Consider the following 61,430-nt stretch of genomic DNA (forward strand, 5'->3'; position numbering starts at 1 on the left):
GCATGGAATTTACTGCTGAGCTCCACTGAGTGTGGGGTCTGTGGGTTTGCAGCAGAGGAGCCAGAGTGCATGTAGTAGAAGAAGGATTTAGGGGAGAGAGGGGACAGTGCATTGGCTGCAACTTGAGACTGCCAGGGTGAGAAAATATGGAGGGCAAGAGCGTCAAGGGGAGATCCTGCACCCATCTGTCAGGGTTGCAGCCCTTTCCTCATGCTTCTCCTTCCCAGGGTAACTTCGCACCACATCCACTGTGGGTGATCTTACAGGTGAGACAAAGCTCCACTTTTCCACAGAAGCAGCCACCGAGCCCTTGTTTCTGAGACAGTTCTCATGTCTCTGTTGCTCCAGTGCCTCTCTCGTCCAGTGCTTTCATTGTGTTTGTAATCTCAGCCTGAAATCCCCCTTCAGGATCCCCTTCTGTGACTCCTCTTTCCTCTTATGGCACCACCCCATCCGTCTTTCAGCAGCCTGGGGGCCGGGCCCTCCTGCAGATCCAGGTCAAGTTCACACTCTCACAGAGATGTTTTCCTCTTGTTTGGCTCAGGTAGAACCTTTATGATTTCTGCTACTATCTAGGAATTATCCTCCAGCTGCCTTTTCCCAGCATCTTTTTGTAAGTGTCTCTGGAGCCTGGCTGACTCCCTCCAGCTGCTTTCTGTGTCTTTCCTCATTATCTCTGTCACTAGTTGAGGGAACAGTTTACTTCTCTGCCCTGTAGCTGATTCTTGCTTACCTGATTGGAATGAACCTTCCTGTTCTTACACATAGCCCTGGCAGTGTGTATTGGTTGAAATCTTAGCCAAACAATTGGACATAATTTCCCCAAGTCCCTATAATTCTATACTGTAGACCCTTGGGCTCAGTAGTACCACTTCTGAAGAGGTATCCTGAGCAAATATATGCAGTGAAAAGTGTAAGCAAGCATACTCATTACTTTATTATTTATACCGGTTTGAAATGACCCAGTTGTCAACATGGGAAAAGAATAAAAGACATATCAAATTCAAAAACAAAACACAGTCTGTCAGATGCTTACCAGTGATTTTTGTCTAGATATCTCTGGTGTTACCTGTGTTTTTCCCTACAGTACCAATGTCTTTCTTTTTTTTTTCCTCTTGCCTATTCTGCATTTTACATCTGCCACAGACTTGCTGCTCCATCTATTGGATGTAAAGGAATTAAGGAATTAACATATATAGAAATTGTCCCAGTGAAAGGCCCTGGTGGTCGAAAAGGGACCATTTCTACAAAGAGGTCAAGTGATGGAATTGACATATTTAAACCACTCTCGGGAGTAGGCATGGTCAGGAAGTGTCAAACGTTGATCCTTGAGTATCTCTTTGAAAATTCAGTCTTCTGGTGAAAAGACCTTGAGGATGCTTTGTAGATGCTTTTCTGGACACAGACAGCATCACAGGATGTGTTAGACTTGTCCTGGATGAAACAACACTTAGGCAAACACTCATAGGAGATCAAAGAAATGAAGAGGCATAAATAGACCAGGTGGAAAGATGGTACAGGGAGGTTTCCTTGCATGTAGACTATTCCCTTTCTTCCAGGAAAATGGAATAGCAGGTGTTTCTGGGCCCCGCAGCACAGAGACCTGCTGCCGAGAGGAATGTTCCAGCCCAGAGCCTGACGCAGCTAACTGAACAAGCCCAACACAACCCCTGAAAGGCTGGTGGCTGATGAAGAGCCAGGCAACAGCTCGCCCTGTCCAGAAAAAGTGGCAGCACCATCGTGCATCATTCACGCGTACTTCTGAGCTTCATTTCAGTGTCATTTGTATGTATTTTGTACATAGGTGAAGGTAGACTTCCCAGGTGCAAAATCAATTGTGAGGCTATTTCAGCAAAAGAAAGCAAATTCCGTACCAGAAAGGGGCTGGGTGGAGGGCTGAGATGGTTTGTCTCGCACAGAGCTGAGCCTCTGCAGCAACCTCATGATGCACTCTTGGCCTTAGCCACTGACACAGCCCAGCCTCTTCGGGAAAGGTGGTTCCCTTCACCTTTCTTTTCTTTTCTTTTTTAGTACTGGAGATCGAACTCAGGACCTTGCACTTGCATAGCAGGCAGTGTCACCACTGAGCTAAATCCCTGGCCCTACCTTCACATTTCTTCTTTCCAATGTGATCTTTACTTGAACATTTTTATATTTCATTGAAAAGCACTGATAATTTTTTATCTATTCCCCACAGTTGTAAAGCCTAGGACTTCTCAAGCTTGGCAGACAAACTCATTCTGCATGACTAAATTTTTTTTGTTTGGTTTTGCTTTCTTTCTTTCTTTCTTTTTTTTTGGTACTGGGGATTGAACTCTGGTCCTCATGCTTGCAAGGCAGGCAGTGGAACCACTGAACTAAATACCCAGACCTTGCATGACTCTAAATTATATGAAAAATCTAGAAACAATCCAAGCCAGAGAAGTCTTCTGAATGCAATTTAGATTATTACAACTTGGATTCCTGTTACTGGATCCAATTACTCTGCTAAGCAGTGCCCAGGCATTGGACATGTTCATTTTATGCTCAATTGGCCTGAAAATGTAGGTTCTTATAATCCCACATTTAGCACTGGAGACACAGGTTTCACACTATGCTGTAAATCCAACTTGTCACCAAGAAATTTTAGAGCCTATCCCTGTTTGCTACCTGATCTCTCCTAACAGATTCAGTGCCATTGATCTCTTATAGCAGTGTGAACCCAGTAGTCAGCAGACACGCAGAGCAGCACAGGCTTTCGCAGTCCAAGCATCTGTGTGTTCTGATCCCGGTGGGCAGAGCTAGGTGAGATGAGTCCTGGTGTACATCTGTACTCCATGCTGCTGACTGTGGCGTCTGTGTACTGTTAAAAAAAAAAAGCCTTAGAGAAGTCAGGTGTCTGTGCTTCCATGTCTACAAAGTATAGTCATCTGTTATATTATTTTCAGAATGGAGACATAAGAAAAACACTTTCCATCAATTCTCAGCAAAAATGAGAACTATATAGGCACACCTATGTTTATAACAGCACAGTTTGTAATAGCTAAAACTTGGAAACAGCCCATTTGCCCATCAGTTGGAGGCTGGATAAAGAAGATGTGGTTTTTCTGTAAAATGGAATACTACTCAGCCATAAAGAATGAGAAATTAGATTCATTCATAGGAAAATGGATACAATTTGAGGATAGACTCCTAAGTGAAATAAATAAGTCACACATGTGTAAATACTGAATAGTTTGTCTGGTATGAAAAACTATAATAGTACATAAGATCCTAATAATATAATTGACAATGTGAAATAGGAAGAAAAAGTCTAAAGGTGTTGGGAAAGTGAGGAGGGTAGGGGGAAGGTAATAAGGGAAAAGAAAAAATATGAGAAAATGAAAAAAGGAAATAAAGTATTTGTAAATGGGGAGGAGAAGAGGGGGTGAAGGGAGGGCAGGGGTAAGGGGAAAAATGAGAACCAAGACCTGTCATGTAAAGGTACAAGATCCCAGTGATGAATGTAACTGTACTGTATACCTAAAATGTACCAATAAATTCAATAAGAGAAAAAAAAAACAAAAATGAGAACTAACTTTGCAGTGAAATTTGCTCCAGAGGCGAGGGGCAGGAAACTACCACCCAAACATGTGGTGGTCTGCAGGAACTTGGCTATCCTAAAAGGCACAGAGAGCACTATTTTTGATCAAATGAAGAGTCTCGGAGGATTAACTGGTTTAACATTGTTGTCAGAAGGAGACCCAGCTCCAGAGCTTTGGATTGTTTCAGGTGCCCTGGGCTCAGAGAGCTTCTCTGGGTGAATCTTATCCTTAAACTCCATAGAGACTGAGCTGAATTCTGATCAAACTTAGGGATGTTCCGTTTTTAAAACCCACTAACAATACAAGATGACCTCTTTGAATTTCAAAAGTAATTATCTTAGTAAGTAAGTATCGGTTAACCTTTGTTTTTGATGTCCCCCCAGTGCCTCATGTGGATGAGGTAGGGCTTTCATTTTCAGAGGTGAATCTGGAGGGTGTGATGCTGGGATTAAGGGCGTGTGATCACTAAACCACTATATGAGTGATTGTTTTGGCACTGCCCTAATCCTGGTCGTCTGCATGGGATAAAAGAATGACTCTGTTAGTGTATCTTGCTGCTTTGCTACCTTCTGGCCTCCATGAAGTGTTTCTGCAAGGAAGTAAGACAGTATCACTCACCACAGACTGTTAAGCATCATAAAATAGTATACAATGAAATATATAACAAATTTTATTGGAATGTCTCAGCTTTTTTCATAAGGTAATTCTGGGAATTTTTTTTCCTTTTTTTTTTTGGAACAGGGGATCAAACTCGGGTCCTTGGGCTTGCGAGGCAGGTGGTGGAACCTCTGAGCTAAATCCCTGTTCCTGGTAATTCTGTTTTTAAAGAGATTAGCAACTCCTTTGGGAAAAGAGAGAAAGATCATACATGTACCTTAAAACAAAGCACATATACAGTGATGATAGAAATGTGTAGAAGTTATCAGAGATCATACAGGGACCTAAGTTGCAGGGATAAACCTAATAAAATCCCACTCCATCCCACCCTAAGACCAAGGCCCTGTGGACATACAGAAAAACACTACGTTTTCTGATTACTGTGTCTTGCATCTTGCACTTTGTTCAACTGTTAGTTCTTCAAACCAGAATCTAAAAACAAAAAGTTATTGAGTGATAGTTTAATGTACATAGTAGCAACATTCACAGATAAGAAGAATCCTTTAGCTTAACACTGACTTTGACCCAGCTGGGATTTTTCAGAAGAGTAACTGTAATGCCTCACAATCTACCTTCTTCAGAGAGACTCTCCAGTCTTCCTCAGCATAACTTCTCACCATAGGCTTCTTTGACAAAAATTTCATTTATTTATTTATTAGTTGTCCTTCTTGGTTATTTTATCACACAACAAATTGCCTCATGATTTCTAGAATGGAGATTCAATGTCAAATGCGTTGTTTTGTGGTGGGAATCTTAAATCACAGTATGATTTTGAAAAGGCCAGCTTGTCCTCTAACAAAGATTATTGTTATATAAATTATGCCCAATTTCAATTGTGTCTTTAGTAATGCAAAATGATATAGAAAGGGAGCACTTGATTATTTTTTACTAGACATTGACTTAATTTTTAAAATAGAATCTCTTCTCCACTGAGGGAATGAAATGATTGGAAGCAGTGAGAACAGAATCTGGAGACTAATCTCTGGTAACTGCCTGCCCCAGAATTTAGACATCTGGTGAATGTAGCAGAGAGCCCTGAAGTGGCAGCCCATGCCAGGTAGCCCCTCAGTTATCCTAAGGCTAACCAGTTAGAGAATAACTAACTTCACCTGCTCCTGAGGTTCCTGATATTCTTCATCACTGCTCTTGGGCTCGTTCTTGTTCTTCTGATTGAAACTGTCTTCCTTTACATCTCTGTCAGTTGGCTCAGATGCCAGGGATATATCTCAGTGGCACCCGCCTGCCTGGTAAGATCCCAGTACCAGAAAAAGAAAAAAAAAAAAAGAATTGAGTGGTTGAAATGATACCCACAGCAACCTCATGAACAACTTCAGAAATATGACAAAGACACTAACCTCCTGTTCCCAGAATCTAATATTTGGTGCCAAAAACCAGGGAGAGGTCATGGGGACCACCTCAGTATTCCCCACTTCCTTTTCTTCCTTCCCTCACCTACCTTTTGCACCCACCTGACACAGAGTCTAAGGACAATAACTGAATATCTGGCACCCTCTGAGAACTGCCTGATGGGAAGAAAACCTATGCCTGTGCAAGGCCACATATCTGGGTCTCTTCCTTCTCCTTCCCCTCTTTCCACTCCTGCTCTGGCCTTATGCCAACCTCATACAGCAGGCTTCTAACATCATACAGGAGAAGGCAGTCTGCTGGGACTTAGTTGGGAGATTACACCAGAAGTTAAGAGGTATCTCCTAGTGGAGCCCCTTCCTCCTCCCTCCATTTTTCTCCTTTTGTTTTTCTTTCCCCACAACCTCCAGCCAACAGAGGAGGCCATTTTCCTGCAGAAAAGTGGCAAGTAGCAAGAGGTTCTGATATTCAGGGTTTTTTTACCATCTTCTCATTTCCATCTCTCTGTCAACCATCAGACCCTCCTCTTGGAGGAAAAATCTACACCTAACCTCTTAGATTCTTAATCTGATCTGGTAGGTGAGCTCTTGCCATGCCGCACCAAACTCCCCCATTTGCCCTTCTTGAACCTATCCCTCCACTTGCTATAGAGGGAAGTCAACACTTTCCCCCTCGTACCACATTTGCCATTCTCCACTTCACCAGGTGATAAGAGTCAAGGGAAGAGTCCATGCTAATATTCTTTCTTCCACAGATGATTCAGTCCACATTGAACAGCACCTAGGATCCTTCTGAAAACCCCTCTAGGTGTAGGAAGGAGTTCCTCTGCATAATCCTCTGCATAATCCACAATTTCAGCCTCACGTGGCAAGAAATATATTATTTCCTCTACCTCTACACCTGATGAAAGGAAACATATGTGGTAAGCAGTTGAACATTACATTGATGAACTCAAATAACAGATCCCGAATAATCCAATATACACTGTAGCAGCCCAAGCGGTCCCAAAACACATCCCACCAATCCTGCATGTACACACCAGGAGGGAGATCAGGATCTCATAAGGCATGATCAATGGACTCCTGTCCAAGGGAGGAGTTTTGAACAAAGAAATTTCAGCTTTTGTATATTTGATCAAAGCAGGTGGTCTTTCCAATGACATGAAACTGGGGTGGACTGTGAGGTGACAAGGAGCAAACAAAAAGCAAGTTAGTCCCATCTTATATAGTGACACTTTTGTTCCCTGTGAATCTTGTGAGAACAGAGCATCATGAACCTTGTTTATAGGACACAGCTGCTGATTTCATCTATATTTTGGAGGGCATACAGTTCCTTAAAGATTGCAAAGACCTCATTTACAGGATGTAACTGTCTGCCCAATAGTACCAGAGTGGGAGGCCAGCCTTGAAAGAAGGCAGATTAGTGAGAATTCAGGTTGTCACTGGACTCTGTTAGGAAGAATCTTGTTGTTTACCTTATCTGTGACAGAACAAGGTGGTTAATGCTATGAAGGTGGGGGTGTAATCTGAGGTGGGAGGGTGGGTGCTTCGCAAGGCTTGTTTTTCTTTAAGTCCTGATTCAACTCAACTGGACCTTGGCACCGTGAATGCCAGTAATGTGCATGATGTCTTTATTAGACTGAGATAAGCCAGACATATTCTTGCTTGAATAAAAGTTACTTGTCCTGAGCACTATAGAGAGAAGCCCTCTTTCCTCTACCCCAAACAACAGGAATCCATTCATTGTGCTGCCACCTTTACCAGTGCTTCTGTCAGGAAGTCTGATGAATTGCATTCTGTGAAATCCTGGATCTGTCTACCTCTTTCTTTGGTCTTACATCAACTCGTGGTCTGTTCCTTTATACTGCATTTTTCCAGAATAGTATTTTCTCACACAACCACTGTTCTGTATATCACTAAGCATTCAGGTGCTAGAGCATTTATTAAAAGAATGCTCTTCTACTGCCCCTGCATTTTCTTTCAAGTCCATAATACCAGTGTTCAAACTATGATAATAACACTTTCTTGATTCTACCATAAGGTGCTCATGGAAGATTGTCAGTCAAAAGCTTGGGATAATGTTCTTTCATCAAACAGCTCTTTCTGTGGCTTCTTGACAGAGGCATTCAGGGTTGGAGTTTTCTGTAGCCAATGGGAGCATCAGTCAAGTTCGCCTATGTTCAGGCAATCCCAACTATGTCATTATTGCCATCTGGCCAACAGCAGTGATATGGCACCATTTAATGGGAGATTCTTCTGGTTTCTAAAGATGCTGGAAGTGAAGAAAACGTATATACAAAAATTGATTAAATATGGTAATTCCTTTCTGCTTAAATTAGCTGAAATTGATTTGTTTGCTTAAACTGAGAACCTTGACTGATGTATTCCCTATTTTGTACATTCAAATTACATATTTATACTACCCAAGTCCTGAACATAGGCTGTGTGATATGGTGGTTAGAGGGACTAACTTGGTGCCCTCTCCAGTTCCTTTTCCATTCTCTTTTCTGTGGTTGGCCTCTTGGTTGTCAGCTCTACCTTGAGAGAATTGTGACAAGTAGAGAAATAGTCTCATGAAGCAGGGAGGAACTCTCAGCTGATTAGGCAAGGAGATTTGGGCTTCTTTCCTAAATTCCATTTAGAAGATTTTGAAAGTTCAATAATTTATCAGCTTCTAACCGGAACAATTATAGGGTACCATAAAGTGATGGCCATTGGCGAGAGGGACTGCCACTGTTCGAAACCCTCTGATTCTCTCTTTGCTTTTGGGATGTTTTTTTCTCATGTCCAGAAAAGCCACTCTACCACTTTATGTTTTTCCTTGAGCCATGGCAGCACCAGGTCAGTGTGAAATGTTGGAGGGCCTAGGTCTTGTATGTTTGCGTCCATCTCATACAAGATGCCTGGGCATTATGTGTTTGCCCATCTTGGGGCTGAATATAGTGCTCCGATATGGAACAATTACAGTTAAGGTTATGGCTTCAACACTTTACTGAAATACTCACATCTAGGTCATTTTGACAGCTCCTTGGTAACATGTAAATACTGCATAAATGCTAACTCATTTCAGGGTCTTTTTAACTTGAGAAATCTAGACAACTTCTTCTAATTAGAAGATTCTAATGATACTTCATAGGTCAAGATTTCTGGGTAAATAGTTCTTGTTCACTTATTTATCTTTTGAAACTGCATAGTGACTATTCTCATACAAACAACAGGAACAGTTAGTGTAACAGGGAATATCTTTTTTTGTAACAGGGATCAAACTCAGGTCCTTGCACTTGCAATGCAGGTGGTGGAACCACTGAGCTAAATTCCCAGCCCAACAGGGAATATGTTTAAGCAAAACTTTACATTTTTTTAGTGACAGAGGATGCTACTTAGGAATTTCCAACTACATCCCTTTTCTCATGGAACAGATTTTTCTCTATTCTGGAAAGAATCACATGTCTTTTATTAGATAAGTGTAAACAAATAGGTACCATATGCAGAGTAAACATGTCCATATTTTTGGTTTGAGTAGTTTGTATGGTGAAAAAAAGAGTTAAAATTCTCAGCACCCAAACTTCTTTGATGATACACTTCTGCCCAATACTTACTGGATAGTTGTAAAACACTGCACTAATGAGGACTAAAATTAGTACAAGGTAAAAGTAAATACAAAGCCAACTTTTCTATCCCTGAGGTAAAGTATCTTTCCCACAATTGTTAAAACACACAGATAATCCAGGCATAGAGGATGTCTGTAACCCCAACACTTGAGAGGATGAGGCAAGAGGTATATCGCAGGGAGCTTGAGGCCAGCATGGGCTATATATAGTGAGTTCAAGGCCATGCTGAGCTACATTGTGAGAAAAACCTGAAGAGAAATACAGACACCTTTATCTAAATCTAAAGGTCTTTTTTTTTAGGCTTAAGCCAGAGGCCTTGACAATTTGCACCTTTGATGTACAACTTCAGTTACAGTATAGGTGTTTGTGAAAGATTAATAAAAAACAGGATGCCCTGGAAAATGTGTTTCTAAGATACCTACATTTGCCAACTCAGATCCTTTCCCATGTCTTCATTCTCTACAAAACCCCAGCCCTCCCCCGGTCGTGTGGTTCCTCTCCTGGACACTCACCCGTTGTCCCTCTTGACAGTATGCTCAGTCATCTAAATAAACTTGTCTGTCTTGTATTCCTTGTCTTTGGTAGAGTCTGTTACTGCCTGCATGTCCAGTCCACTCTGTACACTCTCTGGCACAGCAATTTGTCCTACTAAAAAGAGAATCTTTTCCCCCAAAGAAATTGGCAAATGAAAAATGTGAATAAATTTATATAGTATCAGAAGTTCATCTCTGAGTATTATTGGGTAGCCTTTTTTTCTTTCCTTTTCTTTTTTTGGTACCAGGGATCAAACTCAGGGCCTTGTGCTTATGAGGCAGGTGGCAGCCCTACTGAGCTAAATCCCTGGTCCTATTGGGTAGCCTGTTTTTTGTTTTTGTTTTTATTTTGGTTTTGGTTTTTTGAGACAGGGTCTCACTATGTAGTTGAGACTGACCTGGAACTCATTATGTAGCCCATGCTGGTCTTGAACCCACACTGACCCTCCTGCCTCAGCCTCCACCATACCTGGCTGGGCCACCTGTTTTTAAAAGTGGCTTGTGACAACTAAATATTATGGGGTTCTGGATTGTGCACCTCTCCCTCTGAGGTTAGATTCTAGATTCTTTTTGTCTCAAACAAAGAACTGGATGACACAAGCAAAAAACAATGACAAAATTTATTCCAGAAGGTAAAAATGAAGAGTAGGGGTGAAATGGCTCTGTAGAGTATTTCCCTTTTGAATTCTCCCTGCTTGTCCAGAGTAGCTGCCTGTCATCTCTTTCTCTTCCCCTTTTCACCCACCTTCAAATAAATGATCTTCTTTTACTTTAATAAAAGAAACTGGCTCTGCAGTAAAGAGAAACTGGCCAAGTAAAGAGAAACAGGAGGTAAAGGCAAAAATAAAAACACACACTCATGTTGGAGACACAACGTGGAACTTTTATGAAAAGTTATGAAAGCAAGCCTTTTGCAGCAACATTGTGTCCTTTTATGCTAACCCTTGAGGAAACCCATGAGAATTTCTAAATACAGGTCCTGAGAGGTGGTGCTGAGATCCCATATCCCAAGCTGACATCTGATCTAGGCCATTCGATTGAAAACCTTCTCCAGTCCTCAGGAGAAGTCCATGTGCAGGGCTTTGGAAGCTGTTCTGCACATGTGACCTTATAAATAACAGATCACACCTACTACCCCAGCTGGCTGTGCCACACACCAGTCTCCGATTTCAGGAGGAAAGGGATGAAGATTTGGGCCCTTTCTCTCTTTTGCTCTCTCTTTAAAAATAAACTTTTAGGGCTGTGGATATAGCTCAGTGATTCCCCCTTAAGGTCCCGAGTTTGATCCCCGGTACCAAAACAAAACAAAACAAGCAAAACAAAAAACAACTTTTAAATTTTAGATGTCTAGAAAATTTGCAAAGTTCCAGCATCCTTGCCCTTTCAATTTCTATTCATGATTCTGTAACCATGATATCTGGCAAAACCAAAATCCACATCAGAGCGCTTTTGTTAACTAAGCCATGCTCCACTCTGATGTCTTTGGCTTGCCAGTAACCTCCTTTACTGTTCCTGGAACCATACTGGTTTAATCCTGGACAGTATCCAGAGCACCACAACTGTCCCCTGGAGATGCCACAGGCTCAAGACATCCCAAGGGTTGAGTGCTGTCTGGGTTAGGGTCATCCCAGAGTCCCTTAGGGGGCTCTTTGTGAAGAGATGGCTTAACTGTCCTGGTGAGAGGCAGCCCAGGGCAGGTGTAACAGTCAGGCAGTCTCTGCTGTGAGCCCTGCTCAAATGAGTGTCTGGGAGAGAGGGGCTCATCCTGACCTTCTGAGCTTCCCCATGTATGCATGGACCAGGCACTCAAGCTGCTGCACTCCCTCACAGCTGAGGGAGAACAGCCCAGACCACCTGTGTCCATAGTTATGTCATGTCTGGGATGAGCATCTAGCCAAGATTGAAAACTCAGTGTCAATAATGAATTAGAGAGATAGAGTTTAAGAAAGGAAGATGATTTGTTTGTAAGGAGGAAAACGCAGGCAGAGACAAGCTGTACAGGAGAGCAAGTCTGGATGGATACCTGTGGGGTTTTGTCCCTGGCTTCTTTTGCTAGGTTTTAGGGAACCTTCCACCTAGAACTTGTAGGTACCTAGGACTTGCCACAATCTGATTGGCTTCCTGGGCTGTCTTTGTATGAGTCCAGAGCTACAAGACCCAAAACCAGGCACCCTTGCCTATGTGTACAAGCCTTTTTGCATTTTGTTTGTTTTCTTTTTTAAGTTCTTCCTACCTTATTTTTGGAATTTAGGGGTTGTTTAGGGGGAGCCTTATAGAAAGTCAGATTAAAGTTAGTGATTTAAGTAAGGGGATGTGTGTGTGTGTGTGTGTGTGTGTGTGTGTATGTGTGCAGTACAGTAATATAGTGAACTTAGAGTGAAAAAAATATAAATATATGTGCATAGGTTGGAGTGTATATTTTATATACTGAATAAGAGTTTTCTTTTAAGTTAGTTCACCATCTCTTGTCTCCGTTGGATTTTATTGCAAGTAAGGTGGCATGTCTTATCTTGGTTTCCATGCACCTGGCTTCCTGTGTTCTGCCTATCCCTCTCCCCCTGGTCCTTGGATGTGAGTTTGTATGTCGCTTCTTCTGTCTGGTGCCTCTCTGGTTTTCTATCTGGTTTTCTTCTCTCTCTGCCCTTGTTCTTTTAATTGCTCCCAGAGGAATTCCTGTAGTAAAGTTTTAACTCCTTTTAGTCAGAATTAACCAGGGGAACCAGGGATTTAGCTCAGTAGTGCCTCCGCCTGCCTTGCAAGCACAGGATCCTGATCCTCGGTACCAAAAAAAAAGGGGGGGGGGATTAACCAGGAAGCTGAATGAGCCCCGCCTTCTGTTCTTTTCCTGCTTACAGACCCCTTCCCTACAGATGGTAACCACCTGGAGCCCCGACCCACAGAAGGCAGTCTTCCGGCTGGCCATGCTCACACACTGTGCTCAGATGCTCCCGTCCCTGCACTCACCCACTTTGTGGCAAGTGGACAGGGAAGTTCTTGATTCTGCTCTCTCTCTGCCTGGGAATTTTCAAGTAAACTGCTAGCCACTGACAGAGCTAGAACCTGAGTCTGGGTTCCAGATATCAATTTTTCTGATTTTTACAAGTCTTTTTAGCTGCCTACAACCTTTTACATTTTGCAAGAAAGTATAAGAAAATCTCAGTATTTCCTCACTCTGAGCAAATGATGTTGATGTTACACAAGGCACTTAAGTGACAATTCAGGACAGTTTGTGCTTACAGGCTATTGCTGAGGGATGTAACAAGTAAAGTTGTGGGGTGTTTTATACCTTCTTGGTTTTGATCAATTGTTCTTTAGACAGTGAATGATCTCTTCCCAAAGCCAGGGAAATGTCTTGTCCCCTTTTGGCCTCCTAATGATACTGTGTGATGGGTCTGATAGATGTATTTCAGGTTCTTATGTACAGTGACCAAAGAATAAAAAGGGTACATTCAGTGGTAAAAGAAAAGGCAGCTATATTTATTGAAGACCACAGGAAGGTATGCTCAGGGTGGTTCTATGCCAACAGAAATGGAAAGGGGACCAAAAAGTGGTGTCAGGACAACAATACGATAAAAAGCACACAGATAAATCAGGTTTTTGGATTTTATTCATTTATTTATTTTATTTTCTGTTTTTTTGAGATAGGGTCTCACTATGTAGTTGAGACTCACTTGGAATTCACTTTGTAGTGCAGGCTTGTTTTGAACTCACAGTGATCCTCCTGCCTCAGCCTTCTGAGTGCTGGGATTACAGGTCCTGGTTCTCATTTTTCCCCTTGTCTCTGCCCTCCCTTCGCCCCTCCTCCCCTCCCCATTTACAAACACTTTATTTCCATTTTTTCATTTTTTTGTGTGTGGAAAATTATGAGCTACTTTCTTTTTCTTAGAGTCTCCCTTATGCTCTGTGGAAACTTTTTAATCAGTTTCTGTAGTATGATATTGAACTGGATCAGTTGTTCAGCCAGATTTCTCAAGGGCCAAGTCTTGCAATAATATAGTCCATTATGGTATCAAAAATTAGCAAGTGTTATTTTGAGACAATTTATTTAGAATAGTATAAAATATAAAATACCTATTAATTGACTGCAACAAAAAAACAAGCAAGTAGTTACAGAGAAAATTATAAAACTTTAAGACATAAATAAACATGTTTGTGCATAGAAAACTTCAGTAACAAGAGTTTTCCTCAAGTGAATTCATAGATTCCACGCAAAAGCCCACCAAGGACACACAGCCAAGAGCAGTATCGCTGCTTCCTCATCAGAACTGCACAGATTCGGAAAGCCGGCAACTTCAAGTATGGATGAGGATAACGAAAGCCATTTGGCAGTGACAAAAAACACTGTAGACATGAAAACATTATGAGAAAGTAATTAAATTACTCCTGAAAAATTTGCTACAGAAAATTGTAATTCGTAAAGCTAAAATTGTAATTCGGAAGCTAAGACACAATAGCCACATGAAATGTTAAGACACGCTGAGTTTAAGATGATGTGTACTTTCCAAACCCTAGTGATCTCCCTGTAGCAAGAAGATATCTTAGGACTTTGCTGCAGCTACTTATCAAAAGCCACCTGCAAAATGAAAGGCCCCAATGTAACCCTTCTGCTTTGCCAGATAATCCCACTTTGTTTGTAATAAAGTTACAAAAAAGTTCTGAGCTCAGGGTGAGACCACAAAGACTTGTTTCCAGGGTCTGGCCTTGCTACTAGCAATAAAGTTTTTTTTGTTTTGTTTTGTTTTTTTTTACCCAACTCCTGAGTGTCTTAAAGTTCCTTTCAGTACCCCTAACAGCAACAATTCAGCAGTTATACATGGGGACATTCTAGAATATAGAGAAGCAGCTTTTGTATCAGAAAAAAGGGAAGCTATTCAAATGCACATAAAGGGATGTGACAAATTATGGCATATTTGTTAAATAAAATTCTAGATGGCAGTGAAAATAACTATTCTGGTCAATGTAGATGAATCTCATAAACAAAATGTTGATTTAAAAAGTAACCTACAAAAGATTTCATAAGACATATAATATAACTGACATAAACTTTTAAAAACATGCAAATTTTTGGAGATATACATATGTAGAAAAATTATGAAGAAATGTGTTGGGATGATAAACATATCCAAGATAGTAGATCTTATAAAGACTTTCAACTCTTTTATTGGTAACATTTGATGTCTTACGCTGTGTGGTGTGCACAGTGATGTTGGGTGGTGTTATTCCCTCTCTCTCTCTCTCTCTCTCTCTCTCTTTCTTTTCTTGGTACCGGAGATCGAACTCAGACCTTGTGCTTGTGAGGCAAGTCATGGAACCACTGAGCTACATCTCCTACCCTCTTTCTGTCTTTTTAACTATTAACGAGACCACAGGTTTATGCAGACTTCACTAGTTTCCCACTAATAATTTGTAATTAAAGCAATCTTATTAGTACACATTTGTAGTCTGTAATGATTGTATCCCTCTTACTTGTATCCCCTCCCTTTCCTCCCTCCCTCTCCCTTCATCTCTTTGTCCTCTTCCCATCTAAGAAAGATCCACCTCCCTATTATCTTTCCTAGTTTGTATTATCTCTTTTATTTTGCTCTTCATTTGTATTTTGGGTTTCTCATCTAAGATAAACCATATAATATCTAAGCTTGTGTCTGATTTATTTCACTTAATACTGTGTTCTCAAGATACATTCATTTTCTTACAAATTGCTCAAGTTTATCCTTTTGGCAGAGTAGTACTCCATTGTGTGTAAAAATCACATTCACCTGTTGATGTACACACAGAATGTTTCTATGATCTAGCTATTATGAATTGTCCTGCTATAAACTTGGGCGTACATACATCACTACTGTATAATGTCTTTAACTCTTTTGGGAAGATACCTAGAAGGGGAATAGCCGAATATCCAGTTTTAGTTTTTTGAGGACTCTCCGTACTTATTTTCATGTGGTTTTGTACTAGTTTACATTCCCACCAACAGTGTAGAAGAGACTCTTTTCCCCACAGCCTCACACTTGTTATTATTTGATTTCTTGATGATAGCCATTCTTTCTGGAGTAAGATGGAATCTCAGTGTTTGTTTGTTTGTTTGTTTTGTACCGGGGATCGAGCTTGGGACTTTGTGCTTGCGAGGCAGGCGGCAGAACCACTGAGCTAATTCCTGGGCCCATCAGTGATGTATTAATTTGCATTTTTCTTCATTCTGGCCATCAGAGAAAAATGATGGTGTTCTTGTATTTAGAACATCGTTTCACTTGCAACCAGCCATCACTAGGTGGCAGAAAAAGCTTGATATTTACAGTCACTGAAAGAAAAATTATTTTCTCTCTAATTGTTACTGAGAGTTTACCAAATTTAACCTACCCCACAGTAACAAGTTTTCTGATTCCCATCACAGAAAAATAATTTTCAGGGTGTTCCACAAAGAGGCACAAGCACACACGCATAGGGGGAGTGTTGGGCCTCAAAGAAATGAGACACATGACAGTTGGAACTGACAACTAGCTACTCCAAAGAATAGGGGGCACTGGAAAGTCAAATATGCCTTAGCTCTTGTCCCTGGCTCCTTTTTAAGTTAAATTAAATTAAAAATTTTTGAGAGAAGGTCTCACTGTACAATTCAGGCTGGTCTTGAACTCACTATGTAGCTCAGGTTGGCCTCAAACTTGAAGTGATCCTCCTGTCTCAACTTCCCAAGAAAGGAGGTTATTGTTTGGAAGGAGAGTCCCCCTGATACAGGGCAGCAAAGAATCCAAAAAATGGTATCCAAATAAGCAAAAATAATCCAAACAATGGAAATATTATAATTCCCAAGCACTAGATATCTGAAATATGAGTTCATGTTCTCTAAAATCAAAGAATGAGTTCTAGGAACAATGAAGGTTAAGAATAAGAAAAAATTATTAAGGGAAAGGCAGCTTCTATGTAAGAGAGACAGAAGAGGGACTGGAAAGTGTGTTGCCTGAACATCCTGCTTCTAAAAGGCACTTTATTGAGCAAAGCCATAAGGTGAGGTAAGTTTGAAGTAGGACAAAACTAAGATCAACCAGTAAGATTACAAGTATAGTCACCCTGGTAATATTGATTAAATGGAGATCAAATGGGAAAACAAGTCATATAGGAAGCATCCAATAAATTTCCAGAAAGGAAATGAGCTGGAGAGATTGATGTCTATTTATTTATTTAGTGTTTTGTTTTGTTTTTTTGTGGTACTGGGGGATTGAACTCAGGCCCCTGTGCTTGCAAGGCAGGCAGCAGAACCACTGAGCCAAATCTGCTATTTATCAATCATTGCTGTTTATCACCAGAGGAAGTAAGTGGGGCAAGTACTTTTTTCACTGTATAATGCTAACCATCTAATGTGTCTCAGTTGTCTTTTGTGTTGACTCCTCAAGGGAGGGCTGGCCCTGTCTACTGCCTACAAGATATTTATTTAACTTACCTATCCACAATACTCCTGCATAAGGATATCAGGGAGATCTCTTTCAGTGGTTTCCTCTCTTCCTTATCTCTAAGCTACAGGGTCAACTTTGATAAAAAAAATTTTTTTTGGTCTAATGTCATGTTTTTTTCTGCACTACATAATCCTCTAGAAATGAGACACAACATTATGGTTCATCAGATTCAACACTCTGCTCACTGTAGTTGCTTTGGGGTGGTGCTTCTCAAAGAAATCCTGGCACTCATTTAATCTTGAACTCTGAGGCCAGATCAGTCACACTCAGGCCACACTCATGCCTTACTACAATTTCTTTCTTTATTTCAATGGATGTTTTATTCAAAACATTCTTCTTACCATTCTTGCTCTGCCCTTTCCTGTGACCTTCATCACTGCTCACACATTCTTGTCACCTTCATTCATTACTGCTCTGCACATTCTTTGCTTGTACCTCCATGCTTGCTCTGCACTTTCTTTGAACCCAAGCTGGATTGAATAGTGCTGTACAATACCATTTTGCTAAACAGCACACGCAAAAGCTTCACAGCAGGTATGTCTGTCTGCAATCATGATTTTGACTAGAGGAAGCCACAACCATGAGTCAGAGCAGGGAAGATAGTTGTGTTAGTTACTTTTCTCATTGCTGAGACAAAATATGCAATGCCCAGAATTAAAGGAGAAAAGGTTTACTTGGCTTATAGTTTGTAGAAGTTTTGGTCCATAGTTGGGTGGTTCCAAGGCAAGGTGGCATGGCAGAGTGGCATCACAGAGGAGAAACCGTTCATGGTAGGCAGAAGGCAGCAGAGTAGGGAAGCAGCAAGTCACAAGTGGAAGCATGAGCCCTCTTTCAGCCCTTTATATTTTATTACAAAAGGAAGGTAGCACTCACATCCAGGGTGGGACACCCTTAATCATAGCATAGTCCTATGACTCAATCCCAGCATCATATCCTTCATCCCAGTATCACACACTCCAGATCCACCCAACTCCCCAAACTCCCACCTGTGAACAAATGAGGTTTTGGGGGGATATCTAGACAAAAGTCACAACAATGGCTACATTCATGTTTTCACAGGGAAGATGACTGTAGTCATGTTCATCACCCGTTGCAAAGTTTGTGAACAGAAGCAAAGTTTTGCTAAATGCTTCTGTTCACAAACTGAATTATCTACAAACAGAAGTGTTAGTGAATCAACGTATTACTGTCATTTCTTTTTAAAATGCTTAATGAGGCCCTTATTTTATTCTTTCCCTGTATATGACTTCTTTTCTCTATGAGAGAAAGTAGATGTACCATATTGATAGGGTTGCTAGTCTGCCCTGACCTATCTTCTGGTCACTGTCTCTGGAGCAGGGAAACCTCACAGGATGCCCCAAGGGCACAAATAACAAGAGGCATGAAAGGGGACACCTTCTTACCCTTCCTTGTTTCAAAGATGGGAATCAATATCAAATTCCCTCAGTCCTTTGGAGTGTATTCTTTTAAGCACTGCTAATTGTTTGACTCACACTCTAAGAGAGAGCTGTTTAATATTTTCTGCACTGATATGTGGCCTGCCTATCTCCTGGAGCCATAGTGGAACACAGAGGGAAGTATTGATTATGATACTATTTTACAACTGGAGTAGTATTATAAGAGAGAGAATGGTCAGAGGCACCTTATTTTCAGGTTTTCTTTGCATTAAGAGATAATCCTGGCTTGTGTTCAAAGTGTAGATGTAACCTATTGGAAAATCAGATTCCTTGAGTCCTCAAGGTACCATCTGATGCATGTACTAGACTGAAGTTTCCCTCCCTTGTCCTCCATGCCCTAAGCACAAGACTTCCAAGCTCACACTAACTGAAGTCTTTACTGGACTGTTTGCACCTCTATTGGATTTTATTAAGGCTCCTTAAGAGCAATATCCCTTATGGGACGTGGGTGGAGAATTCTGCCCTACCCATGTCCATGTGTCCTTTGCTCTCAGCAACCTCAAACAGATGAAATAAGATCTAGAAAAAAATTTCACACAATCCTGATGAGTACATTGAGATCTTTAGGGAACTTACTCAGATCTATGAACTGGACTGGGAAGATGTAATAATCTTGCTCTTAGGTCAAACATTAACTTCTAGTAAGAAACAAGCAGGATTATAGGATGCTATTACATTTGGAGATGAATATCATATTGTTAATATTAATATCATATTGTTAAAGAGACAGCTGGTATCTAATGAAGCCAGGCAGTCCCTATACAAGACATCTACTGGCCCACCAACAAGACGGGAGATTGAAATAGAAAATACTTTCAAACATGTATCCTTAAATGCCTAAAAAGGATAAGAATTAAGCCCTTCAATTATTTTAAGTTGTCAACTATTACTCGAGAATAAGATGAATGTTAACCTAATACTCTTTTTAATAATCAATTCATAATTGGTTAAAAAACAATTATTATCTTAGTTTATGATATAACACATTTTGGGCCTATATGTATGTATACATCTAAAAACGATATTCTGTGAATCTAAGCTTTAAAGTTAAATTTACAGAGTTAAGACTACATAAGCTTAATACATACAAAGTCATTAACAGGTGCTTTCTTTTATACAATGCATGTTTAGAACTTAAACATATAAACTGCTCAAAATTTAACATTGCTTTAAATTTGGCCCTGATATTTATACTTGATCTCTATCTGTTGGCTTTGATTAAATAACCATTTTTGTTATTGTATAAATGAGATGCACTCATATTGAGCAATGTCTTAGTTACTTTTGTCATTGTTGAGACAAAATATCTGACACCGAAAGTTAAGAGGGGAAGGGTTTATTTAGCTTTACAATTTATAGAAGTTTTAGTCTATCATTGGCTGGCTCCAAGGCAGGGTGGCACATGGCAGAGGGGCAACGATTCATGGTGGCAGAAGACAGCAAAAGCAACAAGGGACCTAAAGAGCATTTTTCTGCCCCTTTTATTTTATCCAGATTACTTTGGGCAAGTAGTATTCACACCCTTCATGTTAGTGCCCTTGAGCCCAGCTTTGTGCCATGAATCAATTCTAGCATCACACGCTCTAGATTCAGCCTCTTTTGAAAAGCCCCACCTATGACTGCGTGAGGTTTTGAGGGTACATCTAGACACAAGCTATAACATTCTGTCCCTGCCCCCCAAAAGACATGAGTCGTGTCTTAATGGCATTTACCCATCTCCAAGAGTTGCCAAAGTCCTGAAAGTTTCAGCACTGCTGAAAAGTCCAAGTCCAAAGTCTCCTCTGAGAATTAAGGCAAACTCTTAAGTGTGAGCCCCTGTACAAATGAAAAGAAAGTCGAACACTTCCAACATTCAATGGTACAAGATAGACATTGCCATTTGAAAAGTTACAAATACAGAGATAGCAAGGAATGGGAACAAAGCAAGACCAAAATCTAGCAGGACAAACATTAAAGCCCACAGTTCCATTTCCAGCATCCCCAGCATTCTGTGGCAAGTCATGAACTCCAAAGGACCTGGATGACTCTGCTCCTGTGGTGCTGCCTATGGTTGTAGCTCCTCTCTGGGGCTGGCTCTGCTCCCTCCTTGCACTTTTCCTCAGATAATCCATGTACCTGGCTTTACCAAATTCCTGGGGTCTCTCCTGTACCTTTGGCTTCACACTCACAGCTTCACATGCTGCCCTTGCAGGGGCCACTTTCTGGCCTCCCAGGCCTTCTTCTGAAATCTGGGTGGAAGCCTTCCTGACCCCACAACTCCTGCATTCTGCATGCACCTAAAACCAGCACCGTGTGGATGATGCCAAGGTCTGCTGCCTGCTGAAGCAGTAGCCAGGCTTCCTTGTCTCTTGGTGGTAAGTGTTGAGCGCCTGGAACTCTGAGCACACTGAACCCAATGCTGAGGAGCAAACTCTCTAAACTACCACCATTTTGGTACATGGTGTTCTAGGGCTCTCTTATCAAAGCAAAGTCTTTCAACTCTGAGGCTCCAAAAAGTAAAGTCCTATTGCTTCTTGTGTTGCCCTTGGGCCATCTTTTCTATTCTCCTGTGGACAGGACGAAGGAGACAGGCTCTAGTAAAAGTCTCAAGGGCCTTTCCAGTAGGCCTGCCAAGGTCAAGTTTGCAAATCACGGAGAACCCAAACTTTTTCAGGAATGTTGCTACTGTCACAAGTCAGGTGAATTAGCGGCTAGCAAGAGAAGGTCAAGTCATCGGCCTCCACAATGCGTGACCGAAAATTCAGAGCATTTTCCAGAGGTAGAAGATGTGATTGATAACATTCAGTTCATAGCAGAAAACATGAAGAGCCACAATGAAACAAAAGAGGTAAATGCATTTCTCCTCTCACCCAGCCTGCTTGCATCTCTGCAGGTCCAGAGGAACTTTAGAGACCAGTCAGAGTCTTGGAGTGAGTCTTGTGTGTAAGAAGCTCAGGCTGCCTTACTAGGAGCCTGCTCTGTTGCTGCAGTTACATGGACTGATCTGAGAAATGGGACAGTTAATCTCCACGCTCTAGCTTTGGTCAAGTAAGATCTGGTTAAAATATATGGTCAGGGAAAATGTGGGTAATGAAACCAAGATCCTGGCCCAAGAAACAGTGGCAGAGAGAAGGGTGGGAAGTGCAGAGCTGCCCCAAGTGGAGGGAGAAATGACCGGCAGGCTTAGGGCCATGGTAGAAGGTGTGCACCCCTGCCGTTGGCAGTTCCAGTGACCCTTATTCTACCTGGAGTGGATTTAGGTGTCAATTAAATGAGGCTCAGGTGCCTGCAGCCTAACAATAGCACACTGAGGTCCCCTACTGTCCAAAGGGAGAGCATGAAGAGGTCTTGCCAATTTTCCAAGCTGTAAGGACGACTGGCTAAGGGCATTTGAGACCTCACACTATGTATTTGGATTTGACCTCATACTGTAGCTGCTGGCACTCGCAGCTCTTAGTAAGAGTGCATCGTTAGACCTAAGCCTACACTATAGGTATGGGCACTAGGACCCCAGAAATTCCTGTCAGGAGGCATCACGGGACCATAACCCAGAAAACTTCACTTCAGAGTGGCATTTTGGTAAAGTCTGGGAGAGAGTTACTGTTGACCCAGTTACTGCTGTGCAGGGCTGTGAAGACAGAACCACCGAAACTTGGAGGTTGGAGACTGGAGCGATAGGGCACACACAGCAGACTCTCCCAATCAGCAACACACTGGAATCTGGAGGGCTGCCTGTTCCTGCCCAGAGGTCCTGGGGGCACCTCAGTCCTGCTCCTCAACCCCTTGTTCTGCCTCTAATCATTCTGAAGTCTTGCTATGGGGCCTGGCTGTTCAGTGGCACAAACAGCATTAGTCGAATGCTCTGGACAGCTACTTTCTGGGAATGTTCCCTGCACTCAGGAAGAATCCTCGGTATCCTAGTGAATCCCGGCTCATCCATAGCCAGCTCCATAAGGCACTGATGGATGTGCATCCACTCTCTTCAGATGAAACTAAATTAGGGATGCTACATAGAAGACAGGGGTTAATGAAATTATCACCATTGTTTGCATTAAAAGTACCAGAGAAATCTTTGAAAAGAAGCTGCTTATGCAATAAAGTATGTTTTCTATGGTTTTAATTTCTGAAATTTGACTTTTTTATATTTCAGGTAGAAGATGACTGGAAATATGTGGCCATGGTGGTTGATAGAATATTTCTTTGGGTATTTATAATTGTCTGTGTATTTGGAATGGCAGGGCTCTTTCTACAGCCACTACTTGGGAACACAAGAAAATCTTAATATGTTCAGAAACTTACAAACACTGTATTTGTTCTGTATTCCTTACCACAAGGAAAGACCAAGGCCTCTGTCTACTGAGTTGAAGACTAGAAAAAGGAAGCCTGTGTTGCACAGTTAGGAGCCTGAGAACCCTTCTTGGAAGCCCAGGGAAGGATGTTAGATGTTTTGTACCACTGGAGCCCAGAGCCAGCTTGTCTGTCCATATTTGGCTTCCAGGAAATGAATGACCCGTAAGATGGCCAAACCATGTGGTCAAACATCAATCCATGAGCCATTGTATCCCCAGTTTATGCTGTTGACCAGCATAGCAACTCATGAGCTAGGAGACTGTAGAACTTGGACCCTGCTGACATTTGCAATATTTGTGAACTATTGGATTTTGCTTGCTTTTGTGTGTGCCTGGGTGTAGCTCACATCTGTCAGGGCTGTTTGGTACATTAATTAGTTGAAGGAAGTACCAGCTAATCAGAGTCTCTCTAAGCATCTGTGTCGTTTAGCTTTCTGTTATTGTGGCAAAATACCTGGAAGAAATACCTTGAAAGGTGGAAGAGTTTACTTTGGCTCATGATTTCAGGGGTTTCAGTCCATAGCTGATTGCCCATGGGCCTGTGGTGGCACAGCATGGTGCGTGCACATAGTGGAGAAGGTCTCTTTACTTCATGGCAGCCAGGATGGGTGGGGTTCTCAATATCCCCTCCAAGGCACAACCTGATGACCTGACTTCCTTTCCCCAGTGTCTTAGGGTTCTACCGCCTCCCAGGGGAACTCAGGCCGAGAGCCAAGCCTTCAGCACCTGGGCCCCTAGGGAGCATGCCAATTGTAAACTATACAGTTCACCTGGCAGGAAACTTAAGTAGAAGCTCAGCGTGGTGCTAGGCATTGGCAGGGTAATAGAAACAGATTTTTTTTCCCTCAAAAACTTGCAGCTTTCTAAGAAGAGTCATGTACTGGACAAACAATTTGCAGATATTGGGGAAGTGTCACTAGGAGAGTCAAAACAGGAGAACTTGTGTGTGGTTGGCTGGATAAACAGAAGCAACCCATGCTGTGTCCGTAAAAGGTGTCTTTGTCATCTTTTCTCATCAATGCTTTCCATTTGTCCAGTGCACTGAGACTGAAAATAAAGTTATTTCTTCTGTAAGAAATTACAATCATTTTGGAGCAGTTCCTTTCTGTGAGGCAGAGCCTTGGGTATTCTGTTTTATTTCACTCTAATTATTTGTTGAATAAAGATTCTTACAAGATTTTTTAAGTTACTTTTTTTTTCTGGTACCAGGGGTTTTGCACATGCTAGGCAAGCACTCTTCCACTGAGCTATTTCCCCTCTTTCACTGAGCCCTAAAGATGTATTTTAAATTAGAAAACAGTATATCTACTCGGACAAAAGAACTCATTTTGGGCTGGGGTTTTAGCTCAGTGGTTCGGCCACCTGCCTCACAAGTGCAAGGAACCGAGTTTGATCCCCAGTATCCAAAAAAAAAAGAACTTATTTCATTTTTGTCTTTTCCTCTCTAGCTTCTTTGTATACATATTTCTCAATAGCCATTTTCCATACATTACTTTTACCTTTGATGCACTTCTCTCAAGACAACATCAGTGACATTGCTCCTTCTACCCAGCCTTGAAATGTCACTGTGTGGCAGCACGAACTCCTTTGTGTGGACACATCGTACTTTCAACACCGTGCTGTGATTCCTCTTTGTCTCTTCTCCATAGCACACGGCTCTCTGTGATATGCTGTGTAGAGCGTGCAAGTTTAAATCGTTTTATTTTGAAATATTTGTACTGCCTCTCATATTTGTGATTATAGCACATATATTTTATTCTCCTATTGTAAAAAGACAGTAACACCTCCCGTAGCACCAAGCTGGAGACTAAGTCTTGACACATGGGCCTCTAGTGGGCCATTGTTCAGACCGTATCCATTCCTTCTGTTGGACAAAGCCGCAGAAGAAAGATGTCACATAAGGAGGACCAAGTCGAGATGGGAGAGGAAAGAAGCTGCGCAAACAGAAAAAGGGCGTGGGAGTGGGAAGGTAGACCCCGAGAATCACAGGCACCATCTGAGTGCCCGTGAGCTGCAGTGTTTCCACCAGCCCCAACTCCCCACACTGAGAGCTTACCTCCTGTGTGCCATAAAGGAACAAGGCAATAAGCACAAGAGAACGCATCTGCCGTGTCCTGTAGCTCTTCTGCATGCCCCAACAGTGGCCAGTTGCTATACACTGAAGGTTTGTGGTCTCCTCAAACTCGTACATTAACACGTGCCTTCCAATGTGATGGTGTTAGGAGCGGGGCCTTTGGGAGGTGATTAGGTCACGAGAGTGGGAACCAGGAAGGGGACTGGGGACCTTCAGTATGTGAAGATGCGGGGAGAAGATATGTACAAATCAGGAAGCAGGCCCTGGTCAGACCCCAGAGCTGCTAGTAACTTGATCTTGGACCAGATCTGTGAGAAATAAGTTTCTGTTGTTTATAAGCCTGTGGTGTTTTTGTTATTGCAGCCTGAATGGATTAAGAAACAGTTCATTCTCAACTGGACATCCTTTTGCTCCTGCTTTACACACACACACACACACACACGCACAACACACGCACACACACGTGCATACTTTCCATTTGGTGTTTAGAAATGCCTAAAAAGGTGTTTCTGGCAATCACAATAACTGTGGGTGGTGGTAAACATCCAGCGATGTGTGGGACAGACCAATGTAGAATTTCCCATGTTAAAATGAATGTAAGACACCCCTCGCACACTATGAAAAACCGGAACCCTCTTGAGGGCATTCATCTTGGGAGAAGCCCTGTGGAGGCCCTTGCTCAGCAGGCTGGTGGAGGGCAACCACCACACCTTTCCTGGGCACCCTCGGTGGCTGGAACATCCACCCTGTTGGAGCAAAGAACTGTGGATCCTTCCCTTCTCTATTGGGTCCCCCAAAGGTAGAATTTTGCAGACGAAGAGGACCTTCAACTATAAATAATATAATTAGAATGTCTTTCTCATTGGGTATTTTTAGGAGGTTGCCTGATCACAATTTTTATTTTTCTATTTCTCATTGGATACTGCTGTCTTAAAGCCTGGCTGGGTCAACTCTTGCTGCCGAGGGTTGAGACCATCCTTGAGTGTCTGGTGGGTGTGTCTAATTCCACAGCAGGCTAGCTGACTCCCCTGAAGTGGGTAACCCTGCCTGGAACTACAGCAAGCCTCATCCATGGCTAGATTGCCGTCCTCAACTGTTTTTCCCAAACCTAAGATAGTGTCCATGGCCCAAAGATATAATCACTTTTACTTAAGTTATTTTATTGTCACACTAAATAGAAAGTCTTACTACAAAAGAAATACATGACAGATTAAACATAAATAGTAGTCAGCACAGCTGATAATTAAATGAATTAACAATGTAAAACAATAAATGCATCAGAGAAAATTTTGACAAAATCAAAAGGTTCATCCTAAGATATCATTAAAATGTTACTCTGGAAATTAGAGCGTCATAATGTGGCTGGTTAGATGTCATCTTCAAAGGGCCAAGATCATAGGTAATAATCTTTATAACTTTGCTGTGATCTGTGGCCACCAGCTAAACTATGAAATTTACCATCGGATATAGTGAATATATTCAGGGACTAATTTTAATATTAATGATGTGATAGGCAGATAGTATGTTTCCTCATATGGTACAATACAAACTCCACATTATTATCTAGGATGTTTTCTTGCCAAAATATTGATTCAAAATTACAGTAACAGTTTACTTTCAGATTACAAGAAGTGCAGAAGATAGAAGAACAAGCTAAATTACACCAGAAGCAAGCACCCAGAGAAATCTAGAAAGTGAAACATTCTTGGGGATAAGAGATCTGGTCCTTTCAATAAATCAGTGCCAAAAAAGAGATTGAAATAGACTTAAGAATCCTAATTTAGGCAAGCAGCTATAACACTGAGATATTTTTGAAACAGTTAAGGAAACTTGAATGTAGAATTATTGATCTTGCTGAGTATAATAATATTGTTTTGAATAGTTTTTCAGGGTAAAAATGTTTTTATGTGCATACTGAAAATTAAACTCATACTGAATTACAAATGTTGGGAAGGGCTGAGCAAGAGTACACATTTGTCCCCATTTTAAACAAACAACCAAGGTTTTTGGCATCTGGTTTAATTAATCAACAAACATTAGTTAAGCCTTGACTACTTGCTCAGCTTTATGGATATACTGAGGACCAACTGGAGGATATGCTGGCATAGTGAAGGGGATAAGGCTGATTTAGTAACACAGTAGAGAGTAATTATGTTATGAACCATGCAGTACGCACTGGAAACATGCAGGCTTTCAGAACCAGGATGACCTATATTCTATAAAGCTCCATGAGGGTGGGGGGTGAATTATTGCATACATTTAAAATTAAACTTCAATTAAAATTTATCTGCTATAACACTGTCTTTTGCAGGTATGCTCAAAGAGTTTTCATAATATACACATATCTGTCATTTCCCACACTGATGCTATCAGGGTCTTCCACCTTAGCTGTAATGAGGCTGCCAGTGCATGCATGTACCTAAGCTGTGTGATCTTATCTGTATTTGCATCTGATAACAGGCTTGCTGTGGAAACTGTTTCATTCTGGTACTTTTCAAAATTTACGACTTAACTCAGATCTAAGTCCATTTTTTGAATATCTGTTTGTTTGTTTTTGGTACCAGGGATCAGACTCAGGTGCCCACGCTTGCGAGGCAGGCAGTGGTACCGCTGAGCTAAATCCCCAGCCATTTTTCTAATGTGAATATTGTATTTTACCTGGAATACCAATGAGTTAGTTAGACAATGAGTTAAATCAGTACTGTTCTCAATAAAAGGGAAAAGGGTAATTATTTGCCTTTTCAATCTACAAGCCCATCAAGGATATAAGGCAGGGAATCCTTGTTTTTCATCAAGGTGTACACCCGCCAATCCTGCCTAAAGTAGTGTTACAGCAGATTATATTTTTGCAAAGAAACAAACTTGTAATTAGAAGCAGTGTGGTTTAAAAATTGTGAACACTCAAGGATAAATCTCCAAAGTATAGAATTTTAGAGCAGAGAAGAGCTTTGAAAGTCATGAGTCAGAACCTGCTATTACTAGCCAGGAAACTGTAATCCATTAGGAGCCTGTAACAAGTCCAAGCCCCACAGCTCACAGAGTTAGTTAATGCCTGCTTGGGAACCTAAGAGTCTGTGACACAATTTTTATTTCACCATATTTCCTCCTTTAAAAAATCCAGTAAAAGGACATATGGTTCATGCAAGGAGCCCCAGTGTTCTATAAGGTGGGCCCATAACACACACAACTCTATAGCGTAAAATTTGATATCATTTGAGAACAAGTACATTGAATATGTTAAATGTTATGCTTTAAATATAGCATTCAAAAACATGTAAATGTAATTTCTTTTGGGGGGGACTTAAAATGTGTTTGAGAATGTTTTGAATGGCATGAATATCTAAAAAAAAAAACAACTGCAGGCCATTTGAAAACAATTCCATTACTTCTGTTCACTGTAGCTCTGAGTTTGTTTAAGAACAGAACACTTGGAGGCATTTTGTAGGCTTAGGAAAAGAAGCCATGTAAGACCAAGAGAGGGAGGATAATCAAAGGAGCAAGTTCCTAGCAGAGGGCTGAGGGTGCAAGGGAAGGAAAGATTTGGTAAGGAAAGAAAGTTAGTATGAACAGAATGGAAATCTGACTAGACATGAAAGCATCTAGGAGAATATTACGAATGTCCAGGAAATTGAAGAGCGTCATTAAATGGACATATCATCCCTGCCAAGTCTAACAACATCTGGGCATAGCCCAAGATGACTCATGGCTGTTATCAAGGAAAGGTAACCCAACAGCAGACCAAGAGCTGCTCCCAAACCCAGAGAAATGCCTCATCAGAAAGACAGTAAAAAGAGCCTCCCTACTCCATGACTAAAGTCAGGGTTCCTATAATTACAAACAGTTTTCACTTTCAGTTCAATAAACAGCATTAAAAACAAGCAAATATTTGAGTAAAATGACCACTAAAAGCATCAAAGTTAGAAGAAGAGTTAACTCCTGATGAAAAGTTGTTATGCAAACAATAAAATGATTTAAAATAATTATAATGAGTATTTCCCAAAATATTTCAAGGGGAATGACATCCATCAAAAAACTAAGAGTTCTGGGCCAGGGATTTAGTTCAGTGGTTCTACCACCTGCCTGGCAAGTTCAAGGATTCAAGTTCGATTCCTGGCACCAAACAAACAAAAAACAAAACTAAGAGTTCTAGGAAATCAAATATATGTTTTATCCATGAACAGACAAAACCTCCATCTGAGGGCCAGGGTGAATAGCAGAATAGACTAACACTAAAGATCAACTCTGTTAGTTGTCAGCTCAAGTGTAAAGTGTTAAAGAATTGAGAAGCACGGGAGGAAAGTTAATTAGTTAATAAACTTGGAGGACAGATCCAGCAATACCAAGGCTCTATTGGGAATTTCAAAAGGAGGAGAGAGAGGAGGGAGGCCAGGAAATATAAAACCAACAAAATTTGTAGATTTGAAGACATCAGTCATAGGTGTCAAGCCAGAGGAAGAAAGAATCCCCTGTACTCAGACAGATACAGGTGACACTTCTGAGGTCCAAAGATAAAAGCATAAAAACTTTAGGAAGAGAAAAATAGAAGCATGTAAGGATAAGAAATAATAATTCACCTTTATCATATTTCTCATTGATAGCCATCAGCCAACTTACTATTCAAATGTGAAGGTAAAAACAACTGCAATTTCAAAAATGTAAAAGTTCAGGAAGGCTACCATATTCAAAAGTTTGCTAAAAGAATTACTTGGGGTCAGGTGCGGTGAGATGTGCCTGTAGTCCCAGCCACTCAAGAGGCTGAAGCAGGAGGATCACTTGAACCCAGGAGTTCAAAGTCATCTTGGGTAACATAGCAAGGTCCCATTATACACACACACACACACACACACACACACACACACACACACCACACTAAAAGGAATTATTTGAAGATATGTTCCTACGAAATAATGAACAAACAAATCACAGAAAGAGAAAAACGGGGTAGAAAGTATTTGTAAACAAAGAAATAAAATTGTCTACAATGTGGTTGTAGATACAATGTACCGTCAATAAGTAATTCTTAAAATGGAGACACATAATATGAAAAATGGGTAACCTGAAATTAAAATTCTGATGATTTAGATAAAACACAGAAGATAAAGAAAGGAGGGAAGTGAGTGCTAAGGGAATTGTGTGGAGAGAGGCAGCTGCAGCATTCATCACAAAAAGCGTGAATATGTGTATTAATAAATTAATAGAAGTATAACCTTCCAACTGTTAAGGGAAAGGAAGGCATCAACTCTCTGAAGCCTGAAGAGAAGGAAAACCCCCAAAACAAGAAGAAAGCCATATACAGAAAACGCAGAACTGAAGACTTGGGAGGGACTAAACACACCAACAGTAACAATATATGTAAATGGGTTAAATCTCGGATTGGGTTTTTCAAAGTTCAGTGTGTAAACTGTTTGCAAGTTATGCCTAAAACAAAATACTCCAAAAAGGGATTTGGATTTCTAACTGAGCAAAGAGAAAATTGCTTTAAGTGAAAATCCAGGAAGGATTTAGTGGCAGCAAAAGCAAAATCAATCTAAGTAGATGTTTCCTTGTGAGACTTACGGGCTGGGCAGGGTGGGGTGAGGTGCACCTCTCACGGAGAGACGGGGAGAAAAGGAGACAGAGAGACCAAAGGTGAAAGCAAGAGGATCCCTGGCATGGATCCCTCCAGATGTGCTGACATCAAGAAGCACTGTGAGAGAGCATTCGGTACTTTGATTTTCTAGTAGAAGATGAACAGATATTAAGGAATGCACTTCTGGTAGCAGATGACTTTGTTTCTACCATGAGTTATTTTTGAAAGGATCCTAAAGCAAGTCACCACTCATGGCAGATTGCTTTCACTATCAGAAAACCCTTCCAAGGCTGTGAACAAGCCATGGCTGCTGCCTGCCTTAGAAGGCTGACCATGTTCAAGAAAGGCTGTTTTTAATGAATTCTGTGGTAGGGGGACACTAGCTGACTAGTAGCATCTTATAATCTGTGTCAAAACGAGTGCACTGTGCCAGGTGCTGTGCCAGGATAATTCCCCACACCAGCACTGAGGTCCACTCATTCCTGTAGCTGGTGATGCACTACACAAGCCCATCAGCTCCTCAGACCAAACCACCCAGGCAGAGATGCGGCACCAGGGCTCTGCTGGCATAAGTAGCATGATCTGGAGACCTTTTTGAAACCATGAAACCCAACTCCCTCTAATGGAAACCACCAATACACTTGGGCAAGCCCAGATCTACCCAGGCTGCTCCCACCAAGCAATGTTTAATTTCAAGAAGGTGGCTTAGGGGGCTGTGGGGATGAGTGTGGGCATTTGGATTCATGCACACGCTAGTTAGTTCTAAAGGATGACCATGCCCATGTGGACAGGCTCTGAGCCACACTGGAGACTCAGTGCTAATGGTAACTATGCATCCACGTCTTCAAGGCAGGGGTGAAGATCAGAACAGAGCCCGTGACTGAGGCCACCAGAAAGAGCCACAGGAAGATCCGGTCAAGAACTTGAGCCACAAATTTCCAGTCTTGCACTACCTGTAAGAGAGGAAAAGATGCCTTTTATTCATGATGCTGTGCAACTGCTCTGGACTCATTAAGAGATTTAAAAGAAGTAATGTTCGGATCTGCAGCACTCAGGTTTTCAAAATGCACCTCACTCATCACCTACAATACAGGCTCAGATTCTGTTCAGTGACTTTGCTGATCACATTCCCCAGAACAGTTTATAAGCCACGTGAGAGTGTAACACTCTTACCAATACTAAGGAAGTAAAATAGAATGGCAGAATTATTCATGCATTTGTAAGCATTATTGATCAAAATGAGAAAAGCCTGATTTTTACAGACATAAAAAAATAGCTTACCTCGATGCTTCTTGATATACATATAAAATTAATTAAATTTATAACCTTAAGAGTCTTTGTAACCAAATGTCCTGGGTCTTTTTCTCTACTCCACGTGGGGACACAGGCAGCTGCTACAGGGCAGAGTGACAGGCATTGCTGGGGCTATGGGAAACCATGGGAAGCAGGTAAGGGAGAGAGGAGAGTAAAGCTTCTGTCAAGAAGGGAAACGGAGGAGCATGACATCAGGTCTCGAGTGAGGTCAGAGCATATACAAGCCATAGGGCTGGGATGTCGAGGAGGGAAAGGCGAGTCTCATATTTTAAGGGAGAATAAATGTCCCATTTGTACCACAGAGGTATGATGGTTTTATATATGTTCAGTAGAAAGCTTTTCCTAGGGCTGAGGCCCTGCAGTGGGATCCTCTGGTGTGTGGCACTGTGTGCACCAAAGGTGAGACAGCCAGTGAGTCAGTGAAGTCCCAGGGAAACAGCTGTGACCACAGGCTGCTGGGTGGCTACATCCTGTGCAGGTTAGGGCAGCCAGTGCATTCTGACTCGTGGTATTTTCAATGTATGATGGGGTTTTGGGTGGTAACACTGTCATTAGTTAAGGAACATATGTGTCCAGGGACCTTGTAAAAGTGGAATAGAAGGGGCCTGATATGAAGGGCATGGCAGGTTCCTGCTTTGGAAGCTGCTGACATGGAATCAGACTGAATTCTGAGCTTAAAGAGGATTAAAAATAAAACCCCAGGGAGAAGCACACAAAGGAGGTAGTGTTCAAAGAGCCAATGTTAGGTCGCAGGATTACTGATGATTTTAATCTTGTTGCCTACGTTTTTATGAATTTTCCAAATTTCCTATGCAGATCATGTGTTATTTTTATAATTTAAAAAAATATTAAAAATCTTTGCATTGGTGTTTTTAAAAGATGTAAAGATCAAGATGAAATGTTTGTTGTATAGCAACACTTTTCTGTGATTTAAAAAAACCCCAAAAACGAAAGCAAAACTAAATTGAATGAAGAATGTGACAGATGATTAAGAAAGGGGTAACCTAGCTTCGGGAGAGGGGAGGTAAAATGTGAAGGGTGTCTCCCAAGCAGTTTCTTCATAAGGTTTTTTATGGGATCAGGCTATTAATTTTCATGAATTTTGGAGTAGAATGATTGAACACGGAAGTTGGTATAGAGACGTGACTTTTCCTAAATATATGACTTGCACACTCTGTGTACATTTTATATTCTGCCATTCATTACTCTCCATACTCTTCAAGGTAGGTTTCCAAAAAACAGGACAGGTTAAATAACTTGTCTCAAAGCTACACAGCAGAGGGGTGGGACCTGAGTCCAGGACTGTTTTGACTTTGAAATCTACACTTTTTCTTTTTTTTTGAGATGAGATCTTGCCTTGCCCAGGCTGGCTTCAAACTCCTAGCTTCAAGTGATTCTCCTGCCTCAGCTTCCTGAGTAGCTAAAACTACAGGTATGGGTCATTGGACCAGGTTCACACTTAAAAAAAATTAATTTATAAGCTAAGTAACCAGATCCCCTTCTCTCAGTAAAATATCAATAATAATAGAAAAGTTAACATTAATTTTCAAATTTGATTTTTCTGCTCTTTTACTTCTAAATACTGTGGAAGAAAATATCTATACTCCCATGAAGAATGAGAGATAAATTATTATAGACCAGGTTAACCAACTGATCAAGTACAATTGAAATACCTCAAACAGAATTGAAGAAGTATACAGAATAGCTCCGAGTCTGCAGTCGCTCCACTTTTGCTCATTATATTTTTGTGACTTTCTTGGTGAAAATTCATACTAACATCTCTGTTGTGTGTCCTGATTTGTTTTAAAATCAGTATGGATACAGATGAGGGCTGGTGATGTCACATTAAGCAATGACAGCATTTTGTTATAAATAAATGCCAAAATAGTAACCTTTTTCACCCTTGCCAGCGCCCTTTCCTTGAGTTCTAGCCACTCACCTGGCTGACGAACTGCTCTTTCTTCACATATCTCGAGATGTACCGAATGGACTCAGCAGCCTTTTCCAATAAAGCAACCAGAACCTTTTCTCCATTGCTAGTTTCTTTCTGTTTCTTTTTATCCAGAACTTTACCTTTCCCTATTGGCTCACCCTCGTCTTTGTCTGGGAAAGAATAACGATCCGCATGGTTTTTCATACAAAGTAACTGAGGAAGTTTTTGCAGAAATAGCCTCTTCACCCAGGGCACCATGGGGTGGCAGGTTGAGGAGGATCTGTGGTGGACATTAATTACGAAAACCGTAATGATAATTGACAGGGTAACAAAAATCATAATGAGCAGCAGGTACTCTCCGATGAGAGGAATGACTTTGGAAGAAGATGGGATTATTTCTTCAATCACTAAAAGAAAAACTGTCAGAGAAACCAAAACAGATGTTGACAATGAAAGTTTTTCTCCTTCATCAGAAGGTAAATAGAACACCAGAACTGTGAGAAAAGACAGCCCCAGGCAGGGGATTATCAGGAATAAAGTATAAAACAAAGGCAGGCGTCTCAAGACAAAAGAATAGGTAATAAACGGGTATGAATAGAAACCTTCTCTTCTGTTACCCTTCATCCCTTTCGCATTTAGTATTTCCCATTCTCCGTTATCAAAGAAGTCTTTTCTGTCAACATTTTCGTTTATCAAGATGAGGTCAACCATGGTACCATCGTAGGTCCAGGATCCAAACTTCATCGAGCAGTTCTGCCTGTCGAACGGGAAAAATGTGACATCCATGGTGCATGAACTCTTGTAGCTGGCGGGGGGAGTCCAGGTGACTGTCCCATTGGACTTCACTATAACCTTGGTCATCAGGGAGACTTCAAAGCGTCCATCGGCACTGCCACGAAAGGGGTTCCACTTTAGTGGTTAGCTGAGCATGCACCAGTGTACGGTGTTTCTCCTACCCACACTATTTGTGTTTTATAACTTTGCCCCTACAATGTCAAGCAACATTTTTAAAAGAACAAAATTATCTGTTGCTTAAAGTTGTATATTTCTCTTTAATTATTTTGCCAGGATTAGACTTTTCTATACCCAATATTTACCAGAATACTTCTTTTTTGTGAAACTTACTTTTCAAAGAGAACGATGTCAGGAAGCCAGAGAGATTCTGATGGGACTTTAATGGAACGAATTCCCCCATATTCATCAGGATTCCAGCGTAATTTGTGGTCTGTCCATTCCTGCATGAAATGAGTACAGTCATTTTATTCTGAAAATCGGTGTGACATCCTGGGCTCTTCAAGTTTCTGTTAATTAACTAATCCACTGTTATTTAAGAAAGAGAAACTCAGTCGGGTTAGACACGATAACTCTAGGAGTCAGGGCACCTGGCAGGGTAGAACTTGAGCCTTCCTGGTCTGCCATCCTGCCCAGCACAAGCCTTGCCCGTTTGTATTACCAAAATCACCATATCTGGCACAGTGAAGAGGCTCGGCAGCAAACGTCACAGATTCTTATCCACCCCCCACCCTGGGGACTGAACTCACCCCACTCCTAAGCTACATCCCCACCGCCCCACCACCTTGATTTTTTATTTCAAAATAGGATTTTACTAAGTTGCCCAGGCTGGCCTTGAACTTGTGAACTTTCTGCCTTAGCCACACAAGTAGCTGGGATTACTGTTAGACTCCCCCTCCTTCTGTGTTTCTCTTCTTAAGGAAGAAATCACTTTGCATGTTTTACAGGGGCTGGCAGACCCAGATTAAGAACCCCGACCAGGCACTGACCAGATTATGGCGGTCCCAGGGTAATGGCTGGATGACCCACTTATAGCAGAAGTGGACTTTAAAGTTTTAGATCCAACCTCTTAGGAAAGCTGACCTGAAAATAAAACTCTTCCATTAGACTGTCCTGCCTGAGGACAGAGGGGCAGCCATGTGGATGATGGCACATGACATCTTAGGCGTCAGGAGGATGTGCCCAGTGAGAGCTTCCTGAAGCCCAGGGATGCCAACTTTGTCATTAAAAATTCACAAGGCAGAAGATGGATGACTTTCACGGGGTGGTAAACACTGAAATATGCATGATGCCGAAAATAACGGAGGCGGGAATCCCAGAGGGGATATTTTCTATCTGAGACACTGGTTGTGGGACTTGATCATCGAGGGACAAGTTTTAAAGAGCACAAGCCTATAAAAAGCTACAATCTAAGGTATAAAAATGATTGCCTATGGAAAATCATGCATACAAACATTAACAGGTTAGAAACCAAACTAATAAAATATTTTTTGTGTGTTATTAGTGTTCACAAGCTTCTCTTTATTTTCTCCTCCTCTGTCCATTTTGGAGAGCAAATATAATTTTTTACCTAGGAATAATTTGTCTCCTGCTTAGGAAAGTCTTGCTGTCACCAGCAGCTCTGAATCTCAGAAATGCAAAATAAAACTCATTTTTTGTTTGCTTCACTTTGCTTACAATAAAATTCACTTTTTTGTGTACAGCTTCATATGTAAATAGTCGTGCCATCTCTCCCACCACTAAGATGCTTGTTTTAGACTGGTCACCTTACAAATCACTGATTTCTTTTCTGTTCCCATAAGTTTGCCTTTTCCAGGCATCCTGTAAATGTAGTCACTTGGCAGGGAGGCCATGGGTCCTGTCACTAGGCAGGCATGCTGCGTCTTGGGGCACCAAGTCTGTCTATTCACTGTTCAGGGGAGCCGAGCTCCAAGGGCCAACATGCCACAGTTCTTCATGGGCAGATAGCAGTAGGATGGCCAGGTAACAGAGCAGGTATGTGCTTAACTTTACACAAAATCTCCAGTTTTCTGGAATGGCTGAATCGTCCTCCATTCCTACTGGCAGTGTTGGAGAGCTCCAGTTCCTTTATTTTGTGTATTCTATGACACTTAATACTGTTCCATTTAAATTTTTACCTACACTAGAATAGATGTGACAAGGCCTCTCCTTGTAGCTTTTAATGTGCACGTTCCTGGTGACTGATAAGAAGCCAGGCGGGGCAGTGCAAGTCTATCATCAGGAGTCCGAGCCCAGCTTGTTAAATCTTTTACATATTCGTAGTTGCTTTTCTTGAGTTTCTACAACCTCTTTTATACATTGTGGATGAAAGCTCTTCGACAAACATTTCATTTACAAACATCTGCTCACAGTTGTCTTCCTTTTCACTCATTTCAGTGTCTTCTTTCACAAGACAGGAATTTTCAAAATTTATTTAATCAATTTTATGTTTCATGGATTTTGTCATGTGTAAAGAAGCTTTGCCTAACTCCATCTTCTCATGCGTTTTTCTCCTAAAAATATTGTAATTCTACAGTTGTACATACAGGTCTGATATGTGCTTTAGGTTAATTTTTAAAGGTACAAATATCTATTACATTTTCTTTTGCATATGTATGTTCAATTTTTCCTGCTTCTTTTATTGAAAAGCCCACACTTTATCCATTAAATTACCTTGCACATTGGTTAAAAATCAATCCATGATATATGTGCATGGTTCTATTTGGGGGCTCTGTTCTGTTTCATTGGTATGTCTGTCTGTCCGTCTTCTTCCCAACATCATACTGTCTTCATTAGCATAGCTTTAAGGTAAGTTTTAAAGCCAGATAGTGTATGTCTTCAAAATGTGTTGGCTCTTTTAGCTTCTTTATATTTCTACTTTTTTTTTTTTTGGTACCAGGGATCAAACTCAACACCCTGCATTTGTGAGGCAGGAGGTGGAACCACTGAACTAAATCACCAGTCCTCCACATATTTTTGTAATGAACTGGTTACTATAGACAAAAGAATCCTGCTGATATTTTAATTGTGATTTATTTGGATGCATAAATTAGGTTGGGGGAGAACTAGGATCATAATATTTAGTGTTCAATCCTGGAATAGCATTTATCTTTCCATTTATTCAAGTCTTCTCTTATTTTGTTTTGTAATTTTCAGCTTACAGACACTACACCTATTTAGTTAGATTTACACCAGAGTAGTTTACTGTTTTTTTTTATGCTATTGTAAATGGCACTTAAATTTTTAAAATAATTTCCAATTGTTCATTGCTAGTACATCTCCATTATGAGAACAAGGATAAACAGCGATAGTGAACATTCTTGCCTTGTTTCTGATCTTTGAGGGAAAGCATTTAGTTGTTCAGTATTATACTGTTTCGTTGCTGGGTTTTTTTTTATAATCCCTTTTTATTAGATTACAGAAAATTCTTTCTATTCCTAGCTTGCCAAGTTTTAAAAATCATGATTTAATGCCAAATTTTGTCAAAAGCTTCTTAGCAACTGCTGAGTTTTCTTCTTTAGTCTTTTCATATGATTTTTCTTCTTTATCATATGGTTATTCTTTGGTCTGTTAATATGATGGATTTCATTTTGGGTTTTTCCAATGGTGAGCCAAACCTGCATTCCTAGGATCAATCTCATACAGTCATGCTAGTTTACAGTTTTATATAAGCTTTATATTCCTTCCTTCCTCCCTCTTTCTTTGTTTCTTTCTCCCCCCTTTCTTTCTTTCTTTCTTTCTTTGTTTCTTTCTCCCCACCTTTCTTTCTTTCTTTCTTTCTTTCTTTCTTTCTTTCTTTCTTTCTTTCTTTCTTTCTTTCTTTCTTTCTTTCTTTCTTTCTTTCTTTCTTTCTTTCTTTCTTTCTTTCTTTCTTTCTTTCTTTCTTTCTTTCTTTCTTTTTCTTCTTTCTTTTGGTACCAGGATCAAACTCAGGTCCTAATGCTTTTGAGGCAGTTGGCAGCACCACTGAGCTAAAGCCCTGGTCCTTCAGCTTTTTGTTTTAATGAGACAAAAGTAGACAGGCCTCTGCCTCATGGAGGAGAGTATGTTGGCAAGGAGAGTGTGGTGCAGATGTTATTCCTGATCATCTCTGAGTGCAAATTAGAAGACAGCTCAGTTTCCTCCAGAGAAGGATGGAGCCAGTAAGACAGGTGGTATGTCCTTTATGCTTTCATTGCTACTAATATTTTAATAATCTTTTGTTCATTCTCATAATTTTCCACATGTCAGATATGTCTGAACTAATCATAAGAGAAGGAAAAATCCATATAGTTTCCTCTTAGCATTATAAAGTACTTTTCTGTGGAGGGTGATAAGGGAAGTACCTCAGTGGTAGAGCACTTGCCTTGTGTACAAGGCCCTGGGTTGCATCTCCAGCACCACAAAAAGGACATAAAGGAAAGAGCTAGGCTGGACACAATGTCACATGCCTGAAAACAGTGGGGAGCTCAGTGTCAGCTACTGAAAATATTTAATAATTCTTCAAATAAAACTATGGCATACCTTAAAAATATTCTTTTTATTACTGATCATGGTCGTGCTAAAGTAATTTTAAACCACCACTGCTTAATGATGGTTTACATCGTTGATAGTAATGATGTACTATACCAGTAAGGCATTGGCCCAAATGTTTCATATTCATCAATTTTCCCAGTAGTGTTTTGTGTTCCCTGTTAACTGTGGTGCAGACAGCTCACTGTTAGCCAGTATGGGAGCAGGATTGAACACCCCTGCCTATGGCTGCCTATGGCTGCCTGTGGCTGGGTCCAGAGGTGCCATGTACGCTGATCCCAATGTGCTCCCTGCAGGTGTGCAGCCTGGTGGCCAGATCCTGCACCCACTGACCTCTCTCCTTACTTTTAACTGTTGTGCACAGGCCTTGAGGGTCAGCTCTGGCGGGCACTGCTGGTGCCAATCACTATAAACCCTATGAACTGTTAACCAGGCTAAAACAGCATATTCCATTGTCTTCTACTGGAGAAACAAAACAAATACAATGAAACAGAAAACTATTTTGCCTTCATAGTAAAATACATGCTGAAAGGTGGGAGAATTATGCAAACGAGCACGTTACGCTGTGTCCAAGTTTTGGGGAAGTTCAGAAAACGAACTGTGGCAACAGGAGCCGTGAGCTGATCCCTTGGGCAAGACTGTGAAGGAAGTGACGTGTCCACTGATCTACCTAGAAAAAGGAACAAGTTGTATCGGGAAATAAGATAGACACATGCCGTGCAGCTGCCTGGGATCGCTTGTGCTGCTCTTAGCCCTCCTGGGCTCCAACATGAGGCAGCGCCTGAGACTTGACCGGCCTCCCAGGAACACAGGCAACCATGCCAGCACTGAGACAATGGGGCCTCCGGGGCGGGGGAAAGGGGCTGGCTGCTCTCTGAATGCAGGGGGAATTCTGAGATGAGGATGGAGTCACCCGGAGAGTACCAGGCCCGAGAAGGGCACTCCGGCACTGGGTTAGACTGCACATGAGCAGCCCTGGCCTCTTCAGACTGGGAGCCGGAGAACGCTCTCCCTCCTGGCTGAGGCTAGTCTGGGTCAGGTCTTCCTGTCACTTGCAGCTATCCTGGGAAGACTTTGAGTGGAATCCAGCACACAGTCCAGTAGGCACACAGCTGAGGACCAGGGAAAGAGCCAGCTCAGCGGGCGGCAGAGGTATGCTCACCTATAGCCTCTTTAATGTCACTGAGCACAGCTACTGAGCCCGGCCGAGCTCCATCTGGAGAAAGACTGCTGGAAATGAAGCCACGTACTTCCTGGGACCAGTATCATTCCTCTCCTGGCACAGCAGCTCTTCTCCTGCACACAGCTCTGCGCCGTAAAGGAGGGAGAGCCTGAAACCCTCAGCTTCTTGCCTTATTGCAGACTGCAGCAAACACATGCCGGTTTTATGAATTGTTCTAAGGAGGGCCGGGTATTTGGCTCAGTGGTTCCACCGCCTACTTTGCAAGGGCAAGGGCCTGAGAACAGCAGGATTCATGGCTGTAGCCAGAGATAATAACACACAGGTAACGGTGATGGGACTCTGGGTTTATGAGGCATCGGTTCATTCATTCAAGGAATATGCAAAGCCCAACTGAGCACAGACTCCTCGCATGGACTGCTAAGCTGGGGCTGACTCAGACCACAAACAAGTGAACCGGCAAAGAGCACCCACTTCTGGTGACTGACAGGTGCTGCCGAGGAGAGTCTGGCCGAATGCTACAGAACATTCTAGAGAGGAAGGTGATTCTTTTGTGGTGGTGGTGGTGGTCCTAAGGATTTTTAACCCAAGTTTTTCACACTGAACTACACCCCCACCCTCTCTTTTCTTTCTCTCCCTACCACCCCTTTGAGATAGGGGCTCACTTAGTTGACCAGCCTGGCCTTGAACTTCCAGCTGATTCTCTTGCCTCAGCCCCTCAAGTGGGCACCACTGCGCCTACTTTCAAGTCCTCGAAGGTGCAGAGGGACTTTCTGTTCATATATCTGTTCTCCCTGAGGCCCTGGCCACACCTGGAAATTAACCTTCTGTTTCTCCCTCCCCAGAGAAAGAGATTAGCAATAATATCCCATGTTTGTGGGGCTCACTCCACCAAGACCTTCAAAGCTCTCTACAAACATCTGCTGCAGGCTGAAGACGCTCCCAGCTGAGTCATGTTTTTTCAGGAGGAAGGAGAGCCAGGATACACCTGAGCCAAATATCAGAGTTAATCTGTGACTCGGAAGAAAAGTGGAAAAATGCTTCAAGTCTAAGTTTCTTATTTTGGAAAAGTACAATTTCAAATCCATATCCCCTTAAAATTGTCTTTTGTTCTTACATATATTATCTGAGCAATCTCTCATAAATGTCAAAACCACAAGGCATTTTTACTACAAATTCCTCAACTGTCCTTCCTTTAATAATAAGACCAAGGGATAACGAGCACATTAAATTATGCGCTGCATAACCCCATTTTGGTGGATGACAGACAGATATGGGATTCTGGTCCCACAGATTATAATGACACTGAAAAACTCCTCCTGCCTGGTGATGTGATAGCCTTGGTGACATCGTAGCACAGCACATTGCTCACATGTTTGCTGTGAGGCTGTTAAACACGCTGGGCAGCTAGTCACAGGGAGACACGCATGTGTAATTCCGCGGTGTGTATGACAGCCTGGTAACGACCAACAGCGGTGCTGCTGGGTCTGCATGTCCCACATGCTGCACTTTTACACTGCTTTAGAGCATGTGTATTTAGCTGTGAGCACCCTCAGGCAGGCCCTCCAGGAGGGCTCTTCAGGGGCTTGTGCGTAGGTTACTCCTGAGGCTCTCACAGGACCAACGTGAGGGGAAACACGGTGCTGTTGATGCCTGACCTGTTTAGGCCTCAGCTATTGCGTGTGTTTGCGTTGTAGTTTTTGTTTTGTTTTACAATGCTGGGGATGGAACCAAAGTTTCAGTGCTGCCAAGCAAGAGTTTTTAAAGTAGTCAAACGTATTTTTAACGGAAAAAATTTTATAGAATAAGGATATGAATTATTTTTTGTACATTTATACAATGAATTTGTATTTTAAGCTAATTGCTGTTCCACAAGAGTGAAAAAGCTAAAATAAATGTAAGAGTCTACAGCCAGGCTTGGTGGTGCACACCTGTGATCCCAGCACTCAGGAGGGTGAGGCAGGAGGATTGCTGAGTTTGAGGCCAGCCTAGATTATATAGTGAGACTCCGTCTCAAAAAGCCAAAAATAAAAAATAAATAAATTTAAAAGTTTAGAAAGCAAAAGTTTATAGTAAGCTAATTTATTAATGAGGAAAGAACTTTTAAAAATGAATTTAGCACAAGCCAAGTGTCCAGCATTCACAAAGTCTATGGCAGTGGACAGGGATGCCTGAGTGCGCACAGTCACTCCCACTCCCTCTCAGGCTCACCCAGGCAACCTCCAGACCCGCACCTGGGCTGCACGGAACCCTGCATGGTGGGCTGTGGTTTATCTATTCTGGTGTGTTTTTATCGCACCCTGTCTATGCTTAGATGAAAAGCCATCGCAGTACAGACCCCTGGAGGGGTTGGCACATAGAAAGCTGCACAGGTCAGAGCTGAGGACCATCAGCTCGTGGGTGATTCACCCAGGGAGCCCTGTCAGGTAACACCATGTGACTGCCTTCCGGGCCTTCTGAGATACACACCCTGGAGCTCTTCCGTTAGATTAAATGTGGGAGACTCCACGTCAAATCAATGTTGATTCATGTTCATCTTAAGGGCAGTAACCCAATATATTACATGCTTTATATTCCCATTAAACCCATGACTTGTTAAGACTGAGAAAAGTGATTTGTCATTAAGGATGAAAAAGCTTACGAAGTTGGCAATAGGACGTGAACCTTACTGGGCCAGTCACATGGTCTCACTCAGCCTCCCACCCACGCTGCACTGAGGTTCTCTTCTTTTTTTTTTTTTTTTTTTTTTATTGTGTTTATTGGTACAATCTAGGTATACAATACAGTTACATTCATTACTGGGAGAGGTTCACTTCTGATTTGTGATGGAGAGACCCGGGGTCAGATGCGGAAGGGCACCTAGGCTTATGGAGCAGGCCTTTGGGACCACACTGGACTCTTACGTGGGGTAATTTGAGGAGACCGAGAAGGAAGGAGAATAAGACGGCAGTGGGTTCCTGGACCTCAACGTGCCATTCTCAGGTGTGAACAGTAGGCTTCTGGGGAGAGCACTAGACCTTTAAGGCCAGTTTGACTCTCCCATTGGTGGTTTTTCTTATTTCTTTTCAATAACCAGCTGCAAGGCTCTATCTAAGTAGGACTTCACTGTGTTTGTTAAACTTTTGCTTGATCTAAAACAGAAATCAGTTTTTGGAGAACTATTACCAGTTGAAGTTGCTGGCCTTGGCGGTTCTCCTGGCAGCTATGTTTTCCTCGATAGCTGTGGGGACAAGAGAGCCAACTCTGTCTTGGCCACAGGACGCTGGGCCACTGAGTGTCCTTACTATCCCCCTACTGCTAATTTGCAACCCTGCCTGGCTCAGGGCTCGGCACAACACACAGCTCAGAGCAGGCATCCCATGAATGCTCACTGGGCATGGCGGATCCATTGCCGCACTGATGTGAGACCATCGGAGCAAAGGGACCTGCCCTTGTGCCACTAGAAAAAAGGTTGGTTCCATTTTCTATTTCTTTATTAAGGCCCTTCTGATGCACTTTTCCTGATCTTGAACATGAGGGGCTAGGACATTAAGTCCTTTCTCATGAGTGTTAGCAAGTCAGTGTTAACAACATATTTCTGGTTTATAGTGTTTTGGTTACTCACTGGAAGATGAGTAAGGCGAATGAGGTTGCAAAATAAAATCAATGAAATAAAAATAGCTCCATGTGGAAGTCTTTCTCTAGATGTCATTAGATTTATGCTTTATAAAGGTTTTTGGTTGAGAGTGTGGGAGCCAAGTTTTCTGATCGAGGTGGTCTCCCTCTTTGCTCTTTGCTCAAAATAACAAGACCAAGTTTTCTGGGCAAAGGGCTATAATAACTTCCTCCCTGTTTTTCTGTTCCTCTTTTTCTAACCCAAGAATGAACTTATCTCCTCCCTGATAGTTGCTTAGTTAGAGATATTACATGTTTTGCTGAGAATAAAGAGTTTGCCTAATTGTGCAATCATAGAGGGTGTTCTTTGGAAAACAAAGAACATAGTGCTCCCCGCTGATCTCCTCGTGGGTATTAGGTATTTCCTGTTCCCATCCTCCTATTCCCGTAAGCATGCCAGTAATAATCATTAGTAATCATTGAAAAGTTAAAAATAGCACCAATAAAAAGAGAAAGCCTCCCCACCCCCATATAATCAAGCCTGGAAAGTGGGTCGGGGACTTCAGTTGGAAGCCACTGTGACGGTGCCACTGGAGGTCCAGGCTCAAGTTTGCCGGCCTGAGCCTGCAATAAACTCCTCGTGATTACATCGGACTCGACTCCCTGGTGGTCTGTGGGGATAGCGCAAGCTGGGCACGAGAGGATAGGAAAGGAACGCCTGCGTGCGCCGGAGGAGAGCTGCAGAACGGAGGACAGGAGGGGGAAGTAAAACAAAAGCGCAGCCAGACGAAAAGGCCCAAGCACGTCCGTGTTTGCCCTCTGCAAAACAGCGGTCAGTGTAGAGAGGTAGAATCGGACTCCCCATGCGGGCGCAGGCCAGAGTACCGGTTAGTGAGCAGAGGGACGTGAAGGAAGATGCGGGATTGGGATTTTCTGTCTTCGTTCTGATTGCAGTACTCTAGGATGAATGGACAGCTTGATCAGGCGTGAGAACTTCGGAGAGTCACGTTAGTTACGGGGAGTATGCCTTGGATGGTTCACAGCTTCTATCCTGTTTGGTTTGCGGAACTTCCGTTTGTCCGTAAGATCCAAATCAAACATCTCCTCTGTGGAGTGTCCCTGACTTTCTCCCCATCTCTGCCACTTTCTGTTACTACAGGACTTCTATGTACTTCTGCTTTACATGTGGAGATTCATTTTTATATAACAAATACTTTGTCCTCTCCTTGAAAGGACAAATGTGACTTTATCTCCCACACCTAGGGTCTGGCGAAGTGCTGGCATGGAGCAGGCTCTCAGTGGATCCCGCTGAGTGAGTGGAAGGTGGGGTGAACACAGCTTCATTCTCTGCTGCACACTCTCTGTTCCTGTTCCCAGAAGCCTCGAAGACCAGGCTTGGGAAAGGGACTCCCCAGGGGCAGGGCCGAGAGGAGAAAAGGTCCCCTCTGTCAGCTCCCTGCAGTCTAGGACCAGGAGACTGAATCAAATACGTTTGATTCAGCGTGAGTCACCACAAGCCTCCAGTCCTTGGGGCTAGAAGAGAAAGAGGACACGATAACAGGAGCTGGGAGCTGGGAGAGTCGGAAGAGCTTATGCCATGATCGCTTACCATAGTGCTCAGTAAGTCTGAAGGATTATTATTAGCTGCTTTGGAGTTACAACTTCTGAAAAACTCCAGTGATAGCTTTTCTTTCTTTCTTTTGGTTTGATTTTTTGAGGCAGGGTCTCACTATGTAGCTGAGACTGACCTGGAATCACTATGTAGCCCAGGGTGGTCTCGAACTCACAGTGATCCTCCTGCCTCAGCCTCCCGAGTGCTGGGATTACAGGTGTGTGCCACCACGCCCAGCTAGTGATAGTTTTTCTTAAACTATCAGTTTTCATTTTTTTCTTTTCCTCCCTCTCTTCCTCACTTTCTTTTTTCCTTTCTTGGGAGGCTGGAAATCAAACCCAGGGTCTCACACTTGCTAGACAAGCACTCTCCCACTGAGCTACAGTCTCGCTCTCCATACCTTTCGTTTTAGCCTTCACCCTTTTTTATTCTTTTAGCTTTAAGAAGGTGAAAATTAAAAGTGAAAGGGGTCTCGAGCCCCCTTTGGGCGCCCCCTCCCAATCAGGTCACTCACGCACCGAGAGGTCCGGCAGGAGATCTTTATTGAAGGGAGTCTCGCGCGGTACACATTGGAGAACTATTACCAGTTGAAGTTGCTGGCCTTGGCGGTTCTCCTGGCAGCTATGTTTTCCTCGATAGCTGTGGGGACAAGAGAGCCAACTCTGTCTTGGCCACAGGACGCTGGGCCACTGAGTGTCCTTACTATCCCCCTACTGCTAATTTGCAACCCTGCCTGGCTCAGGGCTCGGCACAACACACAGCTCAGAGCAGGCATCCCATGAATGCTCACTGGGCATGGCGGATCCATTGCCGCACTGATGTGAGACCATCGGAGCAAAGGGACCTGCCCTTGTGCCACTAGAAAAAAGGTTGGTTCCATTTTCTATTTCTTTATTAAGGCCCTTCTGATGCACTTTTCCTGATCTTGAACATGAGGGGCTAGGACATTAAGTCCTTTCTCATGAGTGTTAGCAAGTCAGTGTTAACAACATATTTCTGGTTTATAGTGTTTTGGTTACTCACTGGAAGATGAGTAAGGCGAATGAGGTTGCAAAATAAAATCAATGAAATAAAAATAGCTCCATGTGGAAGTCTTTCTCTAGATGTCATTAGATTTATGCTTTATAAAGGTTTTTGGTTGAGAGTGTGGGAGCCAAGTTTTCTGATCGAGGTGGTCTCCCTCTTTGCTCTTTGCTCAAAATAACAAGACCAAGTTTTCTGGGCAAAGGGCTATAATAACTTCCTCCCTGTTTTTCTGTTCCTCTTTTTCTAACCCAAGAATGAACTTATCTCCTCCCTGATAGTTGCTTAGTTAGAGATATTACATGTTTTGCTGAGAATAAAGAGTTTGCCTAATTGTGCAATCATAGAGGGTGTTCTTTGGAAAACAAAGAACATAGTGCTCCCCGCTGATCTCCTCGTGGGTATTAGGTATTTCCTGTTCCCATCCTCCTATTCCCGTAAGCATGCCAGTAATAATCATTAGTAATCATTGAAAAGTTAAAAATAGCACCAATAAAAAGAGAAAGCCTCCCCACCCCCATATAATCAAGCCTGGAAAGTGGGTCGGGGACTTCAGTTGGAAGCCACTGTGACGGTGCCACTGGAGGTCCAGGCTCAAGTTTGCCGGCCTGAGCCTGCAATAAACTCCTCGTGATTACATCGGACTCGACTCCCTGGTGGTCTGTGGGGATAGCGCAAGCTGGGCACGAGAGGATAGGAAAGGAACGCCTGCGTGCGCCGGAGGAGAGCTGCAGAACGGAGGACAGGAGGGGGAAGTAAAACAAAAGCGCAGCCAGACGAAAAGGCCCAAGCACGTCCGTGTTTGCCCTCTGCAAAACAGCGGTCAGTGTAGAGAGGTAGAATCGGACTCCCCATGCGGGCGCAGGCCAGAGTACCGGTTAGTGAGCAGAGGGACGTGAAGGAAGATGCGGGATTGGGATTTTCTGTCTTCGTTCTGATTGCAGTACTCTAGGATGAATGGACAGCTTGATCAGGCGTGAGAACTTCGGAGAGTCACGTTAGTTACGGGGAGTATGCCTTGGATGGTTCACAGCTTCTATCCTGTTTGGTTTGCGGAACTTCCGTTTGTCCGTAAGATCCAAATCAAACATCTCCTCTGTGGAGTGTCCCTGACTTTCTCCCCATCTCTGCCACTTTCTGTTACTACAGGACTTCTATGTACTTCTGCTTTACATGTGGAGATTCATTTTTATATAACAAATACTTTGTCCTCTCCTTGAAAGGACAAATGTGACTTTATCTCCCACACCTAGGGTCTGGCGAAGTGCTGGCATGGAGCAGGCTCTCAGTGGATCCCGCTGAGTGAGTGGAAGGTGGGGTGAACACAGCTTCATTCTCTGCTGCACACTCTCTGTTCCTGTTCCCAGAAGCCTCGAAGACCAGGCTTGGGAAAGGGACTCCCCAGGGGCAGGGCCGAGAGGAGAAAAGGTCCCCTCTGTCAGCTCCCTGCAGTCTAGGACCAGGAGACTGAATCAAATACGTTTGATTCAGCGTGAGTCACCACAAGCCTCCAGTCCTTGGGGCTAGAAGAGAAAGAGGACACGATAACAGGAGCTGGGAGCTGGGAGAGTCGGAAGAGCTTATGCCATGATCGCTTACCATAGTGCTCAGTAAGTCTGAAGGATTATTATTAGCTGCTTTGGAGTTACAACTTCTGAAAAACTCCAGTGATAGCTTTTCTTTCTTTCTTTTGGTTTGATTTTTTGAGGCAGGGTCTCACTATGTAGCTGAGACTGACCTGGAATCACTATGTAGCCCAGGGTGGTCTCGAACTCACAGTGATCCTCCTGCCTCAGCCTCCCGAGTGCTGGGATTACAGGTGTGTGCCACCACGCCCAGCTAGTGATAGTTTTTCTTAAACTATCAGTTTTCATTTTTTTCTTTTCCTCCCTCTCTTCCTCACTTTCTTTTTTCCTTTCTTGGGAGGCTGGAAATCAAACCCAGGGTCTCACACTTGCTAGACAAGCACTCTCCCACTGAGCTACAGTCTCGCTCTCCATACCTTTCGTTTTAGCCTTCACCCTTTTTTATTCTTTTAGCTTTAAGAAGGTGAAAATTAAAAGTGAAAGGGGTCTCGAGCCCCCTTTGGGCGCCCCCTCCCAATCAGGTCACTCACGCACCGAGAGGTCCGGCAGGAGATCTTTATTGAAGGGAGTCAGGCGAGGTACAAAGGCCGGGAGGCGAAGAAAAGGAGGCGGGATGCCAAGGGAAGGAGTGTTGGCTCATTTGTAGGGTCTTGGGTGGGAGTTTTGCAATTTTAGGGGAATTAGCTGTTTTTTAACCTATTGCAGGCCACATTGCCTTATAAGGTCTTAGTCCTGCAGAAGTCCCTTATCAGATGTTGGCGTCATTTCTGGGAAGAATTCAACTGGGAGGGGGGGAAACGAAACTTAAATTGGGAAAACGAAACTTAAATTAGGAAGAACCCGGAAGTCAGATATAAAATGGAGGAGTTTAGAGTAACATGTACAATTTCCTAACAAAAAGTATAAGAGAGACCTGAAGGTCAAGTCCAAGAGGCTGCAGGCGCAGCAGCCTTCTCTCTGTGGCACCGCTCCACCGAGCCTCTTCCTCACTGACCCCGCTGTTTGCAGCACAGCCCAGTCCTCACTGGCATTTGTCAGCTATTTAGAAAGAGATCTTCGTATTAGGGAAGTGGCTGGGTGTGGCAGAAAGGGCCTTTGCAGGGCTTAGGAAACCTAGGTATCAGCCAGGGGAGTCCCAGGCTTCCTGGTAAATGCAGGCAGTGGTGGCCCCCTTTTCCAGCTCAGGTGCTTGACTGGCAGCCTTAAACAGGGCCGAGACAGGATGAACTCTGCAAATTAAACACATCTAAAGCCCACTGTTCTCATTGCTTACATTGAATGGGAGTTTAAGTCAGCCAAGGGTCAACTTGATCCTCTGCAACGGCTTCTCTTATCCTCTTTGGGGTGAGAGATTTGAGGATTTTAGTCCTGACCTGATGAGGTTCTCCAGGCTGTTGTGATCTTGCAGTGTAACTTTGCTGGGAGTCACTCTTGAAACTGTAGCTAAAGCCTGAGTAGCCATGGCTTCCAGCTTGTTGTGCCTAAGCTTATTCTCTGTGGCTGAAATGATTTCTTGTTTTCAAAACTGCAAGAAAAGTGAAAAACACCCACTATCTCTTTTTTTTTTTTTTTTTCCGGGAATCAAACTCAAGACCTTGCGTTTGCGAGGCAGGTGGTGGAACCACTGAGCCAAACCCCTGGCCCACCCACTATCTCAGTATTAAAGTTCATAGTCCCCGCAGAGAGAAATTTCAAGAAGGAAGTTAAGAGCTTAATCTCAATGAGTGACTGGGAAGGAGGTCTGTGGGAAGATGGAAGTTTGCTTTGTTTTTGTTGGTTCTGGGGATCTATATCCCCATGCTTTTTTATATTTTACTTTTAGACTGGGTTTTTCTAAGTTGCTAAGTTTGCCTGGGCTGGGCTTGGACTTGAGAGCCTCCTGTCTCAGCCTTCTAGAGTGCTGGAATTACTGGTGAATGCCACCATTCCTGACTCAAAGGTTTTATTGTTTTCTTGTTTGTTCTGTTTTTGTTAACTTCCTAAACCTGTTAACACTTTAAGACAAAATCCTAGATTTTTCTCTCCCCTGTTAGCTCAAATATAGGAGATCATCTTTATAAACTCAAAGAACTCTAAATTCCACAGCCTCTAAATTGCAAAAGCCTGATAGCCCATCAACTGAGGAATGAGATGGGTTTACAATAACATATGTTTATTTAAATTGTATTTTTATATATAAATTCCCAGCTCAGTGTTTTTCCCTAAATATTTTTATTTGCAAGTCAAATAGTGTACAGGTTCATTTCACAACTTGCTAACATGTCTACCAAGAGGGAGAGGAGTTAGTACAATTTATAACATTTTTCTAATTCTGATTCATGTTTCAGGTGGGGGAAATTTAATGACACTGAAGGAAGTTTAGGGAATGGTCTCGGTTTCTTTTATCCATTGCTCCTTACAAACCATTAACAGATACAACTGAACAATGTTTCTAGAGTCTCAGTAGATGAGTAATGCATTTCAGTATAAGCGAGTGAGAAGTATCACATCTGTTTGAAGTAGATGTAATTCTTCATCAGGAATGTTGGAAATCTATAAGCAGGTCATGTAACATCTGACCGTTCCTTTAAAAAAGAATTGCTAATGAAACAAAAACAAACAATAAGCAATTAAGCCAAACTTTTATGACCAGGCATCAGTGTCTTCTCCTTTCTCAAAACACTGTAAAACTGGTTTTGAAAGATAATTATTTATTGTTAAATAATTAGCTCCTCTGAAAAGAATTGTCTGGCCTCAGGAAACAGGTGACAGATAAACACTCATCTAGGGCAAAAGCTCCAAACTAACCAGAATGCATTGTTAGCTTTGTCAGGAAAGCATGGGCTCTAAAATCAAAGGGGCAGCTTTATTCCCTCCTTTGGGGGTCAGGGGCAACAGGAGGCACTGGAAACAGACTCTTCCCATGGAGGATCAGAGGAAATAGGTGAATTTATGTACTACCTTGGAATCTCCTCTTTTTCTCCAAGTACCCCAGGGAAGGAGGGCCCGACCTCACTCTACCCGTGCCACCACTGCTGCCCAGCCCCAAGGGCGCACTTGCTGAGCAGACCTCAGGGCTACCGTCAGTGCTCCCAACAGCACGGGAGATAGCAGTCCCTTCCCTGCCATCCCCACTGGCTCCCTGTGCTTTCCAATGTGCTTTCTCCAACAAATACTTCTCACATGCAAGCCTGCCTGCAAGGAGAAGACTTTCAGTGGGTTGTATTGGCAAATACAATGCTGGAGCTGAATTTACCTGTTTGAGCCACACGTTGGTTGTCATCAGTTGATTCTTTTCATCCTATGAAAAATGACAATTAAAAAGAAAGGAAATTGCAGTTTTGGGGTCTTTTCTTCTTTCTTTTTTTTGCAAAAAGCTCTTTTAGTTTTATCCTAGTGTTTGAAAGTACAAAAGATTCTTAAGAACATTGAAATGGCATGCGATCCTAACATATTATGCAGTTTGCTTAAAAGGAGAAATAATTATTAAAACATGTTAGTAGTTCATTGTGACAATATTTATGCAAAATTGTATACCCAGAAAACATTTTAACAGTAGAAAGCAGAAGGAAATATCATACATGCATGTAATATATTTTTTGTTTGTTTTTACAGTGCTATGGATTGAACCCAGGGCCCAGCCTTTTTTATTTTTTATTTTGGTACAGAATCTTGCTACATTATTAAGTTGCCCAGTGGGTCTTGAATTTCTGATCCTCCTGCCTCAGCCTCCTACAGTGCTGAGATTATAGGGATGTGCCACTGTGCCCTGCAATATGAGCTACACTGAAGGCCCTTTGCATGAATTTTCAGAAGGAATTCTGGGCTATTGAGCCCGCAGAGCGGTTGGGTGATCAGAGCACAGGACCTCGGCCATGTGGAAGGGTTCTTTTGAGACTTGTGGCACCACACAGCCGGACAATTCTGCTGTATTTGGGGAGTTTAAATTCACTGGTTTTTTCCAAGAACATAATCATGGCAGAAGTTGGAGCGCAGTGGAAAAGTGGACATTGCAGTGTGGCCGAGTTCAGCAAAAGCTCGGAGTTGCCGGGGAGCAGGGAGGGCTGCCCTTGCTCCGGCCTGGGCTCCCTGCAGGTGTCGGCACTAGGTCTGCCTGGGGCACAGCAAGGGAGGAATTGGGCAGCTAAGCTGCTTCCTTCTCTATTTCCCACCTCAGAGTCAAGGCTGTCCTAGCGGCACATCCAGCCCTTGGCCCCCGAGCCCCACAATGACAGCGTCCCAGTGAACATTCGCTCCGTGACAACTTCTCATTCTGTCCTCTGGTCAGTCTACCAGCTTCTTGGGGTGGATTTTCTCCCACCATAAATTACTGAAAGGCCAGGCATGGAAAACAATCTTAGACTCACACATAGGTTACTCGGAATGCGTGCTGTTTTAGCTCAGTGCCAAGGATTACTCACCACGTCCACGAGCTGAGATATTTTCAATCCAAAATACACTTTTACGGTGTCATTGGCGTTTAACACAGGGCGAACCCATTTCTGATAGCCGTGGAACAAATGTCTGAGGAGGGTATCTTCATTTTCGGCTACTGAAGTGAATCGTGCAGCGGCTGTAAGAGTGTGGGGCGCGGAGTCAGCGGGAGGACGCGGTGGCTGCTCAGCACCCACAGCACGGCCAGAACCCAGCCCGCGCCCAGCAGCTGCTTCCACGGGGCTCATAGCGGTCCTGCTCCACCCAGAGATCACTCTCCTCACAGCCCCCAGCAGTGGAACCTCAGTCCTGAGGGCCATCCGCCCTGATGTTCACCTCGGGTCTCATGGAGACGTCCCCTCGGACAGGAACAGGCTCTCCACACATTCCCTGTCCTGCACCTGGCTTCTCTCCAGGGCATCCCGAATAGGGGTGTGTGTGTGCGTGTGTGTGCTGTATCCACGTGAATTTCGTGTGGTCGCTGATGTGTGTCTTCACTGTGTGTTGTATGTTTATATATTCTCATCTACATATGCACACGGACATTGTCCTTATCTGAATTCCCCACAAGCTCCATGACTAAAGGCACTAGGGCTGTTACATCTGACAGTGTTCACCCAACCCCAGGTCTACACCTCGCCTTCGGCTGCTGTGAGCACTGTAAACGTGGAGCACGTGTGAAGGATCATGCTGGGGCCATTTCCGTGCACGTTCTCATCTGTGACAGCCACCCCGACTCCACCTTGAGCCTCACCACCACTGTGTGCTCGCGCTTGGACAAAGCACCCAAAACCCACATCCTGTTTGGCAGAAAACTTGCTGCACCGGCAGGATGTTTTGTAGCTCACCTAGTGTGTGAAACTTCCTCTTGGCCCTCTACCCTGGCATGGTTCTGCTGCTGTAAAATCCCACCTGTGCTCCCGTTGAGCCCTCCCCAGCTGACAGCCTGGTTTACAAGAGAAATCAAACTGCTTCTCGGTGCCGAGAGAACTTTCCGGGCACTACCCGCCTCTCGGTGGCTGGCTGTAAATACAGCGGACTCAAATCTGGCTCAGAGTGTGGTATAACTCTACTTCCAACTCTTGGGTAGGCAACATCAAGGCCCTGCCTGGTGTCTCTCCCTGCTCCTTTGCTTCCCTCCTTAAGACATCTCCTCCCAGGAAGGTCTTCCTGATTCGCAACAGGCACTGAACTCCTCTCAGCCCCCAAAGATGAAGCACCCTAGTAAATGTTATCTCTTAAGGTGAGCAAGTGGCTTAGGGAAAGAGTCTAGAGATGTGTTTTTTGTCCTTTCAAGGCTACACCAGCAAACCTAAAACAAAGAAGCCCTTCATTGTTTTCAAAAATACAGCCTTTCCCTGGATATTCGACCCCCTATCAATATCCAGAGCAACCCTTTCCGTGCCATCTGCTCTACTCAGGAAAACCTTCCCTGGGGGGGAGAAACACACCAGGGGCGATGCCTGCACACGCGACCTCCCAAGGTTCATCCAAACCAACCCTGAATTACCATTTGGACAAAGGTGCACGTGCATGCACACACACACACTCACACTCACCCAGGCTTTCCATACTTGGCATTGAGGGAGCAGGACTCAGAGGTGAGGCCCTGGGCTCCAGCAAATGTAGTGTGATGCAAAAGCATGACAGGGAGAGGTGTGGCCTTGCACTGTGCTCCTTTATTTAAAACTTTAGTCCTTGTTAAACTCCGATCCTTCTGTTCTTCTCAGCAACCAGACCTGCCTCCAGGGGAGCACAGCTGGGCAGCTGCCAGAGTGCCAAGATGTAGGTGCCCTTAGAGCTTACTGGAAATGGCAGGGGAGAAAGAAGTGGGAACTCTCCAAAGCTTTCAGAAGAAAGAGGTGTTCACTTGCTCAGGCGGAAATTCTTGATGTCCTCTTTGTCCCCTTTGTCCCCCTCCTACCCCTCCTACTCAGTCTCAAGGCCCTTCCAAACACATCCATCTCCAGTAGTTTCCCGTCATCTCCCTGTAGTGCCCTGCCCCAGGACCGCTGCTCCTGAACCCCGGAGCTGCTTTCTCATTGTTTCTGTGCTCGTTCTCTCTTTACAGCGCTGTAAAGAGATGAACTTTTAAAATCAGAAAAAGATTACATCACTTCCTGGCTAAACCTTCTGCATAGTTTCCCATCAAATTCAGGAACAAAATACCCTCGTCTCATCCAGACTGCCAGGCTGCCCTCTCCCACTCTATCCGGGTCTCTGCGCCCCATCTCCCAGTCCTGTCTGCTCTTCACTGTGAGGGACTTTGATCAGATGTCCTCTCTTCACACAGGTCATCTGTGCCTGTTCTGTCTCCGAGGCCTCCCACTACATCTCAGAGGTGTATCAGTCTCGCGGCACACTTCCTCCCCACCCTCCGTCAGGTACCCCGGCTCCAGAATGCCGGGGGCTTTGTCCGCCACACGTCAGTGTCCCCACGGAGCTGCTGTGCACAGGCCCGTGGGGAGATCAAGCCCTACAGCAGTGGTGCAGTCAGCTTGCCCGCTTCTGCTTGGCTGGGTGGGACTGGGGAGCTTGGGGTCGGGCTGACTGCTTGTGCTGGGGGAAGAGAGCACGGTGAGGAGGCGGAGCCCTCTAGCTGGAGAAGCCTCTGAAAGGCACTTGTCTTAGGAAGCCTGGTGCTGCTGTAGCACCACAGCTGGACTGGGTAAGTCAGAATGAATGAAAACGCTCCTGGGTCTGGAGGCTGCGAAGGCCAAGGTGAAGGGGCCGGCAGGAGGGGTGGGCCTTCTGGCTGTACCACTGCATGAGGGTGAGGCAAAGACACGGAGGAAAGCGAGGGAGAGAGGAACACACCCTTGTATACGGAACCCACTCCCGCATTACAAGGACTCATTCTTTCATGAAGCTGGAGCCCTAGGATCCAAACATCTCTCATTAGGCCCCAGCCCAATACACAACCACGCTGAGGATCAAGCCCCCCCCAGACACTCGGGGCACATGAACCTCAGAGGGCGGCCAGGCACTCTGCTGGTTCCCGCCCAGCTGCGTTCTCTCCTTCCAGATGCTACATTTAATCAGGGGAGCCACAGAGGAAAGGAAGGACCCAGCCAGAAGGCAGCATCAACGGCCAGGAAGAAAGCCTTTCCCACACTGATCACGGACTTCAGGCCCGCAGAACTGAGAGAAACACATTTTCAGTCTGAGCCACTCAGGTGTGACAGCCTGGGTGACAGAAACAAATCTGTTCTGAACAAAAGAAACCTGGGGGGAAAAATCCAAACCTTCAACGCTTTCTGCCAAGTATTGTCAATTTTCTGAACCTATCCTAAATAGAGGCAGAAGCAGACGTAGGTCAGGCCTGGGCTTGTTCATGGTTTGTGCTTTTAAAATATCACACTACAACCCAGGATTTAGCTCGGTGGTGCTGCCGCCTGCCTCGCAAGCACAAGGTCCTGAGTTCGATCCCCGGTACAAAAAAACAACACAACAACAACAAAATCACACTACAAGGAAGGGCAATGGATGAGCAAATGAGTAAACAGAGGGGAGGCCATAGCGCGTGCCCTCCGTGACACGCGGGAAGGAGGCTCACTGCTCCCGGGACGGAAATCACCGGTGAACTCAGGAGTTCCGGTAAAACAGTCTTTGTTATAAGGAATAACTGGAATTCTCAAGAACTGTGTGATTCACTGTTTACAAGTTCACTTCAATTTTAAATTACTTGGACAAGATCACTGTTCTGAGGCTCATCTCGGTGATCCACTGACAAATAAAGAAGTAACTGCTCTCAGAGGCGAGTGACCCCAGGGAAAGTATGATCCCTGTGGAAGGCTGGAATTTCCAAGTTCGGCATCAGTGAAGGAGGACAGAAAAGTGATGAGAGGCTCAGACAAGCCGGAAAGGACCTCCAAAGTCACCTGAGCCTCTCACTTTACAGGGGGAGGCCCTGTAGTAGCGAGGAGAAGTGATTTCCCCAGGGTCACTCTGCTAACGAGTGCCAGATCCAGTCTTCCAACTACCAGCGCAGGCATTTTTCCACCAGCCCGGAGCTGTTTGAAGATTGAGTGTAGCTAATGACCGATACTTCAATTGTGGTCGCTCACCAGGTGAAAATTGTTTCAACAATTCAAGTCTGTTGACACACGTTCCTGTTATTGCTGTGTTTTTGCTAACATTGTGTTTTTCAAAATGCTTTGCTATAGTTTGGAATGTGAGTGTCCCCCAAAGTCTCATTTGTTAAAAGCTTGGTCTCAGGATGATGCTACTGGGAGGAAGTGGAACCTTCAAGAGCTGGGGCCCAGCAGGAGGTCTTGAAGTCCCCCAGAGCACCTGTGGGACCTTGGCCCGGCCTCTTCCTGTTTGCTCCTGGCTTGTGGTGGGAGTGATTTTGCTCTGCCAGGCACTCCGGCCAGGATGCTCTGCCTTGAAGTGGGCCTCACAGCAACAGAGCCAACGAATTATAGACTGGAAACTCCACAACTAAACCTCTCTTTACCTCAGTAATCTCAGGTATTTGGTTATATATGCATTATTTTTAAAGCAATATACTTCCAAGAAGACTTCTAAAACCAAGTCACAGTCACATTTTTTTGGTCTTAGGGACACACTCGGTGGTGCTGGTGCTGGTTACTACCTGCTCAACTGTGCCTTTGCTGTAGCTGATATCTGACGCCCAGGGCTCTGACTGGAGCCCCTTGTTGAGGCACCATTCTGGGACCACTTTTGGGGAGGGCAACTCCTTCCTCCAGTTAAACACGGTCTCCTCACACCCCTTGTTTTGAGTCCTTCTCTGCACATCACCCTCCGAAACACACATTTAGTCCAGTGTGACGTCTCCCGAGGGTGTGTGCTGCCTAACAGAGCTCTTCACCATCTCTGGCACAGCAAGAATCGCGTTGTTCGCCTCAGTCCCTGTTCTTCCCCTTCCTGTCTTCCTCTTCTCCTTGCTTAATCTTTATCTATTTTTCTTGATGAAAATATCTTCTTTGGGCCCAGTCACCTCTGTGGGCAGAAAGCCAGGAGAGAGAGGACTGGAGAGGGCCAGAGACCACTGTGAGCACCTGGCAGACAGGACTGGGGTTGTGCTGTTTGGCCTTGGCTGTTTATTTCCTGCCCGTGGAGCTTGGGCTGGGACTGCGCTCCAGGAAAGCATGTTGCTCCTGGTTCAGATCAGAAGGCAGGGTTCCTTGCCAGCTCGCCACTCATTACAATGGGAAGCCAACAAATATTTATTTAGCATTCAGAAGCACTAGGCTTAGAGTTAGAGAAATGAGTTCTGTTCCTAATTCCAAATTTCATGACCTTAAGCCAGGCATTTGACCTTTCCCAATAAAAACGGGGTGAGATGACTGCTAGGACCTGCAGCAGCTCGCCTGTCCTGTGCTTAAAGGCTTGGAGTCCAAGCCACAGCTACCAAGTGTGGCCATGAATGCCCAATATCCAAAGATCCAAAAGAAAGCCTAAATCCAGTGCCATCCATGGGAGCAGCTCTGCATGCAGGGCTGTTATTGAATTAGCAGAGGTGAAGGTCATTGCCATTCTCAGGGGTTAGAGGATCCCCTTCTGTGGGGGTAGCAGAGTGCTCTTCACCCCAGGAAGTGCCATCGGGAAGGGTTTCACTGAGGTGCTTAATGCCAGCTCAACAGGAAGTCTTCCTTTGGAACCTAGGACTTGACCTGCTGCTGGTCTCTTTGGAAGGTGGGTGTTAGGCTCAGACCTGCTGTTCTTTTCTCATCCCCAGACCAACATCTACTTTCAAGCAAAATTTGGACAAACTGACACCTACGTGTAAGTCAATGATCACACAATAGATAAAACTTCCCATGATTATTTATGATTTTATTGAAAATAACATCATTGTTTATCTTCAGCTAGGAGAGAACAGAAATGATTGAAGAATTTCAAACCTCAAGTAAGATTGAGAGATAATTTTTGTTTTGTTTTGATACTTCTTGGTATATTTTGGTTCTGTTTTCCACCATTAAAAAAAAATCATACCACAAACAAAGTGTGATAGCACGAGACCATATTAGAATGACTTTGTTTTATTTGCTCTGCTATTCACACATCCTAGAAATATTCCTGGTGTACTACAGATGCTCAATAGAGTTTTACTGAATGAACAAGCAGACGTTATCACGAGTAAGATACAGTCTACTTTCCGGGAACAGACACAAGCACTCAACATGTGAATCAGCAAGACCAGAGATGTCACATAGGTACACAGAGTCATTCTTTTCTACTACAGCCTGAAATATAAAAACAAAGGACCTGTCCCTTGTAACACAAAAAAAGTAGTTTTGTGTAATTAAAAGATCCTTACAATGAGTGGTAAGGTTAAGGACTTAGGAACGGTGTACACCTCTAGGGGTCTAGACATATTCACACAGGTGAGATTACTGCTGTTTATTAAGTCTATTAAATATCTGCAGGAGACAGATATGCCTCAGAATCTTTCCCAAAAGAGTAGGGACCAAGTACCCAGCTCTCCTCCGGGCCAGTTTCCTCATTCTCATCACTGTGCAAAGGGGACGAACCATGCTTAAGCCTAAAGCATTCAGGCTGATTATCCATTGCTCACCCGAGAGGGAATTTCCTGGGGAAAGAAACAATTCTTTCATAATAAAAATACCTTGATAAATGAAGACAAAGAAACATCAGACATTAATATGCTAAAACATACAAATGTTGACTCATTTTTCTGGTTGACAAACTATATTTAAGTTGCAGAGAATACAACTAGTAATATTTGGAGATGGGTTTGATGCCTTCTGCACTTAGAAGTGACTTTGTTTTGTAGTCTCTGCTGTGAAGAAAGGTTGTTTTGGGGGCTGGGGACTTAGCTCAGTGGCACAGTGCCTGCTTTGCAAGTGCAAGACCCTGAGTTCAATTCCCAGTACCCCGCCTCCAAAAAAAAAAGTTGCTTTTGAAGCTAGGGTAATGTTCAGAAGAGCCTCATTCATGGTCAATGATTTATTTCTGTAGTTTTTTGTTTTGTTTTGTTTTGGGTACCAGGGATCAAACTCAGGACCTTGCACTAGCAAGGCAGGCAGTGGAACCACTGAGCTAAATCCCCAGCCCCAACGATTTATTTCTGGATGTGTGTAAACCTATGTTAGTGCTCCTATCTCTCCATTTGAAATTTGTAATAACTGGATGTGCTAAAAACACTACTGAGAAATAAAAACAAATTTCTTGCACAACAACCTCCTTACCATCTAGCTCCTGTCTTTAGATGGCTTCTGGTTCCATGAGAAGAGATTTTCTCTTCTTAGTTAGATAAGAAGTAAAAGAATCCCAAAGCCCCAGAAACTGGCAGGTGCAAGTGTGTCCTAAACTTTTCAGTACTTTCTTCCTCTTTCCTTTTCTCTGTATTTCTCTTTATTCTGTCTCTCTCTCCCTCTCTGCTTTCTCTCCCATTTTTTATTTGTACTCTTTCCTTATCAATAATTCCACTATTTCCAATTGGAGAACAGTTATATAACCCATGCATATTCATAGACATTTGATATACATTTTTATTTAATTATAATATACACATTTATCAAAATATTTATATAAGACTACAGAATATATTGGACAAAATTAAATATCTATGCATATTATTATTATAGTAATTATCAGCAGATATCACAGCAAAGTGTTGATACAGCAAATTACTATGCCCAATATTCTGACAAGCCTCCGAATAAAACTCACTGCATTCAGTAACATTTCCTCTGCATTTATTGCTTCCTACTGAGCTCATAATGATTCAAAAAGAGTAAGACACGACAAATGACCAAAACACAAGCCTTATGGAATTCACAGATTCAGCAATACACAGATTTCCTAGGAGCAGCCTAGGCTATCTAAACAGAGCTGCGTGACCTTCTGCAGTTCTAACATGACCCACAGTGTGGTTCTGCCTCCTTCACTTAAATAAATGTCTAACTCCAGGGTAGAGCCCAGCCTGTCCTACCTGAGGAGGTGATGCTGAGGAGAAAAGGCACCAGCGCGAAATCAGTGTGCATCATGATGTCTGCTGCACAGAGGCGATTTCTTCCTTCGTGACCACCGGACAACGCCGCAGCTTGAAGTCTGAGCAGGCCCCACAGGAGAGGTGAGCTCCACCCCCACCCCCACCCCGACCCCGGCTCGGCTCCTGTACAGCTCCACCAGTGCACGCGATCTATCTGCAGCCAGCTGCCAGGTGCTATAGGCCTAGGACGCAGCCCTGGGTCCTAACTCCTGCTTATTAATCTGTTTGCTCACAGAGAGATGAGAGGTGATGGAGAAGGGATGGGGCTTGCAGCTTTTGAACACCTGTGGCTTTTTCTTCTGAGTAAAGATCTATATAAAGGTGAAACGGTACCTCACAGCTCCTTTCCTGTGTGCGTGAGCAGTTCCCACACCCAGTACCCCACCCCCAGCTCCTCATGGAGGACATGAAGCCATAGTGACGCCTACTTCCCAGCCTCCCTGGCCCGAGGCCGTCACAGTAACGGGACCTTCACCACACTTCCCCTGACCTTGCCAGGCCACCTCATCTGGGCCACAGAGAAAGTGTGGCCATTTGTCCTGTGCCCACCCAAGAGAGGGACAACACTGTCCTTGCTTTGTTCTGTACCTCCCCCGTGGGTCAGGTCCACACTGGAAGGCTCTGGACAAAGGCAAACCCAGTGGTATAGTCAAGGCCAAATGGACAAGGGCCAGTGCATGTCAGCAAAGGACCGGCAGTAGGTGAGGACCCAGGGCAAGAATGAGTGCCACCGAGTGCCGGGCATGGAGTCGCATGCCTCTAATCCCAGCACTCGGGAGGCTGAGGCAGGAGGATCACTGTGAGTTCGAGACCAGCCTGGGCTACATAGTGAGTTCCAGGTCAGTCTCAACTACATAGTGAGACCCTGTCTCATAAACAAAAACTA

General features: G+C 43.4%; 1 protein-coding gene and 1 long non-coding RNA gene across 4 annotated transcripts in view; one reads left to right on the forward strand and one right to left on the reverse strand.

Moving 5' to 3' along the window:
* LOC104857291 overlaps positions 1-2,071 on the forward strand; it is a 13,918-nt gene extending 11,847 nt beyond the window's left edge. For both annotated transcript variants that reach the window (XR_778821.2, XR_778820.2), the window contains one exon: positions 1-2,071. This exon is cut by the window's left edge and continues 3,878 nt beyond it. This is a non-coding gene — a long non-coding RNA (uncharacterized LOC104857291).
* Positions 2,072-30,449: 28,378 nt separating this feature from the next.
* Chrnb3 (cholinergic receptor nicotinic beta 3 subunit) lies at positions 30,450-60,539 on the reverse strand. 2 transcript variants are annotated; one of them, XM_010617074.2, is made up of 6 exons: positions 60,485-60,539; positions 52,548-52,699; positions 51,383-51,427; positions 34,974-35,083; positions 33,855-34,737; positions 30,450-31,554 (listed from the first exon to the last, which is right to left on the reverse strand). In XM_010617074.2, exons 1-6 carry the CDS (start codon positions 60,537-60,539, stop codon positions 31,420-31,422), a joined length of 1,380 nt encoding a protein of 459 aa, XP_010615376.1. In that variant the 3' UTR covers positions 30,450-31,419. The 2 variants fall into 2 exon arrangements, with proteins under 2 accessions (XP_010615376.1, XP_033621234.1); XM_033765343.1 differs by lacking the exons at positions 51,383-51,427; positions 52,548-52,699; positions 60,485-60,539 and adding an exon at positions 48,682-48,780.
* Between the last annotated feature and the right edge of the window lie 891 nt (positions 60,540-61,430).

Source organism: Fukomys damarensis, unplaced genomic scaffold (genome assembly GCF_012274545.1).
Source record: "Fukomys damarensis isolate Sample0158 unplaced genomic scaffold, DMR_v1.0_HiC HiC_scaffold_18, whole genome shotgun sequence".
Lineage (NCBI taxonomy): Eukaryota > Metazoa > Chordata > Mammalia > Rodentia > Bathyergidae > Fukomys > Fukomys damarensis.

Bases quoted from the DNA above. Each gene is read 5' to 3' on its own strand.
- Chrnb3 (XM_010617074.2), bottom strand. From the start codon at position 60,539: ATGATGCACACTGATTTCGCGCTGGTGCCTTTTCTCCTCAGCATCACC. The intron at 34,738-34,973 runs GTAAGTTTCACA...CTTTCGTGGCAG, and splicing joins GACATCGTTCTCTTTGAAAA to TGCCGATGGACGCTTTGAAG. The intron at 31,555-33,854 runs GTGAGTGGCTAG...CCTCTCTTACAG, and splicing joins AAGAGCAGTTCGTCAGCCAG to GTAGTGCAAGACTGGAAATT.